The following is a 70,195-nucleotide window of genomic DNA, read 5'->3' on the forward strand; positions in this document are numbered from 1 at the left end:
GGCGACGTTTTGGGCAATGGCCCTTCATAGCACAACGATGCACGTGCAAACATAAACGAATGCAGGTTCATACAGAATGTTCATGAGCCTTGAACAAAAAAAAAATGTTAATCACGTCCTAAATTTTGCCTTCAGATAAACTGTGCTGGAAAACATAGGTCTTGGGATGCTCGTTGGGATGCGATCTGATTTTGCATGGTGAGATGAATGTCATGGATGTCGTGGCGTGTCATGTGTGGGGAGCGGTGGTGTAGCGGTGAGCGCGCTGCGCTACGAACCCTGCGGCTCGAGTTCGATTACCGCTCACGGCCAACACCGGTGGCGATTATCGGAACCGGTCATGGGCCTTCCCTAGGTGGGCTCAGCCTCACATGTAGTACCTGGTGCGGTGTATAAAAGCATCGCCACTGGGGAGACAAAGGCGGTCGGGCGTGGTGCTCGCCACCCACCGCCTCGTGTGCCGTGCCTGCCTTCGCTCGATAACAACTCTTGCCCCCACAGTTTGTTAAGGCTATACGGGGCATGTTTGTCTTTGTGTACGAGTCAAGCTACGTACGTGTCGTCATCGTGAGTCAACGCAACTCCCTTGCGAACGGATCAACGAGGTGTAGACGTTGCTCAATGTCTAAGCTACCCACGTACTTTCCCAAACGTCGGGCACCGTGCTTGGGGGAGTCACGGTGGCTAGGAGATGTTAACGACCTCGCCTGGTATGCAGGAGATCGTCGGTTCGATCCCGATCCTGACTCTTGTTGTATATTTGGAGTTTGCGGTGTCTCTCTCCCCGTGGTCGCCTGGGATGGTTTTTTTTTCTCCGGGTCCCTCCGGGATTTCCCCTTCACATTTAGAATCAACATGACGCGTTGAGAACATTTGGCTGCAATGAATTTCCACGTGACGACAAGCTACTTCGTTGAGCTATCAATTGTGGCCAGGTCGCTTCTGAAAAATAGCTACAGCAGATATATTGAGCTCAGTGGGCCTTACTTGGTAACATAAACATGATTAAATAATAAAAAAATATAGTTCAGTTGTCCAATACATACACAACATATCGCACAGAGACATTGCTGCACAACTGCGAAAACCCTAGGGAGTGTCAGACAAACTTACCTATCCATAAAACAGGTTTGTTTTGGGTTAGATCGCGTAAATACGTGGCGTGATGTTCAATACGCGATCTAACACAAACAAATCTAATCTCATATTTACGCGATCTAAACACCCCAAAAAAACCTGTATTATGAGTGATATTGGTCGCGAAAGCCCAAGACGTGTTAAACAAACTTCCCCCGTTTAATTTCCTTAGTGGTCTATCATCACTGCTCGGGTGGCTCCCACACCCCCCCCCACCCTCTCGGCCCCCCCCTTCACACCCTCGGTTATCCACCCCCTCCAGCCACAAATGATTGCGCAACGAAGTGGCTTGTCATCACGTGCAAATTCACATCGGCCAAGTACTCGAAACGCGCGACTTTGTGTCTCGACGTGGAGGGAGGAAAAAAAAAACCGAAGGATCCGGAGAAAAATCCACGCGACCACGGGAGAGAACACGCAAACTCCAAACACACGGGTGTTAGGGTCGGGATCGAACCCACGACTTCCTGCATACCAGGCGAGGTAGTTAACATCTCCCAGCCACCGCCGCGCCCAATGCAGCGCGGCACACGCCTCCCTCGGGGCTCTACCGGTGACCCGCAAAATATTCAGTGAGGAAATGAATCCCTTCGTTGACCTGATTGTGGCAATTCAGGTGTGCAATGTGGGTTCACACATATTCTGACTCCTGGAACGCTGGAAGAAAACGTGACAAGACACCCCCGACGGTATTGTTGAATGGAACAAGTCGAGGTGCTACGTTGGAATGTTCAGTATTTGCCACGACCCGCCCGCCACTGCAGGCACATCCAGGCCTCATCCACACTTTTTTCAACAGAAACAATTCTACCCGCCCGCCAACGAAGCAATCAATTACTTGCTCCTTGGTCTCATTCATATCTTCAACACTACGAATACAGGGCAACAGCTGGTGCCCCTGGCTGTGGTATAACAACCAATTGCAGAACGAGGGCAAGGAGAGGGAGGGAGATAGAGGGGGGGGTAATGCACGGAAGAGTTGTATTAAAGCGAAAGGGAAGTGAGTGCCAAACCTGCCGCTGCTTTAAATACAGGCCTCCCCACGCTCTTGTCGGGATCAATAGCGGGGGGGGGGGGGGGGGGTGTTGAATTACACAGCACGACCATAGCCAGTGTGAGTCGCCGGAGAACGGACCAGCTCCTCTGCATATTGTTTGGTTCGTTCGGTAAAGTCACGTAGATAGAAAATAAAATTAAAAATAAAAGCAAACAACCCACGACGTTTCGATCGCAACACAAGCGGTCTTCATCAGGTGGAGAGAGAAAAGAGGGGGCAAGATTTTACATTATGAGACCTCCTTTGCCAGTAACAAGATATAGTAATAGGTTTTACCATTTTAACTGGCACAAAAACTGACACCTTTATTCAAGGCATCATGTTTGCAATAACCACAACACAAGCAGTCAAAATGCAATCAAAAGAGACAACTCTGATAATATGCACTGTCCTTGAATTTGATTGGTCCACACCCGAGACGGCTTTTCTTAGAGCCTAGTCTCCACTGGTGTTGGACCAGAAGACGCCATAAGGCGTACAACTCAAAAACAGCGCACTATCAGAGTATTGAGGGCTCGGGGTGAGCATTTACATTATGAGACCTCCTTTGCCAGTAACAAGATATTGGAATAGGTTTTACCCTTTTAACTGGTGTCAGTTTTTTTTTTTGTATTGGTCCTGCCGTGTTTCAGATCTGCCTCATGTTCACGAACACGGTCCAAGACATGTCCTTTAGTTTCCCAATGTAACTGCTGCCGCAGATAGAGCTTAGTTTGTAGATGCCGGGATATTGCATGTCAGGAATCTTGTCCTTCACAGATGGGATCAGATTACGAATGTTTATGCACTGTGTTAAATCTGACCTGGATCTTGTGTTTGTTCAAGATTTTGGAAATATTTTTGGTTATCCCTGCTATGTAAGGCAAAGTGATGGTTTTGATTGGATCTTCAGATGGCTCCTTCCTCACGGTTGGGGTGATGGCTCTGCGGATGGTGTAGTCAGAATATCCATTCGCCTTGAGAGCTTGGTGTACGTGTTTGAGTTCACTGGTTAGGTGTTCATGATCAGAGACACATTGAGCTCTATGGTGTTGCGTTGTGATGAGGGAATTCTTCAGGGATGGATGGTGGTGGGAATCAGGTTTAGGTAGGTGTAAGTATGGGTTACTTTCCTGTAGACAGAATGGGCCATCTGGTCTCTTTTGATTAATACATCCAAGAAGGGTAGCATGCCTTCCTTTTCTACCTCCATGGGTAATTTGACTGCTGGGTGTATGGAATTGATATGGTTGAGGAATTATTTCAGAGCCGGTCGGCCATGTAGCTAGATGATAAACGTGTCATCCATGTACCTCTTCCATAAGGACGGGTGTAGAGTGGATGCCTGGATGGCGTCTGTCTCAATTTTTTCCATGAAAATGTTGGCCACAACTGGAAATAAAGGAGAACCCATTTGGATGCCTTCAGTTTGTTTGTAGAATGTTCCACCCCAGGTGAAATATATATTGGTGTGGCAGTGTCTCACCGGGGCTGGTACATCAGCATTCAATCCTGGTTGGACCAAATCTTCAATGATTGCAATGGTATCGGGCACAGGAACTTTGGTGAACAAAGGAACTACATCGAAACTAACGAGCAAATCACCTGGGGACAGTGAGATGTCTTTATTTGACGATACCAGGTGAGCTGAGTTAAGAACAGAAGAGGTGGTCTTACCAGTGAATGGCTGCAAGGTCTCAGACAGATATCGGGCCAGTTTGTAGGTGGGTGAGCCAATGGTGGAGACGATGGGACGAAGGGGTGTACCTTCTTTGTGTTTTTTTGGTAAGCCATAGAGTCTGGGTGGTCCAGCAGCAGAGGATTTTAAGGAAACCCGTTTGGTCTGTTCAATTAATGAAGCTGAATCAGTGATGATACTGTTCGTTTTTGTAAGGAGTCAGTTGGTGGGATCTCTTTAAATGTTTGTGTAGCTACCATCATTAATTAGGTCCTGAATTTTGTTATTGTACACATTTTTGTCCATGATGACCGTGACATTGCCATTGTCGGCTGCGAGGATGACGATATCATCCCTCTTTTTAAATTGAGATAACTCAAAACGCTCATCCTTACTGATGTTGCTGACTGGTATCTTAGTGCTTTTGAGGGTTGCAGCGATTTCAGATCTTGTCACATCTGCAGCGATGTGTCCCAAACCCTTAAGAGCTACATCGACCTGAGCAATAATGTAATCCATTGGTATGTGTTTCGGGATGACTGCGAACTTCAATCCTTTAGCCAAAACTGACTTTAGACCATCGGAAATTGAGCTATTACTCAGATTAATAACAACCTTGTAAAGATGTAATTCCGGACATACAGTACCCTGGCGTCTACAAACTAAGTTGCCTCTGTGGTAGTAGTTACATTGGAGAAACCAAACGACATGTCTCGGACTGCATTTGTGAACACAAAGCAGACCTCAAACACGGTAGGACCAACACCTCGACCGTGGCAGATCACTGTTATAATTCAGTAGGCTCACATGACATTGACTTCTCCAAGACAGAGGTTCTTTGCAAGCCATCTGGTTACCATGAGAGATTCGTTAATGAGGCTATCCACATATACAAACACAGAGACAATTTCAACCGAGAAGATGGATTTTGGCTTAGCAATGATTGGAAGGATTTGATAAACCATTTCGGGTCTTAATTGATTGTTCACGCTTACGGTGGCTTTCAGACCGCAACCATTATTTTCGTCTCCCCCCTCCTCTTTTCCAAACATAGATGGACTCGTCCATCGGAATAACTGCCAAATCGCTCTCCGTGGTGCTAACGTAAAAAAACCGCCACTTTTTTCAAATTTTCTTGCTGTGGTTTTCACACCTGATGATGATTGCTTGTGTTGCAGTCGAAACGTCGTGAGAATTTTATTGTTTCATATTTTTATTATTTTATTGTTTCCCTTCTACGTGACTTTACGGAAAGAACCAAGAATATGAACCTTGTAAACGTCTAACTTTTTAATTTGTGGATCTGGTTTCTTCTTGGAAAGAAGGTTGAACTTGGAAATCAGATTATCTTTACATTTAGCTGACATTGTAGCGGCTGATGAATCGGCCATGTTATCTACATGTTCCCAATCAGATGTAGAAATGTTTCTGGTCAATGTTAAGTGTGATTTCAAGAGTGTCTTGTCTATATGATCCAGTTCAGTGCGGAGCAGTCTAATTCTCTCAGAGATCAGGGCCAAGCTAGCTCTGAACAAAATTCGTTTGGTATTGGAAGATGTGACAACAGCAGAAGTCAGTGTGAATGAAGTCGGTATTATCTTAGAGTCGCGGCATCTCTTCAGAAATGTGACTCGATCAGATGAGCTTTCGTGTCTCGGAGTTTGTTAAAATATCTTATGGTCACGTGGGAACCGGTAAAATTTTGACATAAAACTTTCGTCACTGCAGGAATTCTAATTCTTGGGTTATTTCGGTAAAGTCACGTAGATAGAAAAGAAAAATACAATTTAAATAAAACTAAAATTAAATAAAATTAAAATAAAAGCAAAAAACCCACGAAGTTTCGATCGCAACACAAGTGGTCTTCATCAGGCGGAGAGAAAAGAGGGGGCAAGCCTCCAAATGCAACGGCTTATATATATGCAGCTCCTCTGCATTTGAACTCCACAGCGAATGTTACGCTCAGCTGGGGATTGTTTTCGATTCATCTGGGTTCAGAGCGCTCACTGCGACTATTGTGCGCTGTCAACATGCCTTGGCACGCAGCTTCGCCAGTCTACGCTTGATCACCCCGATTTGGTTTCACGAAAAATGTGTCAAAAGCACGGACCCTCTGCTGCAAATGCTAAAAAAAAAAACTTCAATTTTTTTTCGAAGCGGCGTATTGTGGTCCTGTTGTCTTAGGTCACCATCGAAATACATTTGAGCGAACGTGGCCGACTGAGAGCTGCAGTAATGCAGTGATAGACAACCTTTCCAGCGGCAGACTTTGCCGCAGTGAGCCTTGGTGACAACGCCGTGCTGATGACCCAAAATAATAATGAAAACCACTCCACCGTTGTCTATTGCTGTTTTTGTTGTTGTTGTTGTTGCAAAATGCACACACAAGCTGCGTGGATTTTTACACATTTTCTGCGTGTTGTTTGAAACGTGTTTTTCCACTCTGCAAAGTTACTCTGTTACGATGGGAGATTTTTTTTTCTTTCGTCATTTACAGATTTGATGACGATCTCCCGTCTCAAAGGATTAAAAAAAAAGCTGTCCAGACAGGCATAACCGATCTCTCGCAGTAAAGTATTCATATAATACAAAAATAAAAATAATCCCCACGTTCACCCACATCTATGCACAGTTTTGGCACGAAACGTTACCGAGAAAAGAAAAATCTCCGAAACCGTTTCCATCTTGATACACGCGAGCCGTCGGTCTATTATTTACCACCTGCCCTTCCCTGATCGGCATATACCTGAAATGACCTCAAAGCACACTGAGCAAAGTGTACCCCACTCAGCAAGAACACTTTTTTGTTATAAGCGACCCCCCCTTTTCTGATTGCCATCGCCGTAGTGCGCCGTCTGCCACCCCAGCTGCCACCCCAGCTGCCACTCGTGTGCATTGTACGCGCGGTGGACTTCTTTCGCGTCGCACGTCGCGCTCATCGGAGGTGCGAGTGTAGTGGAGCGAGTGCCATCTTCTCTCGTCTTGCTGGGGAGGGCGAGGGGGTAGTCCATCGGCAGTGTCTGTGTGTTCGTGTAGCCTAGGGGCAGACCGTGTGGGTGGGTGGGGTAGGTGGGGTGGTAGACCAAGGTCATCTACCTTCCCTGTACGTCGGTGCTCACTCGAGGCACAACGGCGAGGCGTAGACGCGGCATGGCTACCCACCACCACCACCCACCACAGCCAACGCCTCTCTCAAAAAACACGCGGAGAGACGGGGGCACAACTCGGCCGTGAGACTGAGGCAACCCAAAGGCGTCGACGAGGCGGTAGCTCGCGACCACCGCGCCCCACCCCCCAACATATGGTGCGAATTTGTGAGCGCTCCCACGGCGTGGCAAGGCAATGGGTTGAGGCACGATGGCCGTACCCGGGCGCAGGGACGCTGGGGTGACGAGATGTTGAACTCTCTCGCGCGCCTGGTATGCAAGGAGGCCGAGGTTGCCATTCAGATCCCTGACGCCTGGATATTTGGAGTTTGTGTGTTCTCTCTCTCCCCCTGTGGACGCGTGGATTTTTCTCTGGGTCATCCGGTTTTTTCCTACCCCCCCCCCTCCACATTTAGAATCAACGTCACGCGTTTAGTGTATTTGACTGCTGATGATAAGCCACTTCGTGGAGCTATCATTTGTGATGGCCAGGTCGCTTCTGAAAAATATAGCTCAGTGGGGCCTTACCTGGTAAAAAAAATATATGAAAGTTTAGTTCGTTACATTTCAATTTCCCCTGAGAACGGAGGATGCGTTTATTTATTTTACAGCGAAGGCCAATCGACTTCGTCCGGCTAAGATCGTAACGCTGTACCTCGCGTGCGCGTGTGTGTGTTCGACCTTGTTGAACTCTGCTCGATCCGATAACAAGCTCGTCCAAAGTGACTAACTCTTGGTGGCTACTTAAAAAAAAACTTCAGGCGTAGTGCCGATGTCTATAGTCAATAAATAACACGAGGCTCACGGCCATCTTTAAATAAATAAGTAAAATATAAACTATTTCATTTTTGGAAACTTACTATTTTACCGTTTCCCCCCAGTTTCACTATTAATAAAGATTGATTGATTGTTTAGTATATCATTCTGAGTGTTTTGGCATTTTCTTTGCGAATGATTTATTTTATCTTACGTCGTGTATGTGTGTTGAAGAGATGGATGGCTGTGACCCTCGTGGTTCTAAATAAATAAACATTGTCACCAGGAACGCGCCTCCTCATAAACCAAACAAATGAGATAGTTGCGTCTTCTTTGGTTCTTTCGGTAAAGTCACGTAGAATGAGAATAAAACAATAAAATAAAACAATAAAATTCTCACGACGTTTCGGCCACAACACAAGTGGCCTTCTTCAGGTGAAAGGGACAGACCTGTTGGGACGACAGAGCTTCAATAAACGTTGTTAAGATTCGTAGCGCCCTTTTAAGCTGGTTGAGCGAAAGTCAGGCACCCAATCAGTAGAATTTAGCATTGAAAAAGGTTGAGATACTTGTGGTTAATGTAGACATGATTCCTTGCTAAGGGTTTCTGTTTGGTGTTTTAACATCTAAACACCAAACTGTTTTAGTGCCAGGAAGGGTAAAACCTATTCTTATATTTTGATACTGGCAAGGGAGGTCCCATGATGTAGCTCCTCACCCCGAGCTATAAATACCCCGATAGTGGCATTGTCTTTGTGCTGTTCGCTTTTTGGCGTCCTCTGGTCTAACACTGTTTGTGAGACTAGGCCCTAAAGAAAGCTGTCTCTGGTGTAGACCAATCAGTTTCAAAGACAATGCACTTAGTGTGAGTGCATGTTTTTTGTTTGCATGTTCATCACAAGTTCGTGTGGTTAATGCAGACATGATTCATTGTAAAGGGTTTCTGTTCGGTGTCTTAACATCTTAACACCACCTGTTTTATTTATTGCCAGAAAGAGTACAAACAATTAATATAGTGAACACCACACTCGGCAAGTAACACCATGGCCCTGAATAGAAACGCATACAAGGGGCGACGTTTCAGGCAATGTCCCTTCATCACAGGACACCAGCCTATCCGTGCGCTGTGAAGAAGGGCCCATTACCCGAAACGTCGCCCATTATATACTTTCTCTCGTTAAGGCAACAGTCTGTATTGGTGAATGTGTTGAGTTATTTTAAAAGTTTTTCTTCATACATGAGTCCCTGAGCAAGCGTGCTTTTGGAAGGTTTTAGTAGCTTTTCCTGTTGTACGGGGGGATAGGGGGGATGTAGCGGTTAGCGCGCTGCGCTACTGACCCAGCGATCCAAGTGAGATTCCCCTTCACGGCCAACATCGGTGTCCATGGGACTCTCGATCGACTCAGCATCAAATTAGTACCTGGTGCAGCGTATATATATAAAAAAAAATCAGCGTTGGGGAGACAAAGGCGACCGGGCGTGGTGCTGGCCAACCGCCCCCCACGTGTGCCTTTCCGGCCTTCATAGATGCTACTCTACTCACGAACAGCACTTGTCCCAACAGTCTGTTAAGGCTATACGGGTGATTTTCTTTCGTCTTTGCCGTTGTGTATGCAACGCATGCACTGGGCGAGCAGACATACACTGCCTTTTTTGTTCTCCGGCTCGCTCGAGTTAGGAATTTTTTTCCCGTGGCGAAAAAAGAGGAAGTTAAACCTAGACTTTTCTATTTTTTATCTTCTAATGCACCCCCCGCCGCCTGCCCCCCCCCCGCTATCTGCTCTCTTGAAATCCCCGTGGCTCCATTGCCTTGTTGGGCTGCCTGTTGAGTCATCGTCTGAATTATTCTTCCGTGCTACGCCTACGGTCTGCCGCGGTGTAATGGTTAGCGCACTGCACTTGCGATCCAGAGGTCGTTCGGTCACTTGGACCCGCGGGCGAGAGAGTTGAAGCACCTGGGCTACGTATCTTGAATCCCCACCGCAACCACTGACCCCCCATGACCCCAGCGCAGCGTCGATCGGCGGGTTACCTGTGGCGTTGTCATGCGTGGGTTTTTCACGCCTATTCCCAACGCGTCTGGCCTAACGTGGAAGCGTAGGCAAAACGCCCTCTACTCTCGATTCGCCTCGAGTGGAGACCCTTCAAACGGCAGCGGTGTGAGCGGGCAGTTGCAGGGCTGCGCCTTTAAACAAAATATTTTACGGTACAGTCAAAGTTAAAGGCGTGTTCCCTGCAATGACTTGCTCCTTCCACGGATTGGTTGAACGTGTAATCTCCACAGTGAGAACGAGAGAGTCCCTCTAAGGGGTATTTGGCCTGCTCTCCACATTTACCAGACGGGGTTGGCTACGAGCGAAACTTTCCCATCGTTTCTTCGAACCGAGCTGGCGACTGGCCACTTCTGTCATTCGTCGCGAGCCCGATGTCCGAGCTGGACCTGCGCAGCGGCTATTACTCATCACCAGGGGGGGGGGGGGGGTTATGCACGTAGCGCCGCGTGTGAACGCGCGCGTAGCCAACAGAAGGACACAACAACTTCGCAGCGTAACATTCCCAGCGGGATGTTTTGTCCGCGCGTGAAACCTCCTCGGATGTGTGGGACGATATACGAGCGTCGGGCGGCGGACCTACATCGTTCATCGTTACCCACCGCAAGTCTGACACCCGCCTTGTGCATCGCCTAACGTACACGCGCCACGGTATTTGAACGCACAGTCCGATGCAATATTGTAATCGGATTCTTCCCGGAGGGTATGGCGAATTGGGGCCGACTGCCCCGGGCCCCACGCTTCGGGGGGGGGGAGGGGCGCGCTTTGATTTCGCGGTGTCAGATAGAACATTTTCGGGTTAGTTTGAGGGCTTCGAGGGTGAGTGGGGAGGCACACGGTGGGATTTTCCCCGGGCACCGCAAACTTCCCTGCCCCCGCCAATATGAAGGGCCCTGGCTGTAATGCGTTTTAATGTTATTTTTGTATCTCTTCACAGAATACCTAGGGTTAGAAAAACAATCATGAGCGAATATACAGAAGAGTGGGTTTATTTCATGTGGCAACGGGCCGGCCGTTAGATCGATGTTTTACGGCATCAATTGCACAGATTTTGTTTCAGTTGGCCAAGTGCCTTTTAAGCCAAGCCTCTGTGTTGCAAGAACGACCACAGCCAAAGTCCATCGGCAGTGCCGGAAATTTCCGGGCATCGCCGCTGCCTAGCGTTGCATAGAGATCCATAGAGTTACTCAGATAACTCGTGGGAGTTTTAATAGAGATGCATAGAGTTACATAGAGACTCATAGACCACAGCCCAAAACTGTTGGCAGTGCCAGCAGGTACTGCACATTGCTGTGTGGAGGGAATGTTTAGACTAACCGGAGCATCAATAATAATATATAATAATATCTTATTTCCACATAACCCAATACAATCCATCGATTTGTCGTTTGTATCGATCAAGGCAATCCTTGGACCGCTTTTCAGCCTTGGACTGCTTTTCAGGGTTTTAAAGCCATGCCATTGGGTGACGCGATGTGGTTGGGTGAGAGGCGTTGATTACAAACCAATCGAAGCAAACAATTGCAACCAGTTGCGCAACTGCTTGCAATTGGTTGCAAGCAATGTCCACGTGTGCGCACATTATTCAGCGGTCCTGCTGCGTTGGCAGTCGTCCTCGAGAACAAATAACAGAGAGAGAGAGAGGGGGGAGAGGGAGAGAGTGCATGAGAGGGGGGAGGGGAAATGGAGAAAAGTCTCGGCTCAAGCTTTAACTTCCTCTTTTTCGCCACACGAAAAAAATATAATTTCCCAGCCCAAGGGAGCGAGCCAGAGACATGGCTCAGTCTGAAAGGTTGAAAGCAAATGTGTCCCTTGGCACCGAATGCCAGTGCATTAGTACATTGCACGCGCACGCAGACGCGCGTGAACACGCCTGAACGTGCAAACACCCCGTGACCCTTACGATAGTGGAAGCAAATGCAACGGCAAACTGAGTCGTGCGGTGCCCAGTTTGCCCATGGGCTAATAAATGAACAACAATAAAACCCGCAACACATCCGTCAAGAACAGCGCCTTTAAAAAATTACGATTGGCGACGTTTCGGGTGATGGTACCTTCTTCGCAGCAAAAAAATAAAATAAACGAAAGCACTGTGCCTTTAAAAAAAATAAAGAAACACAGGCAAAAGTATAAATAGCTGTCATTGACAAGGACGAGCGTGTGCCGACTTCACTTGCGGGCAATTGAGTTGCATGCAGCCGCAAGCTGCTCGTTAGTGGCCGCTCCGCTGCGGAGCCGGTCAAACGACGACTCCGCCTAAGCCGCAGGGGTGGGGAACTTTGAATCTGCCAAGGGCCATTTGGATACTTATTAACATCATTCGCGGGCCATGCAAAATTAAATTAATGTTGCTATGAAAAAAAGCTCCTAGATTGATTGAATTTCGAGTCGTGCGGTGGCCCTGGCGGGCCATACGAGGCCCGCGGGCCGCACGCTCCCCCTAAGGGGAACGCGAATGGCCAGCGACGCAGGGGCACATCGCTCGCGGCGCTACAGGAGCGGCGTGCGGCGCTCGAGAGTTGCAGGCAGAGCGAGTTTAACTCGCCCATTGCGTCGGGCGCGCAGCCCTTCCTGAGCGGCGAACGTTAATGAACAAAAGAAGGTTGTCATCTACTCTGGGCCGAAGTCTTTACCCCGCGTTCCGCCAATGCTCTCGCCCGCCGCAACAATTCGCAAACTTCGTGGCGAGAGGACAATAATTCACAATCGCGTAATTTTATTGAGCGCCGTGCATGCTCAATTGTGTTGCCACAACGCTGACATTCTCTGAATCTGTCCACGTGGGCGACTACGTTCTTGGCACAGTCGCCCACGTGGGCAGAAAAATCTGCGCTGGCCATCGCGGTGAAGTGTGTGGTGGAGTTTGGTGAAGTGTGGTGAAGTTTGGTAAAGTGTGGTGAAGTGTGGTGAAGTGTGGTGAAGTGTGAAGTGTGGTGAAGTTTGGTAAAGTGCGGTGAAGTGTGGTAAAGTGTGGTAAAGTGTGGTGAAGTGTGGTGAAGTGTGGTGAAGTGTGAAGTGTGGTGAAGTGTGAAGTGTGGTGAAGTTTGGTAAAGTGCGGTGAAGTGTGGTAAAGTGTGGTGAAGTGTGGTGAAGTGTGATGAAGTGTGGTGAAGTGTGATGAAGTGTGATGAAGTGTGATAAAGTGTGGTGAAGTGTGGTGAAGTGTGGTGAAGTGTGATGAAGTGTGGTGAAGTGTGATGAAGTGTGGTGAAGTGTGATAAAGTGTGGTGAAGTGTGGTGAAGTGTGAAGTGTGGTGAAGTTTGGTAAAGTGCGGTGAAGTGTGGTAAAGTGTGGTGAAGTGTGGTGAAGTGTGGTGAAGTGTGGTGAAGTGTGGTGAAATGTGATGAAGTGTGGTGAAGTGTGACATGGAGGCGGGGTATATTCATCCAGCAATAGATTGACAAAGGGCTCTAAATTAGTGTTGATATTATTCACACGGGATTTGCACAAACACGTCCGTATTTCAATAATAATGTTGAACAATATTCTTGGTTCTTTCGGTAAAGTCACGTTGAAGGGAAACAATAAGCAGTCTTGTGTTGCAGTCGAAACGTCGTGAGAATTTTATTGTTTTATATATATTTTATTATTTTATTGTTTCCCTTCAACGTCATCAGATGACTGCCTGTGTTGCAGTCGAAACGTCGTGAGAATTGTATTGTTTTATATGTGTTTTATTATTTTATTGTTTCCCTTCAACGTTACTTTACCGAAAGAACCAAGAATATGAATCACTGCAGTCACGAAAGCTTTAAATCAAAATTTAATATTGAACAAACTTGCAAATTACATGCATTCAGTTAACTACATTTAACTCGATAATGTGCACAACTATTGTGAAATTTTTATTTAAAGCTTTCGTGACTGCAGGAATTCATATTCTTGGTTCTTTCGGTAAAGTCACGTAGAAGGGAAACAATACAAATAATAAAAATATAAAATAAGAACCAAGAACCAAGAATATAACTATTGTGAAGTATATATTACTTATCTAATTTATCAGTAAGCTTGCAGTATGAAATCTGTACTGGGATAAAGCCGTGGCTTTTGGTACTGGTAGAATATAGCAAACATTTATGCTGCGATGAAGGTCAGGAACCCACTGTATTTTGAATTGTGATTAAATGCCGGAGGTGAAGCGAACTCACGCGTGTTTTTTTTTGCCATGTTCAGGTTTAGCGTGAAAGTAAGTTATCGCGAGGGTAATCAACATTTTCTTAGATTTCCTGTTTCAAGAGTGGCAAGATATGGGATCCGGAGTTGTGTTTAGCAACCACACACATACGCATTCGCGTACATAATTGCACATACACACACACACACACGTTTCCACGAACAGAACGTTCAAACTCAAATTGTGTTCCGCTCTAATAGAATTGAGTTGGTGCCTACTTTACGTGGTGGAATTTCCACATTCCTACAGCGGGGGCAGGTTTAATCATAGGATAACCCATGGTAGACTTCCCCCACGGAGTGGTATTGATTTTATCGACCCCGCAGGGATGATGCCATGAGTCAACCCCACCCAACCAAGACTTGAACTCACAACCTTCCGATTCCAAACCGCTCATTGTACTCATGAGTCACCCGATCGGTTATCTTTACATTAAAACAAAGCCAAAGATCCCCCGTATAGCATTAACAGACTGTTGGGGCAAGTGCTGTTATCGAGCACCTATGAAGGCCGACACGGCACACGAGGGGGTGAGTGGCCAACACCACGCCGGGCCGCCTTTGTCTACCCCAGTGACGATGTTTGCACACCGCACCAGGTACTCATTTGAGGCTGAGTCGACCTAGGGGAGGAGGCTCACGACTGGTTCAGATATTCGTCACTGGTGTTGGCCGTGAGCGTGAATCGCACTCGTGTCTCGGGGTTAGTAGCGCAGCGCGCTAGCTACTACACTACCGCTCCCCACCAGCTTTACAGGCGCGCGGTCACACGTACGCAACAACCGCTATTCGCTACGAAGTGGCCGGTCACGTCTTCGCGGCGGCTTGTGCGAGGCGGGGTGCGCCTGGAGGCGACGTGAAGTGAGGAAGGGTGTCTGACAGGAGGTCACGGCACACACCCCAGGTGCCATGGCCTGACTGACCGAGATGGCTGACAGAGGCGCCGCCTGTCCTCCCTGCTGTGCCAACTTGCGGCGCTCTATCCGACTTTCGCTTCGTCGTTGTGGGCGGTGCTCCTCGCGGTGGCCCTGCAACTGCTCAGGAAGCGTTCCCCACGAGCCTCCTCCTCCTCCTCCTCAAATAACCAGGGTGGAAACACCAACACGTACACACTTCATCGCGCACGCATACACACACGGGTATTATACACTTCATATATTTACAATATACTCACTTGCAAGAATGCAAACCGAATGCCCTGTGTAATTGATTCAAGAGCCGAATGGCTCACAGGGCTATACCAAAATAAACTGAACTGAACTGAATTATTATTTGTTTAAATCGATTCAACATTTTGAGCCGTTACGATGTCGCTTCAAAAATGTACCTCGTGAGTTACGTTTCCATTTGTTTCCCCACTTTAAGCTTTTTTTCTTTTCAATGAAATATATTTTATAATAATTGTGTATTGTATAACAATAAAACGTTACGCGCTATGTCTTATTCCGTGACATTTCGGTGAATCTCTTGCGGGGTTTCCCCCGTCCCTTGGTGCTGAATCCATAGCTGCCAACCCCTTCTCAGTCCCCTATCTTATTACAGACCAATTCAGAACTGATTGCTCACCCCGTGCCCCTTATAAATCTCAACTTTCATCCAACAAAGTCCCATCAGAAGGGAGAAACACAAACACGTTCTGTATTGTTACTCGTATTGAAACGGCTGCATGCCGCTCGGACCTGAAAACTCAATTTCCCTGTACAAGAAGACGGAGAAAAGCGTATGGGTTTACAGCTGTGTGAATTATACAAAGCGATCAACTGTGACAGTCTGCTCGTGACGCAACACAGTTTCGCAAACATATCACGCATCCTCCGGAAGGTTATAATTTACCCTCCAATATTCACCTATTTAGCAACGTAGGCGTGTGTTTGTTGTACCTTGCCGATATACTGTACAGCGATAACACTGTGCATTATTATTCAACGGAAGTGTTGAAAATAAGAAATGAATGCACTGCCAATACTCTGACCTTCCAACTGCAGTTATAATAAAACTTGCCGTGAACTCCTTACCTCGGGGGTTCGTAAACACCAGCAGAGCAATAATGGCCTACTTTACACGGCTAATACCTCCATATCTAGATTGAAAACTAGTTTCTTTCAAACTCCCCTTCGTGCTTAGTCTGTTGCCCTTCCCCCCGCGCCTTCGATTAGCGCAGTTGGCTGCGTACGGTGCGAGAGAAGTTCAACACGCAGTGCAACGCACAAGCGGCGAATCACCATGATCAATGCCCCTTCCACTCCGACCATGCCATCCTCCCCCACACTCTCTGTTGCCAGGAGCAGGGTCGTGGCATTAGAGGATTGAGATGGGTCAGGTGTTGGGGGGGTGGGGGGGCAGTCTGCTCCATGCCTCACATCCGAGAGAGAGAGAGCCTCAGAAAGAGCCGAGAGGCATCTCGGTTGGAAACTCTCCTGGAACTTTGCGCACAGCCACCCGTCAAGAACTCTGGGATCTGGCAGAAAGATGACTCGGCGATGGTGATGCGTGGTGGCACAGACGACGCTGGGTGTATGGCGTAGACGTTAACTACCTCGCCTGGTATGCAGGAGCTCGTGGGTTCGATCCCGACACTGTGCGCCTTCAATGTATTTGGCGTTTGCATGTTCCCCCTCGCTGTGGCCGCGTTCATTTATCTCCACATTTAGAAACATGCGTTTTAGAGTATTTGGCTGCTGCTTTAAATCTCCACATGATACGACCTCGGACACGCTGGCGGGATTACGTCACTGAGCTGGCCTGCGAACGTCTGGGAATTCCACAGGGAGAGCTAGAGTTTGTGCATAGTAGTGTGGCGCTAAAGTCTATCGCCAGGAAAAGGGAGGTCCTGGACGGCCCTCCTCAACGCTGCTGCCGCCGCGACCCTCACCAGGACAAGCGGGCTGAGAACGAAACAAAAAAAACGAAAAGCCCCCTCGTTGAGCCATAATTCGTGACAGCCAGGTCGCTTCCGAAAAAGAGGTACGTAGCTCAGTGGGCCTTACCTAGTAAAATAAAACATTGTTTTGTAATAGTTTTTAGTTTTTGTCTTGGTTTACCTGCCCCCTCCCTCCTGTCCATCTGCCTGCCCCTCCCCTCCCAACCCAAGCGAAGTGAAAAAAAATATTCTAACTTGGTCTCCGGCTTTTATGTAATCGTGTCTGTAATATTCACTGGTCTATTTCGCTCGGGAATTTCTGGGAATTACCAGCAACCAGACTGTGACTTGTGTGCACCATCTGGAAATGTCCGTACACAGTATGCCCGGGCTGGTCTACATCACGTCGCGCAGCAGAATAATAGCAAGAAAAGGAGATACATGATGAGGAATTCTGTGCTTGGAAATCCCCAGACGGCCAGCTGAAAATTCCCCCAAAACAAAAAAAAGGACCCACGACAAATAAGCAAAGCAAACGACGCGAAGTAAAAACGCCACGCGTGGGTGGGTGAGCAGGTGAGTGAGTGGGATGATTTTTGACTTCATCTGTAGCAGTTATTGCTACAGAGAGAATGCATGTTCAGCGCGGGCAATGATGGCACTCGGTTCAGGCAGGAGTTGCTGCAATAACATTCGTCCTCAATTATGTAAGATTTGAAAATTCTAATCTCTCTAAGCCCGACCCTAATCAGCCGGCACTATTATGCACTCAGTATAACAATAATACTACTGATAAGAGCCTTGCATATTTGCACCATTATACGTGGAGAGATTGCATCAGACAATTAATGTAAAAATGCATAATCGCAGAGTGTTTTGTTTTTTGCTTGCAATTGCACTTTTTAATCTATATATATGATCTACGGACCCATGGCAATTCGCTGCTGCATTCAAAGCCTCGGCATGCCGTTTTGGTTAAGGAGGTTGTTTGACGAAGGGCGGATCGCCCAGGCACGGGGCAGTTATCGCTCGCCACTCACTCACGCTCACTTTGGCCATTTCCGACTCATGGCGATAATTGTCTAGTTGATAAAAAGCTTCCTATTGATTTTTCATGTTTGTATATTTTGAAAGCACTGAGATTTTATTATTATTATTATTTTTAAAGCAATTGCATTACACCCGGGGCCAGAGCCATCCATGGGGGGGTGGGGGACCCGGGGAGAATTTCTACTAAACTATTTTTTATTTGAACAGGTAAGGCCCACTTAGCTCTATAGCTCTTTTTTCAAAAGCGACCCGGCCACCACATGATAGCTTAACGAAGTGGCTCATCATCGTGTGGAAATGTATAGCAGACGAATACTCTAAACGCCGCCTCCCCCCATGCTCAGATTCAATCCGCTGCTGGATGAGAGCCCCATCAAAGCTGCGTGGGCAGTGAGGGTTATTTGACCATGCTTCACCACGCTGGTCAGTGCAGATTGGTGAAGGTGGGGAGCATGGATGTGGCAGAAGTACAGTACAACAAAGGGTGTCTCTGCACTTCCACCCGCACCACGTAGCCCTGCAGCCTAATAACTTCCAATCGCTTGTGCTTCACGTTGGTCAGTGGGTTTAATTAAGCACGTTCCTTGGAAGTGGCAATTGTGTTTTCTATAGTGTACTGAATTAAACTGAGGGCTCTAATAAAATAGTTCCATTTAGTTAAATTTATTTGGTATAGCCCTGTGAGCCATTCGGCTCTTGAATCGGGTGCAACCGCAAAAACACAAAACAAAAACATGAACAATAAAACATCTTAAAGTGATTATGTGACTGTGCAAACAGAAAATCCAGGAAAAAAACCCACCAAAATATTCCTGAAATAGCACCGTACACCAACGCTGTGTGCAAAAATCCCAGTGGGATGCAAGTCAAACAACAACAACAACAAAACTTAGATTAAGGCCATCAGTCTAACTCCGTACTACAACAAACAAAAACATAGCCAAACCAAAAAACGTTTTCGAAATCACCAAAATAAAGCCATAAATGCAATGTAACAGTGATCATAGGGACTGTGACCGAATTTTTAACAATAAACTACATAAATAACATGTAACACCAAACCCTAGAGCCATAGCTGGCTGCATGAGTCACTCCACAACAACAGGAGCATCAGTCGGAGTATCACATTTTTCAATGCACCTTTAAGATTAGCACACTAAATCAAAATACAGTTAATACTTTTCAGCGGTCATCCGGAGCGAAACATTTTATTTTATTTTATGCCAATGAATAGCAGTGGCAGCTCGGGGTGTACAACTCCTCTAGAGCAGTTTTGAGTGAAGATCTCATAGGTAGTGATTCAAGTTGCAGTTTATTGGCAATAGCATTCCAGACCCTGGGGGCATCAATAGCAAAGGCCCTTCCTCCGCTTTTTGTACGGTAATAGGGAATGTGAAGCTGGCATATGAGCGAAGACCTGAGGTCAAATTTGTTCTTTGAAAGAGACTTCTCGAGTCTCAATTTGACACCCATCTGGGCAGCAATACACTATCACCACCAATGACTCCGCAAAGCAACGCGCCATTAAAATTGGTCCTGCATTTTAAGTTCGGATAAATTCCAGCTTCGATAATTAAATCAATATCGATATAGTCGTCACTGTGCAGTGACGAGAGTTCCTTTGCGGCAGAGCAGGTAGGAATGTGCCGCCCCCTAGTGACTCAATTAGAGGTCACGTGCAGCTATCTCGGAAGTAGATCAATGATATTTGGGGGGGGGGGGGGGTTGCATTACTCTGCTAAAGTTTCGAATGAATTATTTGTCTCGTGAGTCGGCACCCACAGCACATAATTTACATGAATGGGAAAAAGGATGACACATTTAAAAAAAAAAATTTAAAGCTCATCTATGAAAGTGGCCTTCAAACAGTGCAGGATGGTGGAGTGCTGGAGCGAAGACTCATAAAGAGTTCAGATATCGTTCGTTCCCCACCGCTGTTAAGCCGTGGCAAGGAGTCGAACTCGGATCACGGAGCGCTAAACACTGCACCAACGTTCCCCCCCAAAGGGCACGCATTTCTTAATGCGAATGACAACTGCAGCGTATCTGCCAAGAAAACGCGGGGTCATCTGCCCCAGGTTATGATGCCTTGTGGGAGAACGTCGTCAATTTCTCATCGGCGTGCCGGGCTTATGACTACGGTACGATGTTTACAAAGCGTGCGTCCAACATTGACAGCAGCTTGAGAGAGCTCACATTCTGCAAAAGCTTCGCTTGATTGGATCCGTGTCTCTGTGCCGCGATGTGATCGCGATCTAGATGTCTGTATACGTGACCTACTATAAAAAGAAAACTTCCTCTTACTCTTATCAACAGTTGCATTCATCTTGCCACATATACAGCCCAAACCCCTTGGTTATGGCGTGTCTCAAGTCAAGCCGAGTGTTGTGTCTCGCTGTAAACAATCCCGCTCTCACGAACTGGACTGCTTCCAATTGTTTTCGTTGTTGCTGCTAATATTTTTTGTATCGTTTTCAGAGCCGAATGGAGCACACATCTCGGCTGGCAGATTCGTCGGCTTCCCGATGTCGCCCTCAGTCGCTCGTCGACGTCTTTACTGCTTTCTTTCAAAGATACAGCCGCTCCGTCCGGACGAGTCCGTGGGTCCGTTCGGGGCGATATTGTTGAAGGCCAAAGTGCTGGGTGCTACTCGCCCACAGCGTCCACTCACCAAGTTGCAAATGATGGCCCACAGCGGTGGCGAGTAGGGTCCAATACCATCTCCCGGCAGCAGCAGGTGAAACTGTGGGGGTTCAAAGCGGGGCACCACAGTGGCGAGATGTTCACTACCTCGCCTGGTATACAGGAGGTCGTGAGTTCAGATGCTGACCCTGACGCCGGTATATTTGGAGATTGCGTGTCTCTCTCCCCGTGGTCGCGTGGATATTTCTCCGCGTCCTCCGCTTTTCCCCACCACATTTAGAATCAACGTGCGTTTAGAGTATTTGGCCGCTGTACATTTCGACGTGATCAGTGCCTTCGCCGGGCTATCATTTGTGGCCAGGTGGCTTATATAGCAGCTCAGTGGGCCTTACCCGGTAGTAGCATAAACATAGTTTAGTTTAGGGCCCTCCTTAGGGGGTGTGTGGGGCCCGAGGCAAAGGCCACCGTGTGGACTTCCAGACGCCGTCAAACTTTACCGAACTTTACCGAAAAAACTAAGAATATGAATTACTGCAGTCACGAAAGCTTCAAATCAAAATTTAAACCGAACTTATTACATCTGACGCCGTGATATCGAAGCGTGGGGCACCCCCAAAGCGCGCGGCCCAGGGCGGTCGCCCCGCCGTACCCTAGGGACCAGCCCTGGGTGCTAAGTTCATTTTCTCTCACTCTCGTCCCGTCTACCACTGTCCACCCACCAAGTTGCAAATGATGGCACCACGGTAGAGGCGATGGATAAGGTGGGTCGCGTGAGTGTTCTGCCGTGTGACGAGGATGCGTCAAAACAACTCTCAGCGCGAACAGAAAGCATCAGAGTCGGACTTGGTTCTTGGGTAAAACATGGCATTTTATTGTCAACAACTGACAAAACAAACTATATATATGCAACAGGCTGCTTACAATGAACTCTACGTACAGCTGCTAGAGATGCAGAACGAGCCTCTCACACTTCTCAGTCTTAACCAGCAGCGTCACCGAACCCCTCCCAGTCCCCCCCCCCCCAACTCAAGCCCCCACTGAACTCTCCTTCTCTGTCCTTTCACTATCCCAAAAACAAAGATCCCCCGTATAGCCTTCACAGACTGTTTTTGAGCAAGCGCTGATCGCGAACGCATGCGAAGGCCGGCACACGAGGGGGTAGTTTAGCCAACATCACGCCCGGCCGCCTTTGTCTCCCGAGTGGCGATGTTTTACACCCCACACCAGCTACACATTTTGGGAGGGGGCTCAAGACCGACCAGTTCAGATAATCGCCACTGCTGTTTGCCGTGACCTGTTCATCAAATGTTGGGACCGGTCGATGCCTCGTGTTTGCCTCGCGAAAATCGAACCCTCACTACCCCCCCCCCCCATCAATAAAGCCCCCCCCCATCTTGCCTACCTCTCGTTTCTGGACGTCTGACCCGCATGGAAGAGTAGGCCAAATACACCCTTACACTCTCTAGAGGGGCTCCCCTTCTGCCAGCAGCGGCGTGAGCGCCAGCAATTGCGGGGCTGAACTTTGACCTCCGCTGCGAGTTCAGTCTCCGAGCGGCGCTCAGACGAGGGGGTCGGCAAAGCCCTGCGGCGTCTTTAAGGTCACCGCTTCGTGACGTTGTTCTATCAAGGGTCGCCGCCGCCTCGTGCTCGCCACGCAGTCGCATTGCGAGGCTCTTGAAATGTCGAGTTTAGTTTAATTTATTTTTTTATATCGAGTTCGAAAAAAATGTCTCCTCTTGTTGAACCCTCCCCCCCCCACCCCGGGCTGGGTTTCAGACATTCTTGAAGAAGGGAACCTGGCTTCTATATCGGGAATGTTAAACAATGTTCACCCACGGCGACGAAATGTCCGCTTGTACGTTCATTGCACATTTGCTCGCTGGTTATGCTGGCGACACACCACACAATACACCACAATAGACCACAACACACCACACAACACACCACACAACACATCACAACACACCACACACACCACACAACACACACACCACACAACACACCACAACACACCATAACACACCACACACACCACACAACACACCATAACACACCACAACACCCCACAACACACCACCACAACACACCACGCACACCACAACACAGCACACAACACAACACACCACACACACCACACACACCACAACACACCACACACACAACACACCACACACACCACAACACACCACACACACCATCACACACCACAACACACCACACACACCAAACAAACCACAACACACCACACACCCCACACACACCACCATACACTACAACACACCACACACACCACAACACACCACAACGCACCACACACACCACCACACACCACCACACACCACAACACACCACACACACCACACACACCACAACACACCACACACCCACACACACCACACACACCACAACACACCACACACACCACCATACACCACAACACACCACACACACAACACACACACAACACACCACACACACCACACACACAACACACACACAACACACCACACACACCACACACACAGCACAACACACCACAGACACCACACACACCACACACACCACAACACACCACACACACCACACACACAACACACACACAACACACCACACACACCACACCCACCACAACACACCACAACACACCACAACACACCACACACACCACACACACAACACACCACACACACCACAACACACCACACACACCACACACACAACACACACACAACACACCACACACACCACACACACCACAACACACCACAACACACCACACACACCACAACACACCACACACACCACACACACAACACACACACCACAACACACCACACACACAACACACCACACACACCACAACACACCACACACACCACCACACACCACAACACACCACACACACACCAAACAAACCACAACACACCACACACACACACACCACACACACCACACACACCACAACACACCACACACACCACCACACACCACCACACACCACACACACCACACACACAACACACACACAACACACCACACACACCACAACACACCACACACCACAACACACCACACACACCACAACACACCACACACACCACAACACACCACACACACACCAAACAAATCACAACACACCACAACACTTCGGCCGTGCCAGACTCCCTTCTAAAAAAAATCCCTCTCGGCGCAACGTGGCGCGAGTAGAGTGCAAAACAAGTCCTTGATAGCGACACCGCATACGTGGCCACCATCACCCCCACGTTCACACTTGGGGAACGATACTGACTATAATCACCCAGCAATGTCTGTCCTTAACGCTCGTGATGTCACTCCACATCGACCAGCCCCCCTCATTAATATTCATGAACAGGTGACGTCCTCCAAATGGACCCGCCCACCATTAATAATAATTATCAGCTGACGTCACTCCACATGGGGGGCCGAGGCGCCTCCACTCCCCTCCTCGGCGTCAACTCACAACCCTCACTGCAAAGAACCCTCACGTCATCACGTGATCTCCGTAACGCTATTGAGACATCAAAGTAAAATGGACGTCATGATGAATAAGGGATTATAACCTTAAAATGAAACAGGTCTGTGTCACCGCGGCCTTACAAATTGCACACGCATTAATGCAATTAATATATCTAGTCGCGGTCTGGTTTTCGCTTGCAAGTTTCAGATTTGCTGAAATACACCCGTCCTTGGACGGGCAAAATAATAGTTAAATAAGAATAGACAATGCCTCCCATATATTTAAAAAAAAAACAATTTACACAGGGCTTCTTGGTGAAGGAGTGCATAGCTTTCTGCAGCATTGGGTATAACTTGAGCCATCTATGGAGCGGCTTAGACATTCAGTGTCCCGTTACTTGAACGAAACCAATGGCTGGCGAACCTCCACGTGTTTATAGGGAATTGCCGTCCTGTTACATCGGGGGTGTTTCTTGTTCCATACACAAAAATAATATGGAGCATAACACAAACTAATCACCGTCTTATCGTGCGCTTCGTACATGAGGGTTATCTGGTGCAGTGAGCTGGCTGGAGAATCAATAAATCAATTGCACCGTCTCTCTCCCGAGAGAGGCTGTTGTTGGATGCCTATCTTTCCCTGTCGTCTGCTCGTCTGAGGAGTATTGGGAGTCCACTCGATTCCTCGACGTCAATCCCCTCTCGTCTTCGGCATCGTCTTGCCCGCGTCCATCCATCCATCCATCATCACCTGGGGGACTGTCTGCAGCACACTTGCCATGAATATGGCTACAGTTTAGCGATTTCTCCGAACTATAAGACGCACTTATCCAACCCCCGCCCCCCCCTATATTTTATAAAGCTAAAATTTGGGGTGCATCTTGTAATCCAGTAGGTTCTCTATGTGCGTCTGTGTGACCACCATTTTTATTTTTTAATTCGTCATATTTTTTTCGATGCATCTTATCATGCGGAGAAAATAGTAACGCATTTTTATTTTTGGCTAGTTTGCAACCTGGAGCTATTGACGCATTTTTCTGTCGGTTGCTTCACGAACCATGCAACGGACCATCGACATTGTGTTACATTCTCTGCCTAGTCGTTGAGAGAATGATACATTCCATGAACGGCTTACAAACCAATACGATACAGCGTACATTATTTTGTAACTTTGTAAACTGGTAGCAATGTTTACGTGTCAGTTACATTTTAACTTGTGGATTGTCCCCGCAATGTATTTTTACAACCTGGCCAGTTCACATCTCTCCGGCTGCTCCGGTTTCCTTCCACGCGTATACACTCATCACTAATTGCCCGGCTCGCCGCGCCTGGCTTCCCGCTGTCCTGTGGTTCCACCGCCTCGCGCCTCTCCGTCGTTCCCCGCTCTCTCTGTACGAGAGCGAGTGAGTACCGCGCGCTGGCGCGTTCCAAGTTTTCACTCGTAATCATTCAGCGGACGGTTACAATTCGGTTCTTGCGGCTTCCACCAAACCTTGTCGTGCGGGTGCTGCCGCGGTTACAGGCTCTCACCGAACCTCCGCATATTTTCTCTCGCGGCCCTCTGGGTTTCACGGCGGCACCACTCAAGTCCGCTCGGGGGTGTTGGCAGGCAGCGTGGTCGCGTGGAGGACGGACGCTGACGCTTTGCTGCCGCGCGCGGTTCGTGGTTCACATCTGAATGCCCCCCCCCTCCCACCCATCGCTTTGCAGTGGACAGCAACGGTCGCCCCCCCCCACCCCCCCCCCCCCGAACGTCATTCGAACCGAGCAGGTCGATTGATTTGCCGGCGTATGCGGAAGAAGTTCTCATGTTATCAATCACTACTGGGTGAAGGCATCCCCACAGGCACGGTATCATGACCAAAGTTCACCGCGCCGTTCAGTGTGGGTTTAGCGAGGGGAGCATTCACGCATTATCACGCATCGCCGATGTTAACCGTGGCCAGAAAGCAATAACCGTAGAGATTTGACTAATGACGCAAATTGGTTACACACATAGCGACAAATTGATCGGGAAATCATATCTGTCAAAATTAAACGTATTACTTGCCGACGCTACTGATGCTTTGGTATTGGCGCACAAGCTCAATTAATAAAAACACAACTAAACAATCATCATCACACCTGATGATGATTGCTTGTGTTGCAGTCGAAACGTCGTGAGAATTTTATTGTTTTAGATTTGTATTACTTTATTGTTTCCCTTCTACGTGACTTTACCGAAAGAACCAAGAATACAACGAAACACGTTCGTCATTAACACTGTGGTCCCGAATAGATTTTTTTAATCAATAACACTTCATAACTTTTTTCCTATGTATTTTTTTGTCTTTCAAGGCAGCCTTTGTGACGCATGTGTTGAGTTGTTTATATCCGTCGGTGAAGAATAGCCATACGCTATAGGAAAGGTGCAAATGCCAAATGTCTCACGCTTAGTATAGTTGTTAAATACAGTTTCCATGCAAACTAGCTGCGGAAAAAATGCAGTTTTGCTTATTGGCACCTTATCGATTCGTTTTTAAATTAATAAAGCATCAAAAAGTTCCGGTAGAATGAAGGGGAATATAAATCACGTCCCTTTGTATGCGCAGGAGAACCCCACTGAGTGTGACGACTCGTTGTACAAATATATTTAATGACAATTTTTTTTATATACGTATATATTTAATATCTTCTTGTGGGCTATGCTGCGGTTGTGACAGCGCACATATCTCTTTGAGCTATCGTTGGTGATGGCCAGATCTCTTCTGAAAAAGAGCTAAATAGCTCAATGGCCCATAGACCTGGTAAAAAAGAAAATAGTTGAATTCGTTTTTAATACGCTGGTGACTGACTGCTGCAGTTGTATTTGTCAATTTATTCTTCATTATCCACGGCCACCTCTCGATTATATCCATCGGAGGATAATCCGGTTTGCAGATGAACCATCGCTCCAAAAAGCACAATTGTCTACGCTCACACGGCCTGAACTATCGGCCGCTCCTAACTCGTCGTGGGGTTATTCGCTCGTCGCCCAATTGGCTGCGAGCGAAGTGACCGAGCAGCCGCAACACTTTAGGAAATAAGCGATCGAAGCAGACGACGCCGCCCAAAGTCCTCACTGCCTCTACTTGACTACTGTGACATCGTGTATAAATCAGCCCCAAGTACTGTACTGAAGAAGCTTGATTCCATCTATCACTCGGCCTGAAGATTTGCATTGAACTGCCCATATAGGACTCACCACTGTGATCTCTACATTGGGTCAAACTTCACATCTCTTAATGTTCGACGGCTTGTGCACCAGATCTTATTTATTCACGATGTACTTACAAAAAAATCCGCAGACTACCTACTGTATCTCCTCTCTGTTTCAAAGAACAAATTTGACCTCAGGTCTTCGCTCATTTACCAGCTTCACATTCCCTATTGCCGTACAAAAACCTGGAGGAAGGGCCTTTGCTATTAATGCCCCCAGGGTCTGGAATGCTATTGCCAATAAACTGCAACTTGAATCACTACCTATGAGATCTTCACTCAAAACTGCTCTAGAGAAGTTGTACACCCCTAGCTGCCACTGCTATTCAGTGGCCTAAAATATGGCTCTAGGGTTTGGTGTTATAATTTATTTATGTAGTTTATTGTTAAAAATTCGGTCACAGTCCCTATGATCACTGTTACATTCCATTTATGGCTTTTATTTTGGTGATTTCGAAAAGTTTTTTTGGTTTGGCCTGTTTTTTTATTGTAGTACGGAGTTAGACTGATGGCCTTAATCTTAGTTGTCTTGTGGTTGTTTGTTGTTGTTTGACTTGCATCCCACTGGGAATTTTTGCACACAGCGTTGGTGTACGGTGCTATTTCAGGAATATTTTGATGTTTTTTTCCTGGATTTTCTGTTTGGACAGTCACATAATCACGTTAAGATGTTTTCTTATTCATGTTTTTGTTTGTTGCGGTTGCACCCGATTCAAGAGCCGAATGGCTCACAGGGCTATACCAAATAAATGGAACTAAAAATGGAACTCACCTCCGTTCCACGCGAGGGAAAGGCGGTCCGGAAAGCTGTCGCCTAACGCGTTTCCGCACTACGCGTTCTCGCCCCAGCGAGGTTCTCGTCACCCGGGGACGTGTGGTTCGCGCTCATCCACACACAGCCCACCTCCGCCAATTGCTTGTTGTCAATTTGGACGTATCACTTAAATAGGAAAAACGCCACAAACCAAACCCCTGACATCGCGCGCGACCCCCCCCCCACCTTCCCCCTTACCCCCCCCACCTTCCCCCTTACCCCCCCCCCACCTCCCCCCCTACCGTCCCCCCCACCTTCCCCCCACCTCCCCCCCCACCTTCCCCCCTACCTTCCCCCCCACCTACCCCCGCCAAACCCCTTCCCTACAGGCAGACTACTGCGCAATTGTCGGGGCCCGGCACCGCGTTTCCATTGTGCCGCACCACAGCGGACGGCGGCTGTCCACGTCGGCTCTAGACTACGGTGAGGGGCGGCGGCGGCGGCGGCCGGGGTGGTGGTGGTGGTGGGGGAGGAGGAGGAGGAGGCCGTCCGGAGCGGCCGAAGCTGTATTTCGCGATGTCGAGGAGGCACGCTGCGCGCTTTGCCGCCCGTTCACGTGTTGCCTTGGCCGCCGCTGCTCGCTTGCTCGTTCCCTGGGGTTGCCGTTGCGCCGACGGGGCCGTGCGGCACGGCCCCTCGAGCTGCACGGCCGTCAGATGCTCTCGCGTGGCGCGTTTGGAGCAACGGCAGGCGCTGGGGACGAGACCAAACGAAAGCGTTGGTGGCGGGGGGGGGGGGCTGGTTTATTTTCTGTTGAATGTGTTACAAAATCGGTCATTACGAATGGAATTGAAAATTCAAATTTTAGCTATTCGTAATCAAGTTTTTTGGGGGGTGGGAGGGTTTAGATCGCGTAAATATAAATGTGTCGTTCAAGCCGCCACCATCGTCCGACAGCCAATTAGTAAGGTTTGTCACGTAAACAAAACGTGCCAACTCGTTACTCGTGCACACCGGTGCGTTGGGGAGTAAACCCACAACATTTACAATTGGAGTACTTTTGAGCTATTCACTGCTATCGCCATCAGTGATGAAATCACCTTAAAGTGGCCGGCACAGACAATTCATGAGAATAGCGACTATGCCGGAGTGTGCAGAACAACTTCAACAGAACTAGTGAACGTGATACGATTGATCCAAATGATAGGTTTTCAAAAGTTTATATTTGCTAATCGTTTGCAGGGCTTTGGCAATCCACTGCTGGATAAAACGCCTCAAAGTCAGTTGGGTTGCCACCTTCGCAGCACCACAACAATCTGGACATGTCAATCGTGCGAGGAATAGTATCTCACAATACCGGAAGATCGGAGAACCCCAGCTGAATGCATTATCTTGAGTGGTGCATTGCGATCATTATTATTATTATTACTCCTCTGACAAAGACAGGACAGCTACCTCATGAAGCGGACGGTCCTGTGAGAACCAGGACAAGGTGGCAACCTTGCGTGTTAAGTATGGAGGTCGTTTGACTATACTTCACCACGCTGCTCAGTATGGGTTGGTGAAGAGGGGGGTGGAAGGTAGGGGGGGGGGAGCGCCTGGCAGGCCAAACTCGTTTCATATATCACTCGCCGCTGATGTTGGCCATGATTTAGAATTGACTTTGACGTCTCTCGATTCACAGTGCAGTGGTGAGCACCATTTCGGTAAAGGGCTGTAAACCCATCGCCATCTGATCACGTGTCAGCATTGAGGCATTGATTGCCAGATGGATCGGATGAGTGGTCCCATCGAATAAACCCCGGCGAAGGCATCTCACGTCACACCGGTTGTGAGCAGTTCTTGAAGCAAGTAAGGAAATGAACACACGGATTCGGAGCTACCCAGGAAAGCCACAGCCGTGTCCAAGGAGTCTTTTTCAGGAGGGTCCCCCTCCGCCATCAAGGGTTTTAATTTTAAGACTATCCCGTCCAAGGACGGGTGTATATTACAATAAATCTGAAATATTCAATAGAAAAATTGTTCAGCTCATGATTATTAATGAGGGGGGGGGGGGTTGCCCCATGTGGAGATGACGTCACCCCCTATTGGTTATTGGGGAGGGGTGCGGCATGTGGAGCGCCGTCACCCGCTCATGATTATTAATGAGGGGAGGGGTGCGGCATGTGGAATGACGTCACCCGCTCATGATTATTAATGAGGAGAGGGGTGCGGCATGTGGAGTGACGTCACCCGCTCATGATTATTAATGAGGGGAGGGGTGCGGCATGTGGAGTGCGTGACCTTCTTGTGCGTTCGTGTAAATTTCCACGCGGGCATGAATATTAATGAAGGGGGGGGGGGGTTGCAGTGACGTCACGCACGGATGTAGCGCTGTGCTGCGTAGATTATTTTTTTACCGTCACTTTCTGTAAATATACGTCATATTTTAAGCGACTTTGCGTAATAAATTATTTCATTCAGCTCGACTTTCCTCTGCGTTCGTGTAAAAAGTCCACCAACTCATGAATATTAATGAGGGGGGGGGGGGTGGACCTCATGTGGAGTGACGTCACGCGCGGGACGGACAGACATTTCTGGGTGATTATAGTAGGTAATTTTTTCAACTGATTTCACGACGAGTGGTTTATGGGCCGTCCATAAATGACGTCACGCGATTTTGGACGATTTTTGTCCCCCCCCCCCCTCGTCACACGGGGTCACAAAAAGGCAGACCCCCCTCTCAAATATGACGTCACAAAGCTCTACCCCTCCCCCCCAAAATATATATAAAACATGCTTCAAATCGCTTTAAACTATTGTCATTGTAGTGTGTATTTAATGTGGCGCTGCACTCTGATGCTGTAGGAGAAAACATGTATTAAAAAGTCTATTTAATTAAGTGGAACGTGTTGTCTATATTTAAAGTTGCGCATTTTGATGTGACGTCACATTTCTAAACACCCCCCTCCCCTCGTCACACATCGTTACAAATGTCTAACTCCCCTAGGTGCGTGACGTCATTTATGGACGGCCCCGAAGCCACGCACGCTCGCGGGAATTGCCCTCTCTAGATCACACGGCACGTAGTGAAGCGCCATCTCCTGGCGACTCGAGTGTATGGCACCTCGTCGCCCATGGGCAACATTTGTCGCAACAAAAAAACACCAACCCACACGCCTCCACGGGTGGATGGGTGTGTTGTTGTGACCTGTAGTGTGGTGAGTGGGTGGGTGTGTTGTTGTGACCTGTAGTGTGGTGAGTGGGTGGGTGTGTTGTTGTGACCTGTGGTGTGGTGAGTGGGTGGGTGTGTTGTTGTGACCTGTAGTGTGGTGAGTGGGTGGTTGTGTTGTTGTGACCTGTAGTGTGGTGAGTGGGTGGGTGTGTTGTTGTGACCTGTAGTGTGGTGAGTGGGTGGGTGTGTTGTTGAGACCTGCAGTGTGGTGAGCGTGTGAGGTAGAGAAATCAATGAGTGAAGGTAATGTTGCTAGTAACCATGGTTATTCCAGCTTAAAGTCCACACATATACAATCGGGTGGCAGGGAAACACATAAGAGAGCAAATGCTGGACAAAATAACTGCATGTAGAATGTCATAATTCTCCATCACCAACAACAGCTATGATTATCCACTGTTGGACGAAGGCCTTCCCAAGTTCTTGCCAAATTTGTCTCACGGTCTTGCGATGTCAAAATACAAGTTTGGCTCCCGCACGTGAGCTGATTTCACCGTTCCATCTCTGCGTCGAACGCACTCCCTTTGGCTGCCACTCCGTTGTTAGTCTTCACCACTGGCCATCATCCCAGCGATCTGGCCTTCTCAAGCCCGACTTTATTTGTATCAACAGTCGACATAAACAAAACGTTATTTCGTGCTGCTGGTGCGTCGGAAGTGGTGCACAAGGCAGAGATAATAATAATAATAAAACTCAACGCATCCGCCAATAACAACACTACGTGGCCTTGAATGGGGAAAATAAATATATATTATAGGCGACGTTTCAGGCAATGTAATTTTCTTTCCTTGGCGTGAGGCACCGCATTTGGCGAGATGTTAACTCCCTCGCCTGGTATGCAGGAGGTCGTGGTTTCGATCCCAAACCCGACCCCGATGCCTGCCTGCTCTTTTGGAGCTTGTGTGTTCACTCTGCCCGTGGTCGCGTGGTCATTTTTCATCCGGGTCCTCCGGTTTTTCCACTCCAATATTTAGAATCAACGTGCCTTCGGAGTGTTTGGCTGCTGTACATTTCCGCACGGTGACAAGTCACTTTCGTTGAGCCATCATTTGTGACCGCCAGGTCGCTTCTGAAAAAGAGCTCTATAAGGCTCAGTGGGGCCTTACCCGGTAAAACAAAAAAAAAGTTTAGTTTTACGTGCGATGACGCAGCGCGGCCGCCGCGTGTGCTGCTTACTTTGGGGGGGGCCCGGTGCGGGGGGGCCGTGCGGCCTGTGGTGGCGGGGGGCAGCCGTGGGGCTGGACGCCCCAGCCGCCTCCACAAAAGGGCGGCGAGCGTCGCGCACAGCGCGCCCAGCGGCACCACGAGCAGCCCCCACAGTCGCTCCGAGGCCACCTCCGTCTCTCCAACCTTCCCTTAGTGGGCGGGGGTGGGTAGGGGCGTTACGGGCAGGTGGACGGATTGGGGGGGGGGGTGACATGGCCAAGTAGTTTCTGTTCGGTGAGATAGAGGGGGGCTCCTACGGGCATGGCAATTTGAGTACGTTAACGTCACGGTTCTCCAACTGTAAACGTTGTGGGTTTAATCTTGATTTGTGGGTTTACTCTCCAACACACTCAAGTATTAACTAATTGGCACGTTTTGTTTACGTGACAAACCACACTTCTTGGCAGTGTCGGGTGTTGGCGGATTTTACGACGCATTTATATTGATGCGATCTAACCCAGGAAAAAGCTTTATTTTGGGCACGGCATGGGCTGAAGAAAAGATGGTCTGATGCGGTTTCGAAGGATGTGGAGTTGATGAGACTTGCCGATGATCGGTATGAGCGTAGTAAATAAAAATCGGCCTCTGTGGAGGCGATCGCCCTTCAGCAACAACGGTGGGCAGAGGAGCGACGCTCACAACAATGAGCAGAGTGCCGGGCAGCTAGAACGCAGCAAGTTGACACAGTAGGGGGCACAGGTGGTGCGTCTACCAATAATTTCAGTCAGTCAATCCACGGCACCTGGGTCCGTTCCGTGGCCGCTTGTCAGCGGGCCTTCGACACTTCACGTGGCCTCAAGGAGCATCTAGCATGGCACAAGCGTCGTGGTGTCATCACCGCCACTTAGTGGTGAATGGCGGTTGTTGTTGCTATTGTTGTTTGGCGAGATGGATTGTGTCCGGCGGGACGTGTCACGCGATTAAGTCGGGGGAAGCGGGGGGCGGGGGGGGGTCAAGTTGGTGATGGTTATGGGAAAGGACGAGAAAGGGAGGTGGGTGGGTGGACGAGGTGGCTTCAATGTGACAGGTGTTGGCTACATGCCAGAACCATGGCGAGAGACGTGTCCCAGGTGGGTTAGGATTGTGGGGAGTGGCGCGCGCCTCGCTCGGGGTCGCACACCTGCGGCACGGGCGACGTTCGTCTGGGACGAGACCGGCGCTGACGTCGTCTCGGTCGCGGGCCGGCACACCTCGGAGCAGACGCAAGCCTTGCCGAGCTGGGCGGCCGACTCGGTGGGCAGCCAGCGGGCGAGCACCGTGGCGGGCACCGCGCCGGGTTGCCCGTTCATGAACCGAACCGCCTGGAACGACTTCAGCATCAGCGCGCGGAAGTAGCTGGGCGTGATCGCCTCCTTGTGCACCAGCGCGCTGAGCGAGCACGTATTCTCCTGTGCAGTCGGAGGAAGCGGGGGGCGAGAAGTGAAGTGAGAAGCACCAGGCAGTACCGAGTGAGGGTGACTGGCTGTGCGACTTGTAAATGAGCAGTAAATGCCCACAAATGATAGCTCAACGAAGTGGCTTATCATTACAGCAGGGAGGACCCTAAGAAAAAAAAACACATGACCACAGGGGAGAGACACACGTACACTCCAAATATACAGACGTCAGACCTTCTGCCTACCAGGCGAGGGAGTTAACATCTCGCCGCCGCGTTGCCAAACAAATGACACAGAGCCGCTGTGGGGGGGGGGGGGGGGTGGCGTGTGTTGCTCACGTCCACGCTCACGCAATCGATCTGTATAGAGTTCGCGTAGTTGAAGAGGTTCTCCACGTCCCTGTACAGGCGGCCACCCTGGTCCAGTTGGCGCAGCAGCTGACTGAGCGTGTCACCCATGATGGAGAACCACACGTGCAGGATGCAGCGTGCGTCCTGCACACGCGGCCGGCCGAGAGGGGGGGGGGACACACGCAGGTACAGCGCACATCCTCAGCTACGCCGAAGACAAAAATCTCCCCCCCGTGTAGCTTTATACAGACTGTTGGCGCAAGTGCTGTTAGCGAGCCGCTAATGTAGGCTGGCACGGCACATGAGTGGGTGGTTTGGCCAGCACCACGCCACCTGTTGTCTGTCTCTCCGGTGGTGATGTTTCTACACCGCATCAGGTGCTCATTTGAGGCTGAATCGACCTATGGGAGGCCCAGGACTGGTTCAGATTATCGTCACTGGGTTTGTAGCGCGGCGCGCTAACCGCTGCGCTCATCACAAAATAATTGAATGTGATTGTTGTATTTATAATAATTGGTGTCCAGGCTAAGGCCATCAACTCACTCCACTTGACAACCCAGCTTAATCACAGACAGCTGCTTGGCTTCAAACCGTAGATTATCCACTCGGCAATGCAAACTCAGCCCTCTGATTACTACGTTTTTTTTTTAGATTATCACCCAATGGGCAGAGGGCGATAATGTTTTTGGATGCCTGGGAGAGACACACGCAAACTCCAAATATAGTGACGTCAGGGTAGTGATCGGGATCGAACCCACGAACTTTTTCCGAGTGGACATCTCCACCACCGCGCCACCCGAACTGCCCTACCCTCCACTCCCTCTCAGCGGCACTGCACTGGTAATGAGCAACTTGTGTCCGTAGCTTTTGCTAAGGGCGGCGAGGGACGGAGGGAAGGGGAGGGAAGGAGGGAAGGAGGGAGGGGAGGGAGGGAGGTGTGGGGGGGGCTGTTGTGGCCATCATGCGCCTCTCACCAGCGTGCTGTCCCCTGGGGAGAGGTGGCCCGCTGACTCGATGCAGTAGTCCTGGGGGAAGTCTGCCTTTTCAAACAGCAGCCACAAGGATGCACGCACGGTGTCATTGCTGGCTTGGAGGAGGCCACTTTCGTTCGAAGTACGAGACAAGTGAAAGCAACATTTTTATTAATTCACGGATATTTTTTCTACCGAATTTCGGACGAATGCTGCCTCCCCACGATGTGCCGAATAAGCAACGTTTCGAACAATGGCCCTTTATAGTACGTAAATATATTCATATTGTCTCGAGCTTGTTGTTGTTGTTTGTTTGTGCTCATGCACCACTCGCAACGCGTTATAGCAATATAATTTCCTTCGTGTTGTTGTGCATTCGTGTGTTTTTGTCGGCGCAACGTGACACCGAAAATCACCGCGCACATTCACAATTCCTCCTGCACAGTATCCATGCCGCAGCCTGACGCCCCCGCACTCACGCCGACCCACAGATTGAGAACCACCGCGATAGGCGATCGGATCCTCGCCCTACACTCAGGGCTTGGATCGGTGACTTTCTCGTGCAATTCGTGCAGTTTTGCAGGGAAAGTGTAGGCCGGCGGGAGCCCAGCACAGGCGCATTGCTGCGCGTTGCCTTTGGTTAAGCATCAACCCGCAGGCGTTATCGGAGACTGCAAAACGTCAAGGTGGAGCGTGCAGATAAACCCAGTTGCCACTGCGTGCCACTAACGAACCCGGAGCTAGGCGATCGTTGCGAGATGTTAACTACCTCGCTCGGTATACAGGAGGTCGTGGGTTCGATCCTGTACCCTTGACGCCTGCTGTATATTTGGAGTTTGCGTGTCTCTCTCCCCGTGGTTGCTTGGATTTTAGTCTTTAGAGTGGAGGAAGAACACCAAAACCGAACCGCTTGTTGTATTTTGTTTGTTATCCTCCCCCCACGCACCTCTGATTCACACGGTTGGCTGCGTACGGTGTGAAAGAAGTTCAACATACGTACAGCTAGGATCAAGATGGTCGTGACTTGGGGAGGCCCTTCAACCAGCAGTTGATTGATCATGGCTGATGATGATTACGTTTATTAGTGCCCTAGGTGGCATACCCGGAGGTTAGAGGTCACCTCTGAAATGCATTTTGGACCCCCGCCACCGCTCTGACCATAATAGATAACGACCCCCCAGCCGCGTCTCCTTAATATAACCGCAACAGATAACCACATTATTTTGGCATGACTGACAGCGGTGCGGAAGGGCAAATAACTCGCAAAAAAAATCAACACGGTTAATGAAACTGTCTTGAAAAGTGTATAATCAGTGATGATTTGGACAATGGCCCTTCTCCAAGGCATCTGTTTTGAATCGTTACCAGACGAGTCAAACTGCCCCAAACTCTAAGCAGTGCCTTGCAATGCCATACCAACCTATTTGATTTTAACCTGACGGGATTTTTGTTAGTTTGTTTGCTCACCCCTTCACCGCATTCCAATTTCAAACGAAAGGATGCCGTCAAATATTTAGGGTTTTCTTTTTTTACACGTACACATTTGTATAAAGCGGTAGGATTTATTTTCTAAATCATTTAGCTCGTAAAAAAAACCGTCGAAAGGAATGTCCCGCGTTATGCTCTCCGTCAGGCAGGGTGGGCAAAGTCTCCCCCTGCACAGAGACTATCCAAGGCCACGTCTTTTAAAGCTCAATGCCAATCAATTAATTATCACTTGTTTTCCTTCGAAGGAGACATCACGGCGATACCACTCCTGCTACTGCTCCTGACGCGGCTATCTGGGTCTGACCACGTGTTTGTGAAATCGTAGTTCTTTATCTGCATCTACATCAGCCCACACGAAAGAAGAAGACTTGATGTTGACTTTCGCCATGGGTCGGTGGTGGCCCATGTCTGGAATCCAGCACTGCGGAGGCTCGAGGGTTGGTTGAACGCACACACGTGCTGTTTAGGGTATTTGGCTGCTGCGACGAATGTCCAAACGATAAGCCACTTCGTTGAGCTTTCGTTTGTGAGAGCCAGGTTGCTTCTGAAAGAAATAACTGTACATAGCTCAGTGGGTCTTATCTGGAAAAAAAATAAAATGTAGTTTTAGTTTAATAATTGTAAAACTCCCTTCCCGTGGCCATCAACGATGTGCCATACACCCTGGCTCACCAGGGGAAAGTGGCACACCAAATTTGGATTCTCATCTGTTGCATCTGTATGGGATAATATGTTGCCCCCACTGGCACGAGTGGGCTTTCTCCGAGTGCTCCGCTTTCCTCGCATATGTAAGCAACCATTAATTGGCTGATAAACCTTCATACATAGAGGACCGCAGAGCTTTGGGGCAGTATTTGCCATCTGCTCCCGCTTGTCTGTGGTTCCTGTCATCTCTAAGACGTATTTTTTGCACACCTCTCGTGTTTTTTGTATCGTTTGCTGGTGTACCGTTCTGACCCAATGCCCCTACTGGACATCTGTGATAAAAAAGAGCTTCGCAGCTCATCGGAATCCTCCTGCAGTATAAATAAATATTCCGATGCTGACGCTCGACTTCTCTAGAACAGCGTGCGAATATTGCGCGGCGGCGCGTTTTAAGTTGGCGCTTTATTGTTATTTACTTTGTTAATTTGGAATCGACGCAGCTCGAGATTCCTCAACAGTTGCTTTGCGCTTGTGAGTAAACGCTTTCGTTCCTAAGCGTCGCCATCGGCAGTAGTATTTAATGTATTGAAACTAAGACAGCAGTATAACAACATTACTCAATATTAAATATCACTCGTCAACTATGTGAGTAAACGCTATCGTTCCTAAGCGTCGCCATCGGCAGTAGTATTTAATGTATTGAAACTAAGACAGCAGTATAACAACATTACTCAATATTAAATATCACTCGTCAACTATGTGAGTAAACGCTACCGTTCCTAAGCGTCGCCATCGGCAGTAGTATTTAATGTATTGAAACTAAGACAGCAGTATTACAACATTACTCACTATTAAATATCACTCGCCAACTATACCTAACCAGTAACACCACGTACATGTTGACCTTATATTCACATCTTTAACACGTTAGCATATATAAATGTGTATTACAGTACCACAGATAAGAATATTTATTGTAAGTTAAAAGTAACTGAACTTATTGTGAATACATGAACCTCCAAGTATCACTTGCTGACATTCCTCACTCCCTTCTGGACGCACGTTGATGATGACCCCCCCCCCCAACCAACCTATTTAAGGCCCAAGAGTAGAGGAACTTTTTGACACTTCAGGCAGCTGCCTGATGATGCCGGTTGCAACGAACAGCCGGAACGTTGCACCCATTTAAACGTCGCGACATTACTCTCCAACACACCGGTGGTGTAAATTTCTATTTAAAGCTTTCGTGACTGCAAGGATTCATCTTCTTTGGTTCTTTCGGTAAAGCCACGTAGAATGAGAATAAAATAATAAATTGATAAAATAAAATAACACAATAATATTCTCACGACGTTTCGGCCACAACACAAGCGGCCTTCATCAGGTGAAGGGGACGAGACTGTCTGGAGGATAGCGCTATCCTCCAGACAGTCTCGTAGGATGACACCGGTGGTGCTGAAGGACTCCTAGATCGGCACGTGGTGTTCGTCACGTGACGGCGGTATGAATCAGTCTCCACGTGTCGGGTTCGGAGGAGGGTTTCCCCGACGCATTTCGTTTTTGCGCCGTCGATTGCGAATTGAGTTACCATTGCGCTCAGGTAGGCGGCGGGCCTGCTGATGTTCAGATTGCCGCACGCGGCCGCGCTGCTCCACAGAGCGGCGCAGATGATGACGACGGCCCAGAGCATCACCTGCGAACACAGAAACCCACGAGGCACAACCACGTGACGTGCCGCCATGATTTGAAGGGCGCCGTGGTGGCGAGAGACTGGTCGACGGGTCACCTCTCACCAGCGCACAGCACGCTGGTGAGAGGTTTGAGAGAATCAGGGTGGGACGTTCAGGCGATAACAGGGAAATAGTTCTACTTGAAGAAGACTATATTGCTTCCATGGCGTGTGCGCATTCAGTCGTGCCATGTTTGGGCTGCTTGTGAAATGATTTATATTGCAGGAGTTTCTTGCCAAGTACCGTTTACGGATACACAAACCGTGTGCCTTCCTGCCTTTCGACTGTACTCTACCCATTTTTTTTAAATATCGCTGGATGAGCAGAGCAAGATTGGGAGGCCGGGGAAGGGGTGGATTTAAGGGTCGCGCCCGGAGAAGGAACGTGCACGCGTGCTATGCTCAACTTCCTTCGCACCATACGCAGCCTCGACCTTTGGATTGCAATTTAAGTTGCGCTCATGACCCGCTGCACCCTGGCGGCGTCTTTAGAGAGTTGGTACACACGTGTGCGGTACTGTGTCGTGCGCAGCCTGCCCTGGGCATCATGCCAAGTGTATCTGGTCGAGTTAGCCGGGTGAATTTACAACTCACAATTGCACAAGCACGCACGCGCGTGACGGCCAGTGCAGCCTCGTGTGTTTTTTTAAAATCCAATTTTGGATGTACGTACTGTAGGTTGAACTTCTTTCGCACCATACGTAGCCAACCGTCGATCAACAGACGAGGGCCTCGTCACGTCATGCGAGTCGTGAGGGTTATGTTTGACCATACAGGGTGACTCCACTGCTTCCGAACGAGTTCTTTTCCGGAGGTATGATCGTAAGTGAATTTGTTCGTAAGTCCAACTTGACTCCTGTCGATTAAAAACATGTTGTACGGCATGTACACCTAACACGGAGATTGGCTGTAAAAGTTTTATAATCTTCTGCGGACGTAGATGCCACCACCGCCATCTATTGTCCCGGCGGTTGAACTTACGACTCTCGATCCAAACAGGCACCTGAAAACACGGACGGGCTTTGTTCGTATCTCTGGAAGTTCGTAAGTCGAGTGTTCGTAAGTAGAGGAGACCCTGAACACTTCTTCACGTTGGGCAATATTGGGTTTGTGAAGGCGGATTGGAATGACGCGGGAGGATAGAAGTACTGCACAGCTGTTTTTATTGCTGCAGTTCCCTCTGCTGGCCCACTCCACAACGCCCCAAAGACCATTCTCACGCAGCCCGTTCAGTGGTCGCTCATCCGAGCAGCGTTCCGGGATTTAAACCCCCGCTTGGATTCCGAGATCTCACGACATCGACCGAGAGCGTTCCGGCTGATTTGGTTGCAGGCTGCACAACTTCATTCATCTAACATTGACCGTGAAGGGTTAAGCGATGACGCCCCTGTGGAGACGTGAACGACTTTATAGGCTAAGGGGGGGGGGGGGGGGGGTACGGCAATCGGTGAGGTGTGGCCCCAATAGGTAATTTGACTCGCGCGGTCGCACCCAGGCTATTGTATACCGCGGATCCTCTTGCCTCATCACACCGCTACTCTCACGGTCTCGAAGATTTGACGTTCGTGGTGGTTGTCACAGGCGACCCAACTCGTAGCTTTGGCTACCGTGCGGGGACCAAGGCACCTCCTGTCCCCTACGCTCGTTACGCCAATGTGACTCCCATTTATCTCCATCGGTGATGGAAATGTCGCATCGCTATCTTCGTGACCTGTTACACGCACACACATATCTGGCCTTGCCCAGCAAGCGTGATTTAAAATATATATCAAGAATTTGGTCCTGCTGTTGCTGCGTTGGCTGTGGTGGACAAGCACAATTAACAAAGAGTGTGCTCCGTAGGTCTATTGCCCAAAACGTCGTCTGTTAGATTGTTTTCTTCGTCGCAAAAACTAAAGCTCAGTGACAACAGCAATTCTATCCACGTGTGACTAATCCATGCCGTGGATTAACCGCCTTTAATGGATACTGTACAATCTTCATTAAATGGTTCGTCATTAATTATCCCAACAACAAAAAAAATCCAATGCTGTGTTTTACGTAAATTCATGCTGATCTTGACTTAAAGCTTTCGTGACTGCAGGAATTCATGTTCTTTGGGTCTTTCGGTAAAGTCACGTAGATAGGTTAAAAGAAAATAACAACGAAAAAAACTACGACGTTTCGATCGCAACGCAAGCGGGCGTCATGCTGATCGTGCGTGGCAACCCGGAATCCAACACGATCAGCACCTGTGTTGGATTCCGGATTTCACTTCTTTTTGCTCCGCGCCGGGTTGCGTGGCACGCGCCGCGCGCATGTTGGCAGCAACACACATCGACAATCGGGTAATGCATGTGTAGAGGAGTAGTGGAGGACGTCATGTCACTCAGGGGGGTGAAAAGGGACGACGTCAGAGGTTACGGGGGATATATAAGGGGGATCCCGTGACGTAGAGAGGGTCGTCGCGAAGGGCCAGGAACGGAGAGAGTTAGGGAGTCGGGGTCGAGGGTAGGGGGAATCAGCGGCAGGCGAGAGTGACTACTTCACCCGGCCGACCGAGTTGGATGATCCCTCGGTCGGTGCTGGGGGGGGGGTGGAGATCACGTATAGCCTGGGTGGAGCTAGGGACCTCCCAGTACCCTTTCCGCTGGGGAGATATTAGGGTTGTCACCTGTTGGGCGTAAGCCTTTAATAAGTTACCGGCAGTAGCCCTTAATGAACCTTGGCATCAGCCCCTGCTGAAGAACCGTGTCGGCGTCGTCAGTTGCACCTCAGCACATGTGTACGGCTCCAGCTACTGTATCCATCTCGCCACGTGAATAACAAAACTTTTTTTTTCCCCATACCCACATCAGCCCACAGCGGCTGTCTGGGAGTAGCACGATGCAAATCCGTAAGTTACGAGAACTAAAATAACCCATAATAGAGGGGTTTTCTTTGGGTGAGATCGCGTAAATATATAAATGTGTCGTAAAACCCGACACAGCCGACTAGTAAAGGTTTGTCACGTCAACAGAACGTGGCCAATTCGTCACCAGTACAGCACTAACCGGTGTGTTAGAGAGCCAAGCCGCAACGTTTACAATCTGAGTACGACGTTTCGCCAGTAATTACAACTAGCTTCATCAGGCGACAGCCAGATTTGTAGAGAAGTCCACCCGCTTTCGTTCCTTACGTCGAGTTGTGGCGGGTTTAACGACACATTTATATATTTACGCGATCTAACCCAAACCCCCCCCCCCCCCTTTATTATGAATGATTATGGTCGCGAAATCCTACTACGTGTTAAACTATTTATTTTATCCTCATTCTACGTGACTTTACCGAAAGAACCAAAGAAGATGAATCATTGCAGTCACGAAAGCTTTAAATCGAAATTTAACTAAAATAACCCCATCAGTACCGAAGTAGGACTAACGTAGGCCCGGAGGAAAAAAAACCCCGTAAGTTTCAAACAAACAAACAAGCAAGCACGTGTGAAGCGCACACAGCGACTGTTCATGATGCATTTATGTTGTTAAATCAAGTTGCGTTACAACACACGGCACGGGGCGAGGAGGACACCACGCGGAGGAGAGCGGCACGTGTCGTGTAAGGGGTGGCGGCCTTCACTTCACAAGGACCCCCCCCCCTACCCGAGACTTGAGTACACGCGAACCCACAGCCACGTAAAGGGGCCCGAACCGCTTGTGAACAGGCCCGTAAATCGGGTTCCTTTGGCCCGTCACTGCAAGCGCCTTAGCCGCACTGATCGGACACTAGAGGGCTGTTATTTAAAACTGCCAAACGCTGTTCAGGATTTTAGCATGCGCCGAGTCCCGTGTTGTCCTTCCCCCGCAGCTCCGAGCAGCACGGTTGGCACCGTACGGTGCGAAAGAAGTTCAACATACATACACAGTGTCACTGCGAGAGACATTTTTCAGTGAGTGGCAGCACTGACTAAGAGTGTGCGTAAATGCGCATTTGAAAGCCCAAAGGTATTTCGCCCCTGGCGTGGACCACACTCGAATCATGATGCAGGGCATGCAGCAGCACTCGTGTTCGGTACAGCACGTGCAACTTGGCGTTCATCTCAAACATGGGACGTGTGTGTAGAGTACAGAAGTAGGCGAATTGTGACTGCTAGGGCACTGACGAGAGAGGACGTCTGTGAAGCGACTGGACATCTGTAGCATAAAAGAGCTTCACGGTTCATCGGATTCCCCCTCCAGTCTAAATAAAGATTGCTGATTCTGTTGATCGACGCATCATCACGGTGGCGGCGATTTTTTCTTTCTCCGGGTCCTCCGGTTTCTCTCTCCACATTTAGAAACATGCATTGAGATTATTTCGATTACTTTCGTGCGAAAAATGCCCAAATGATTGGGCCACTTTGTTGGGCTTTCATTTGTGGCCAGGCCACTTCTGAAACATAAGTTAATATCTCTGTGGGCTTTGCCTTGTAGGATAGGAATGGTTTAGTTTTATTTGTATAAAACTATTTGTGTTGGGTGATTTGTTTACCTTTCATGTACTTTGCACTACAATCGTGTTGTTGTACCGTTTGTTGTCGTAACGTTCTTACCCGCCTCTACTGGACATCTGTGAAAAAGAGCTTTATAGCTCATCGGATTCCTCCAGTATCAATAAATATTCCGATTCTGATCACTTTGCGCGTGTAAGGTTAATCTTCCAACTTGCTGTACATACGCCGATATAGCAGATCTTAATTGAACATTCGCGCATAGTCCATTTCTGGGTTCTTTTCCAACATCACTAAAAGTTAATCAAACGATCTGACTCTTGACAGAGCAACGTTATAATTGGAAGCCGACTGAGTTGTTGCAGATATCCTCCGCCTTTATATACAGACTCCTCTACTTACGAACGAGTTAGGTTCCAGCTGTCTATTCGTAAGTCCAACTTAACTCCGGTCGATTCCAAACACGTTGTACGGCGTGTACACGACAAACGGGGAATGGCTTTAAAGAGTCATATAATATCCGATAGATGAAGATGCCACTGGTTCTTCAGATGTAGATGCCACCACCGCCATTTATTGCGTCGCGGCTGAACTTACGACTCTCTGTCCGAACCGGCGACTGGACGTCGCCGACCAGGTTTGTTCGTAAGTCGATTGTTCGTAAGTCGATTGTTCGTAAGTCGATTGTTCGTAAGTCGATTGTTCGTAAGTCGATTGTTCGTAAGTCGATTGTTCGTAAGTCGATTGTTCGTAAGTAGAGGAGTCCCTGTATATACATTGGTTTGAGCGGGATGCGTGACATCAAACGGCCCAGCTGCCGAGGCGCTCGAGACATTTCCGTTGCACCACAGCAGATCGCTCTCTGTATTACTGTATAATTGCTGAGTCGACCTAGGGGAGGCCCAGGACCGGTTCAGATAATCTTCACCGGTGTTGGCCGTCAGTGGGAATCGAACTCGGCTCACCAGGTTCGCAACGCAGCACGCTAACCGCTACACTACCGATCCCCCCGTACCCACACACACATTTATGCAAAATGCATGCGCACACGCGTACAGACATGTACGGACACATGCACACGAAGGGGTGGGAGCTCAACACCACGCCCCACAGCGTTAATCTCGCAAGTGCTGATGTTTATACACCGCAGCAGGTACTAGGGGAAGTGAAAATATGTGGCCACTGTTATTAGTCGTGAGCGGGGATCGAACTCGGGTTCGTAGAGCAGCGCGCTTGTCCCTCCACTGCCGCATATGATAAGAACGCACGCGAGCACCCTATAACAAAGACAAAGATCCCCCGTGTAGACTTAACAGACTGTTGGGCGTAGTGCTGTTCGCGATCACCTCTGAAGGCCGGCACGGCACAGGAGGTTGGGGGGGACAGCAACCACCCCCGCAAGCCTTTGTCTCCCTCGTAGCGACGCTTGCACACCGCACCAGGTACTCATAATGATGCTGAGTCGACTCACACACACGCGCGCGCGCACGCACGCACCTGTACATATGCAGAAGTACGCGTACAGGCTGCAGGTAGTGATCTTCCCTCTGGCATCTCACCCGGGGTTGTCTCCAGCCGCTCCCCGTCTGTGCAGGCTGGCGAAGCGCTGCATATAGCATCAGCAGCAGACGAAAGGTGTGGTGAGTGGGGTGGTGGCGGCGGGGGGGGGGTCAGCCTTTCACTTCCCTGCTATTTTCTCTCCCCTCAAGGCTCTTCAAGCCCATCGGCTGGGTTTGAGTGTCTGAGCTGTCCGTTGTGTTTCTTTAAATGAATCGAAATAGCCACTACCCCTCCTCACTCCCAACAACACCGCCCCCCCCCCACCTCAACTTTCTCTGGAATTCCCCTCCCTCCTCCACTTAATTTGCATGCAACTTGGCTCGGCAGGATGCGGACTAACGCACAAATATTTGGTGGCGTACACCGTCGGCAGTTGCCCTCTCCTTCTTTCGTACGACCCGACCTGGACGCAGGGCCGACAGCTCCAACGATTTCACGCCCGGGTAAAGTGTGGGAACTCCCAACTCTTCCACCACGTCTGGCCAACGTGGGAGCAGTCCAAATGCGCTCTCTAGAGCTCCCTCGAGAGGAAGCCCATCCGCCAGCCGTGGCGTGAGCAGGTAATTGCAGGGCTGCGCCATTACCTTTTTACACACAAATATACACACTCGAGGGCAGGCTGTCATACAGACGGGTTGTCTTTTAAAACCTAATCATCTAATCAGGCTGATCACATTCAGCACTTGTTAAAAAAGAAAAACACTCACCAGTTGCCTGAAACTGAGCTTCACTACGCAGCAGACACCACTCGCCTGAAACCCATCCTCACCGCTAAGCAGACATCACTCAAGTTCACCAGAGATGCACTACTCACTACACTCACCACTCAGCACACACCACTCAAGTTCACCAGAGGTGCACTACTCACTACACTCACCACTCAGCACACACCACTCAAGTTCACCAGAGATGCACTACTCACTACACTCACCGCTCAGCAGACACCACTCAAGTTCACCAGAGATGCACTGCTCACTACACTCACCACTCAGCACACACCACTCAAGTTCACCAGAGGTGCACTACTCACTACACTCACCGCTCAGCAGACAACAACCTTTATCTGACAATCACTAATCTTCGTTTAACACCACTCATCATAATCATACACCACGTTGCGCACCTGACACCAGACACTCACTGCTCACGATTCTTCGCGCTCACGAATCATTCACAACCCACTTGACACCGGTCACCACTCGTCTGACGCCAGATGTCCAGTAAACGTAATGCCAACTTTGGGCGAACGGTTCCAACTACTGGGTGAACTGCTCACCAAACACCGCTCACCAGGTGCTCACCACTCACACGACACTCCCTTCTCACGCTCACCTCGCACGCTCACCACTCGAACTACTCACTCGTCTCACCAGACACTCGTCAGTTTAACACGTAGTAGGTCTTTCGCGACCAAGATCATCCACAATATAGTTTTTGCTTGGGTTAGATCGCGTAAATATCAATGTGTCGTTAAACCCGCCACCACCCGATACAGCCAATTAGTAGGTTTGTCACGTAAATAGAACGTGCTAATTCGTTACTAGTCCAGCATACCGGTGTGTTGGAGAGCCAAGCCTCAACATTTACACTCCCAAGACACAACGAGCACTCACCACTCACCAGACACTCCCAAGACACACCTAACACTCACCACTAACCAAACACTCCAAAGACACATTGATCACTTACGACTCACCAGACACTCCCAAGACACACCTAACACTCACCAGACACTCCCAAGACACACCTAACACTCACCACTCACCAGACACTCCCAAGACACACCTAACACTCACCACTCACCAGACAATCCCAAGACACACCTAACACTCACCACTCACAAGACACTCCCAAGACACACCTAACACTCACCACTCACCAGACACTCCCAAGACACACCTAGAGCTCACCACTCACGAGACACTCCCAAGACACACCTAACACTCACCACTCACCAGACACTCCCAAGACACACCTAACACTCACCACTCACCAGACACTCCCAAGACACACCAAACACTCACCACTCACCAGATACTCCCAAGACACACCTAACACTCACCACTCACCAGACACTCCAAAGACACACCTAACACTCACCACTCACCAGACACTCCCAAGACACACCGAACACTCACCACTCATCAGACACTCCCAAGACACACCGAACACTCACCACTCACCAGACACTTGCGAGACACACCTAACACTCACCACTCACCAGACACTCCCAAGACACACCTAACACTCACCACTCACCAGACACTCCCAAGACAAACCTAACACTCACCACTCACCAGACACTCCCAAGACACACCTAACACTCACCACTCACCAGACACTCCCAAGACACACCTAACACTCACCACTCACCAGACACTCGCGAGATACACCTAACACTCATCACTCACCAGACACTGCCAAGACACACTTAACACTCACCACTCACCAGACACTCCCAAGACACACCTAACACTCACCACTCATCAGACACTCCCAAGACACAACTAACACTCACCACTCACCAGACACTGCAAGACACACCTAACACTCACCAGACACTCCCAAGACACACCTAACACTCACCACTCACCAGACACTCGCTAGACACGCCTAACACTCACCACTCACCAGACACTCCCAAGACACATCTACCACTCACCACTCACCAGACACTCCCAAGACACACCTAACACTCACCACTCACCAGACACTCCCAAGACACACCAAACACTCACCACTCACCAGACACTCGCGAGACACACCTAACACTCACCACTCACCAGACACTCCCAAGACACACCTAACACGCACCACTCACCAGACACTCCCAAGACACACCTAACACTCACCACTAACCAGACACTCCCAAGACACACCTAACACTCACCACTCACCAGACACTCCCAAGAAACACCTAACACTCACCACTAACCAGATACTCCCAAGACACACCTAACACTCACCACTCACCAGACTATCCAAGACACACCTAACACTCACCACTCACCAGACACTCCCAAGACACACCTAACACTCACCACTCACCAGACACTCGCGAGACACACGTAACACTCACCACTCACCAGACACTCCCAAGACACACCTAACACTCACCACAAACCAAACACTCCCTAGACACACCTAACACTCACGACTCACCAGACACTCCCAAGACACACCTAACACTCACCACTCACCAGACACTCCCTAGACACACCTAACAGTCACCACTCACCAGACACTCCCTAGACACACCTAACACTCTTCACTCACCAGACACTCCCAAGACACACCTAACACTCACCACTCACCAGACACTCCCAAGACACACCTAACACTCACCACTCACCAGACACTCCCAAGACAAACCTAGCACTCACCACTCACCAGACACTCCCAAGACACACCTAACACTCACCAGACACTCCCAAGACACACCTAACACTCACCACTCACCAGACACTCCCTAGACACACCTAACAGTCACCACTCACCAGACACTCCCAAGACACACCTAACACTCTTCACTCACCAGACACTCCAAGACACACCTAACACTCACCACTCACCAGACACTCCCAAGACACACCTAACACTCACCACTCACCAGACACTCCCAAGACACACCTAAGACTCACCACTCACCAGACACTCCCAAGACACACCTAACACTCACCACTCACCAGACTCCCAAGACACACCTAACACTCACCACTCACCAGACACTCCCAAGACACACCTAACACTCACCACTCACCAGACACTCCGAAGACACACCTAACACTCAGCACTCACCAGACACTCCCAAGACACACCTAACACTCACCACTCACCACACACTCCCAAGACACACCTAACACTCACCACTCACCAGACACTCCCAAGACACACCTAACACTCACCACTCACCAGACACTCCCAAGACACACCTAACACTTACAACTCACCAGACACTCCCAAGACACACCTAACACTCACCACTCACCAGACACTCCCAAGACACACCTAACACTCACCACTCACCAGACACTCCCAAGACACACCTAACACTCACCACTCACCAGACACTCCCTAGACACACCTAACAGTCACCACTCACCAGACACTCCCAAGACACACCTAACACTCTTCACTCACCAGACACTCCCAAGACACACCTAACACTCACCACTCACCAGACACTGCCAAGACACACCTAACACTCACCACTCACCAGACACTCCCAAGACACACCTAACACTCACCACTCACCAGACACTCCCAAGGCACACCTAACACTCACCACTCACCAGACACTCCCAAGAAACACCTAACACTCACCACTCACCAGACACTCCCAAGACACACCTAACACTCACCACTCACCAGACACTCCGAAGACACACCTAACACTCAGCACTCACCAGACACTCCCAAGACACACCTAACACTCACCACTCACCACACACTCCCAAGACACACCTAACACTCACCACTCACCAGACACTCCCAAGACACACCTAACACTCACCACTCACCACACACTCCCAAGACACACCTAACACTCACCAGACACTCGCGAGACACACCTAACACGCACCACTCACCAGACACTCCCAAGACACACCAAACACTCACCACTCACCAGACACTCCCAAGACACACCTAACACTCACCACTCACCAGACATTCGCGAGACACACCTAATACTCACCGCTCACCAGACACTCCCAAGACACACCTAACACTCACCACTCACTAGACACTCGCGAGACACACCTAACACTCACCACTTACCAGACACTCGCGAAAAACACCTAACACTCACCACAAACCAGACACTCCCAAGACACACCTAACACTCACGACTCACCAGACACTCCCAAGACACACCTAACACTCACCACTCAGCAGACACTCGCGAGACACACCTAACACTCACCACTCACCAGCCACTCCCAAGACACACCTAACACTCACCACAAACCAGACACTTCCTAGACACACCTAACACTCACGACTCACCAGACACTCCCAAGACACACCTAACACTCACCACTCACCAGACACTCCCTAGACACACCTAACACTCACGACTCACCAGACACTCCCAAGACACACCTAACACTCACCACTCACCAGACACTCCCAAGACACACCTAACACTCAGCACTCACCAGACACTCCCAAGACACACCTAACACTCACCACTCACCACACACTCCCAAGACACACCTAACACTCACCACTCACCAGACACTCCCAAGACACACCTAACACTCACCACTCACCACACACTCCCAAGACACACCTAACACTCACCACTCACCAGACATTCGCGAGACACACCTAACACGCACCACTCACCAGACACTCCCAAGACACACCTAACACTCACCACTCACCAGACACTCCCAAGACACACCTAACACTCACCAGACTATCCAAGACACACCTAACACTCACCACTCACCAGACACTCCCAAGAAACACCTAACACTCACAACTCACCAGACATTCGCGAGACACACCTAATACTCACCGCTCACCAGACACTCCCAAGACACACCTAACACTCACCACTTACCAGACACTCGCGAGACACACCTAACACTCACCACTTACCAGACACTCGCGAAACACGCCTAACACTCATCACAAACCAGACACTCCCAAGACACACCTAACACTCACGACTCACCAGACACTCCCAAGACACACCTAACACTCACCACTCACCAGACACTCGCGAGACACACCTAACATTCGCCACTCACCAGACACTCCCAAGACACACCTAACACTCACCACAAACCAGACACTCCCTAGACACACCTATCACTCACGACTCACCAGACACTCCCAAGACACACCTAACACTCACCACTCACCAGACACTCCCTAGACACACCTAACACTCACGACTCACCAGACACTCCCAAGATACACTTAACACTCACCACTCACCAGACATTCCCAAGACACACCTAACACTCACCACTTACCAGACACTCCCAAGACACACCTAACACTCACCACTCACCAGACACTCGCGAGACACACCTAACAGTCACCACAAACCAGACACTCCCAAGACACACCTAACACTCACGACTCACCAGACACTCCCAAGACACACCTAACACTCACCACTCAGCAGACACTCGCGAGACACACCTAACACTCACCACTCACCAGCCACTCCCAAGACACACCTAACACTCACCACAAACCAGACACTCCCTAGACACACCTAACACTCACGACTCACCAGACACTCCCAAGACACACCTAACACTCACCACTCACCAGACACTCCCTAGACACACCTAACACTCACGACTCACCAGACACTCCCAAGACACACCTAACACTCACCACTCACCAGACACTCCCAAGACACACCTAACACTCAGCACTCACCAGACACTCCCAAGACACACCTAACACTCACCACTCACCACACACTCCCAAGACACACCTAACACTCACCACTCACCAGACACTCCCAAGACACACCTAACACTCACCACTCACCACACACTCCCAAGACACACCTAACACTCACCACTCACCAGACATTCGCGAGACACACCTAACACGCACCACTCACCAGACACTCCCAAGACACACCTAACACTCACCACTCACCAGACACTCCCAAGACACACCTAACACTCACCAGACTATCCAAGACACACCTAACACTCACCACTCACCAGACACTCCCAAGAAACACCTAACACTAACCACTCACCAGACATTCGCGAGACACACCTAATACTCACCGCTCACCAGACACTCCCAAGACACACCTAACACTCACCACTTACCAGACACTCGCGAAACACGCCTAACACTCATCACAAACCAGACACTCCCAAGACACACCTAACACTCACGACTCACCAGACACTCCCAAGACACACCTAACACTCACCACTCACCAGACACTCGCGAGACACACCTAACACTCGCCACTCACCAGACACTCCCAAGACACACCTAACACTCACCACAAACCAGACACTCCCTAGACACACCTAACAGTCACCACTCACCAGACACTCCCTAGACACACCTAACACTCTTCACTCACCAGACACTCCCAAGACACACCTAACACTCACCACTCACCAGACACTCCCAAGACACACCTAACACTCACCACTCACCAGACACTCCCAAGACAAACCTAGCACTCACCACTCACCAGACACTCCCAAGACACACCTAACACTCACCAGACACTCCCAAGACACACCTAACACTCACCACTCACCAGACACTCCCTAGACACACCTAACAGTCACCACTCACCAGACACTCCCAAGACACACCTAACACTCTTCACTCACCAGACACTCCCAAGACACACCTAACACTCACCACTCACCAGACACTCCCAAGACACACCTAACACTCACCACTCACCAGACACTCCCAAGACACACCTAAGACTCACCACTCACCAGACACTCCCAAGACACACCTAACACTCACCACTCACCAGACTCCCAAGACACACCTAACACTCACCACTCACCAGACACTCCCAAGACACACCTAACACTCACCACTCACCAGACACTCCGAAGACACACCTAACACTCACCACTCACCACACACTCCCAAGACACACCTAACACTCACCACTCACCAGACACTCCCAAGACACACCTAACACTCACCACTCACCAGACACTCCCAAGACACACCTAACACTTACAACTCACCAGACACTCCCAAGACACACCTAACACTCACCACTCACCAGACACTCCCAAGACACACCTAACACTCACCACTCACCAGACACTCCCAAGACACACCTAACACTCACCACTCACCAGACACTCCCTAGACACACCTAACAGTCACCACTCACCAGACACTCCCAAGACACACCTAACACTCTTCACTCACCAGACACTCCCAAGACACACCTAACACTCACCACTCACCAGACACTCCCAAGACACACCTAACACTCACCACTCACCAGACACTCCCAAGACACACCTAACACTCACCACTCACCAGACACTCCCAAGGCACACCTAACACTCACCACTCACCAGACACTCCCAAGAAACACCTAACACTCACCACTCACCAGACACTCCCAAGACACACCTAACACTCACCACTCACCAGACACTCCGAAGACACACCTAACACTCAGCACTCACCAGACACTCCCAAGACACACCTAACACTCACCACTCACCACACACTCCCAAGACACACCTAACACTCACCACTCACCAGACACTCCCAAGACACACCTAACACTCACCACTCACCACACACTCCCAAGACACACCTAACACTCACCAGACACTCGCGAGACACACCTAACACGCACCACTCACCAGACACTCCCAAGACACACCAAACACTCACCACTCACCAGACACTCCCAAGACACACCTAACACTCACCACTCACCAGACATTCGCGAGACACACCTAATACTCACCGCTCACCAGACACTCCCAAGACACACCTAACACTCACCACTCACTAGACACTCGCGAGACACACCTAACACTCACCACTCACCAGACACTCCCAAGACACACCTAACACTCACCACTCACCAGACACTCCCAAGACACCTAACACTCACCACTCACCAGACACTCCCAAGACACACCTAACCCTCACCACTCACCAGACATTCGCGAGACACACCTAACACGCACCACTCACCAGACACTCCCAAGACACACCTAACACTCACCACTCACCAGACACTCCCAAGACACACCTAACACTCACCAGACTATCCAAGACACACCTAACACTCACCACTCACCAGACACTCCCAAGAAACACCTAACACTAACCACTCACCAGACATTCGCGAGACACACCTAATACTCACCGCTCACCAGACACTCCCAAGACACACCTAACACTCACCACTTACCAGACACTCGCGAAACACGCCTAACACTCATCACAAACCAGACACTCCCAAGACACACCTAACACTCACGACTCACCAGACACTCCCAAGACACACCTAACACTCACCACTCACCAGACACTCGCGAGACACACCTAACACTCGCCACTCACCAGACACTCCCAAGACACACCTAACACTCACCACAAACCAGACACTCCCTAGACACACCTATCACTCACGACTCACCAGACACTCCCAAGACACACCTAACACTCACCACTCACCAGACACTCCCTAGACACACCTAACAGTCACCACTCACCAGACACTCCCTAGACACACCTAACACTCTTCACTCACCAGACACTCCCAAGACACACCTAACACTCACCACTCACCAGACACTCCCAAGACACACCTAACACTCACCACTCACCAGACACTCCCAAGACAAACCTAGCACTCACCACTCACCAGACACTCCCAAGACACACCTAACACTCACCAGACACTCCCAAGACACACCTAACACTCACCACTCACCAGACACTCCCTAGACACACCTAACAGTCACCACTCACCAGACACTCCCAAGACACACCTAACACTCTTCACTCACCAGACACTCCCAAGACACACCTAACACTCACCACTCACCAGACACTCCCAAGACACACCTAACACTCACCACTCACCAGACACTCCCAAGACACACCTAAGACTCACCACTCACCAGACACTCCCAAGACACACCTAACACTCACCACTCACCAGACTCCCAAGACACACCTAACACTCACCACTCACCAGACACTCCCAAGACACACCTAACACTCACCACTCACCAGACACTCCGAAGACACACCTAACACTCACCACTCACCACACACTCCCAAGACACACCTAACACTCACCACTCACCAGACACTCCCAAGACACACCTAACACTCACCACTCACCAGACACTCCCAAGACACACCTAACACTTACAACTCACCAGAAACTCCCAAGACACACCTAACACTCACCACTCACCAGACACTCCCAAGACACACCTAACACTCACCACTCACCAGACACTCCCAAGACACACCTAACACTCACCACTCACCAGACACTCCCTAGACACACCTAACAGTCACCACTCACCAGACACTCCCAAGACACACCTAACACTCTTCACTCACCAGACACTCCCAAGACACACCTAACACTCACCACTCACCAGACACTCCCAAGACACACCTAACACTCACCACTCACCAGACACTCCCAAGACACACCTAACACTCACCACTCACCAGACACTCCCAAGGCACACCTAACACTCACCACTCACCAGACACTCCCAAGAAACACCTAACACTCACCACTCACCAGACACTCCCAAGACACACCTAACACTCACCACTCACCAGACACTCCGAAGACACACCTAACACTCAGCACTCACCAGACACTCCCAAGACACACCTAACACTCACCACTCACCACACACTCCCAAGACACACCTAACACTCACCACTCACCAGACACTCCCAAGACACACCTAACACTCACCACTCACCACACACTCCCAAGACACACCTAACACTCACCAGACACTCGCGAGACACACCTAACACGCACCACTCACCAGACACTCCCAAGACACACCAAACACTCACCACTCACCAGACACTCCCAAGACACACCTAACACTCACCACTCACCAGACATTCGCGAGACACACCTAATACTCACCGCTCACCAGACACTCCCAAGACACACCTAACACTCACCACTCACTAGACACTCGCGAGACACACCTAACACTCACCACTTACCAGACACTCGCGAAAAACACCTAACACTCACCACAAACCAGACACTCCCAAGACACACCTAACACTCACGACTCACCAGACACTCCCAAGACACACCTAACACTCACCACTCAGCAGACACTCGCGAGACACACCTAACACTCACCACTGACCAGCCACTCCCAAGACACACCTAACACTCACCACAAACCAGACACTCCCTATGCACACCTAACACTCACGACTCACCAGACACTCCCAAGACACACCTAACACTCACCACTCACCAGACACTCCCTAGACACACCTAACACTCACGACTCACCAGACACTCCCAAGACACACCTAACACTCACCACTCACCAGACACTCCCAAGACACACCTAACACTCAGCACTCACCAGACACTCCCAAGACACACCTAACACTCACCACTCACCACACACTCCCAAGACACACCTAACACTCACCACTCACCAGACACTCCCAAGACACACCTAACACTCACCACTCACCACACACTCCCAAGACACACCTAACACTCACCACTCACCAGACATTCGCGAGACACACCTAACACGCACCACTCACCAGACACTCCCAAGACACACCTAACACTCACCACTCACCAGACACTCCCAAGACACACCTAACACTCACCAGACTATCCAAGACACACCTAACACTCACCACTCACCAGACACTCCCAAGAAACACCTAACACTCACCACTCACCAGACATTCGCGAGACACACCTAATACTCACCGCTCACCAGACACTCCCAAGACATACCTAACACTCACCACTTACCAGACACTCGCGAGACACACCTAACACTCACCACTTACCAGACACTCGCGAAACACGCCTAACACTCATCACAAACCAGACACTCCCAAGACACACCTAACACTCACGACTCACCAGACACTCCCAAGACACACCTAACACTCACCACTCACCAGACACTCGCGAGACACACCTAACACTCGCCACTCACCAGACACTCCCAAGACACACCTAACACTCACCACAAACCAGACACTCCCTAGACACACCTATCACTCACGACTCACCAGACACTCCCAAGACACACCTAACACTCACCACTCACCAGACACTCGCGAGACACACCTAACACTCGCCACTCACCAGACACTCCCAAGACACACCTAACACTCACCACAAACCAGACACTCCCTAGACACACCTAACACTCACGACTCACCAGACACTCCCAAGATACACTTAACACTCACCACTCACCAGATATTCCCAAGACACACCTAACACTCACCACTTACCAGACACTCCCAAGACACACCTAACACTCACCACTCACCAGACACTCGCGAGACACACCTAACAGTCACCACAAACCAGACACTCCCAAGACACACCTAACACTCACGACTCACCAGACACTCCCAAGACACACCTAACACTCACCACTCAGCAGACACTCGCGAGACACACCTAACACTCACCACTCACCAGCCACTCCCAAGACACACCTAACACTCACCACAAACCAGACACTCCCTAGACACACCTAACACTCACGACTCACCAGACACTCCCAAGACACACCTAACACTCACCACTCACCAGACACTCCCTAGACACACCTAACACTCACGACTCACCAGACACTCCCAAGACACACCTAACACTCACCACTCACCAGACACTCCCAAGACACACCTAACACTCAGCACTCACCAGACACTCCCAAGACACACCTCACACTCACCACTCACCACACACTCCCAAGACACACCTAACACTCACCACTCACCAGACACTCCCAAGACACACCTAACACTCACCACTCACCACACACTCCCAAGACACACCTAACACTCACCACTCACCAGACATTCGCGAGACACACCTAACACGCACCACTCACCAGACACTCCCAAGACACACCTAACACTCACCACTCACCAGACACTCCCAAGACACACCTAACACTCACCAGACTATCCAAGACACACCTAACACTCACCACTCACCAGACACTCCCAAGAAACACCTAACACTAACCACTCACCAGACATTCGCGAGACACACCTAATACTCACCGCTCACCAGACACTCCCAAGACACACCTAACACTCACCACTTACCAGACACTCGCGAGACACACCTAACACTCACCACTTACCAGACACTCGCGAAACACGCCTAACACTCATCACAAACCAGACACTCCCAAGACACACCTAACACTCACGACTCACCAGACACTCCCAAGACACACCTAACACTCACCACTCACCAGACACTCGCGAGACACACCTAACACTCGCCACTCACCAGACACTCCCAAGACACACCTAACACTCACCACAAACCAGACACTCCCTAGACACACCTATCACTCACGACTCACCAGACACTCCCAAGACACACCTAACACTCACCACTCACCAGACACTCCCTAGACACACCTAACACTCACGACTCACCAGACACTCCCAAGATACACTTATCACTCACCACTCACCAGACATTCCCAAGACACACCTAACACTCACCACTTACCAGACACTCCCAAGACACACCTAACACTCACCACTCACCAGACACTCGCGAGACACACCTAACAGTCACCACTCACCAGACACTCCCAAGACACACCTAACACTCACCACAAACCAGACACTCCCTAGACACACCTAACACGACTCACCAGACACTCCCAAGATACACCTAACACTCACCACTCACCAGACACTCCCTAGACACACCTAACACTCACGACTCACCAGACACTCCCAAGACACACTTAACACTCACCACTCACCAGACATTCCCAAGACACACCTAACACTCACCACTCACCAGACACTCCCAAGACACACCTAACACTCACCACTCACCAGACACTCGCGAGACACACCTAACACTCACCACTCACCAGACACTCCCAAGACACACCTAACACTCTTCACTCACCAGACACTCCCAAGACACACCTAACACTCACCACTCACCAGACACTCCCAAGACACACCTAACACTCACCAGACACTTCCAAGACACACCTAACACTCACCACTCACCAGACACTCCCAAGACACACCTAACACTCACCACTCACCAGACACTCCCAAGACACACCTAACACTCACCACTCACCAGACACTCCCAAGACACACCTAACACTCACCACTCACCAGACACTCCCAAGACACACCTAACACTCACCACTCACCAGACACTCCCAAGACACACCTAACACTCACCACTCACCAGACACTCGCGAGACACACCTAACACTCACCACTCACCAGACACTCCCAAGACACACCTAACACTCACCACTCACCAGACACTCCCAAGACACACCTAACACTCACCACTCACCAGACACTCCCAAGACACCTAACACTCACCACTCACCAGACACTCCCAAGACACACCTAACCCTCACCACTCACCAGACACTCCCAAGACACACCTAACACTCACCACTCACCAGACACTCCCAAGACACACCTGGCACTCACCACTCACCAGACACTCCCAAGACACACCTAACACTCACCACTCACCAGACACTCCCAAGACACACCTGACACTCACAACTCACCAGACACTCCCAAGACACACCTAACACTCACCACTCAGCAGACACTCCCAAGACACACCTAACACTCGCCACTCACCAGACACTGCCAAGACACACCTAACACTCACCACTCACCAGACACTCCCAAGACACACTTAACACTCACCACTCACCAGACATTCCCAAGACACACCTAACACTCACCACTCACCAGACACTCCCAAGACACACCTAACACTCACCACTCACCAGACACTCGCGAGACACACCTAACACTCACCACTCACCAGACACTCCCAAGACACACCTAACACTCTTCACTCACCAGACACTCCCAAGACACACCTAACACTCACCACTCACCAGACACTCCCAAGACACACCTAACACTCACCAGACACTTCCAAGACACACCTAACACTCACCACTCACCAGACACTCCCAAGACACACCTAACACTCACCACTCACCAGACACTCCCAAGACACACCTAACACTCACCACTCACCAGACACTCCCAAGACACACCTAACACTCACCACTCACCAGACACTCCCAAGACACACCTAACACTCACCACTCACCAGACACTCCCAAGACACACCTAACACTCACCACTCACCAGACACTCGCGAGACACACCTAACACTCACCACTCACCAGACACTCCCAAGACCCACCTAACACTCACCACTCACCAGACACTCCCAAGACACACCTAACACTCACCACTCACCAGACACTCCCAAGACACCTAAAACTCACCACTCACCAGACACTCCCAAGACACACCTAACCCTCACCACTCACCAGACACTCCCAAGACACACCTAACACTCACCACTCACCAGACACTCCCAAGACACACCTGGCACTCACCACTCACCAGACACTCCCAAGACACACCTAACACTCACCACTCACCAGACACTCCCAAGACACACCTGACACTCACCACTCACCAGACACTCCCAAGACACACCTAACACTCACCACTCAGCAGACACTCCCAAGACACACCTAACACTCGCCACTCACCAGACACTGCCAAGACACACCTAACACTCACCACTCACCAGACACTCCCAAGACACACCTAACACTCACCACTCAGCAGACACTCGCGAGACACGGGCAAGGCGAGATCATCCGTCACCCACCCGAGTCCTCGGCTCGCCTCCGCTCACCGGGGTCAGCGACCAGCGGTTGATCGGCGAACGCGACTCTGAGTCCTCTCTGTGCGCCTCGCGCGAGTTCCACGGCTGTGCGACTGCCACCGAACGAGGGGGCGCCTCGGTCATTTTATTGCGAGCGTCGCTCCCCCGTTGAGGTTTCCTGCGGATCCGGGTGGAAATTTTGTTGATGTTGTTGTAATTTCCGCACGGACACCGTTGGAACGGTGGTCACGCGTCCACTTTCACTTTCTCAGTCTCTTCCTCCCCGTCTCTCTCGCTCTCTCTATTTCTCACCCGACGCAGCCCATGTGACGTAATTCCCAAGAAGTGAAGTGAATATCTTGAGGGGTCGCGGTGGGGTAGGAGGTGCGGGGGGGGGCCCGTGAGGGTGGGGAGGGGGTTAGCGTGGTCGGGGAGTGTGCTCGCGTTTGATTGATGCAATGCCATACATCTGGATGAAATCAAAACGGCAACGTGTCTCTAAGGACGGGCCTTACTTATGCCCGATCGAGGTCAACGCAGCACAAAGGAGTTTTACTTGCGTTAGAAAATCCATTGCTGATGAATATAATGCAACAACAACAAAAAAACCCAGATACCTATGTTGTCTGCTTATTTATTTAGTAATTCAGCCGGCTGATAGCAGCGACAATGATCTAATGAACTCGTGTCACCTGTAGCAACTCAACCCCCCCCCCCCCCCCCACCTTCTCGAAGCACCTTTTCATGCAATGTAACTTACTGGACATCTGCGAAAGATAGAGCTTCGTAGCTCATCGGATTTCCCCCGGACACATTGAGATTCTGTTGTCGTGCGGTGCAGAAAGTAGATAGCTGGTCTGCGTCGGGGGGGGGGGGGGGGAGCGCGCACGTGCTTGAGCATAGGAGCACAGCACAACAATTGATCGTGCGGCACTGCTGGCCGATGCCTAGCAGCGCTTCCTCGCAGCAGCCTATAACACCTGGGGCTGTGTTTGTTGTTTTGTTATGCATGGTGGTGGGCACAATCTGCGCAGGTTTAACTCCCTGCTTGGCTCTTCCGCGAGCTGACGAGACCGGCCACTCGGAGGGGGGGTGAGTTGCTCATCTGCGGCAGGAGGAGGATGTTATCATTTGGAGCAGATTGTGGGAAACAACATTTCACGAGTCACCGCCGATCAAATAATGAGCATTCATTAACAAGACACCTCCCCCTCCCCCTCTCCCCATGTCAATCAACGTTGTAATAAACGATGTGCGATGAAGAAGGGCAATTGGCTGAAACGTCACTTATTATATATAGTTTTTTGTATTTTAAGGTCACACAGTGCTGTTGATGAACGTGTTGAGTCGTCTTGCTTGTCTGATATTTGTGCTTGCGCGCCCCTGCCACTGCGGCATTAGCACCGAATTGTGTGACGTCGTCCGTTTCCAGCATTCCCCTACGAATGTTGAAAGCGTTCATGCGTTTTCTTCTATTTAGCCTTGTGTTAACAACGGACCACCCGCCTCCTTCCCACCATGCATGTGCCTCCGGATGGGAAAATAAAATAAGTATGAAAAGACATTTTCATGTACACATTCCACCGGTCCCCACACGGCCTTTTGGGAACAATTCTTTAGTTGGCAGCAATGGACGGCAAATCTGCAGCGGTTTCCAAATGCAGCTTCTCATGAGCTCGCGTCGTTTAAAGCAACGTTGTTCGACCGCCGCATGTCCATCGTCACGGGCCTTCTAACTCACATTTATGGATATTATTTATGGGCACAGTACAGTATTGATGTCATTAAACAACTTAGTTTTGTAAGATGCACTTCTGTGACCGCCTGGAACGCTCCTCCTTCCGATATTAGGAATCCACTGGAGCTATACACTTTCAAATCTCGATTGAAAACCAATTTCTTTAGAACTGTTTTTGTGTGTCTTGTCCTACCTCCCCTCCCCGCACCTCGGACTTAGCAAGGTTAGCTACGTATTGGGTTTGCCAAATAATTTTTTTAAAAAGTTCGTTTTAAGATTAAAAAAAAGAATCTTGCATCATATTTAAAATCATCACCCTGCCACCGCCGCCAGAGTGTTTGAGGGTGTGGTGCAAAAATCGAGAATAAGCACAGAATCGACCAAATGTTTACCTCTCTAGCCCTTCGACAACACCACCATTATAACTTAGACCGGTCGCTCACGACCAGGGCCACCTAAGTTGAATCGCGGGTCACGGTGCGCGACGTCGGCGCACATTGCCAACGTGAACTTGGCCTTTGCAACATCCCCTAGGTCGAGTCGGCTGCGAGTTAGCACCGGGTGCGTATGTGAACATCGGCACTGTGGGGAGACAAAGGTGGCCCAGAGAAGTTCTGCCCCATACCCAGCCTATGGTTTGTTACGGAAGGCCTTTATAGGTGCTCGCTAACACAATGTCCTGGTAGTGGCATTGCCTTTGTGCAGTTCGCCTTCAGGTGTCCTCTGGTCTAACAGTGTTTGAGACTCGGCTCTAAAGAAAGCTGTCTTTGGTGTTGACCAATCGGTTTCAAAGACAATGCATCACATACTACCAGAGCATGTTTGTTTTTGTTTGCATGTTCACCACGAGTATATGTGGTTACTACAGACATGATTCCTTGCAATCGGTTTCAGTTTGGTGTTTCAACATCTTAACACAACTGTTCTTTTGCCAGAACAGGTAAAACCTATTCTTATACATATAAACGCCATGCTATAAAAGCAATATACACGTAGAGGCAGTCTTCGACTTAGGAACGCCCGACTTACGAACGCCCGTACTTATGAACCACCTTCCATGAAATATAAAAACAAACTATGTAACATTGACTTAAAACGCGAACTCGCAATTGCACACAGAACCGCGCAACTATGTTGTTCAGAGGAGCGATCCTCCGCGAGATGTAATGCGTCGGGCATCGCTCTGGGAGTGAATGTTTGCTTGTGTGTGTATGTGCTCGCACGTGTGTGCGGTAGTGTACTGGTTAGCGCGCTGCGCTACGAACCCGGCCACCCGAGTTCGATTCCCACTCACGGCCGATTATCTGCAGCGGTACTGGGCCTCCCCTAGGTCGACCCAGCCTCAAATAAGTACTTGGTGCGGTGTGTTAACATCGCCACAGTGGAGACAAAGGTGGCCGGGCGTGGTCCTGACCACCCACCCCCTCGTGTGCGGTTCCGGCCTTCATAGGTGCTCGCTAATAGCACTTGCCCCTAGAGTCTATTCAGGCTACACGGGGGGTCGTTGGGGTGTGTGTGTGTCTTTGTATCTTTGTGTGTACTTGCTACCGTGTGTGCCTGTGTGTGTGTCTGTGTGTGCCATTCTGGTGACTCATTGCCTCCCTTCCGACAACAAGCTAGCATCAGTACTCAAGGTAAGTGAAAATAAAACAGTTATTTTTCCGATTTGTGCTACTTTATTGACGGTGTTTTATGAACTATACAATAATTTTTACAGTGTTACATGCAAATGTATAATATGTCTTATTAATTATGAGTTTAACAATGCTTTCCTTTTTGTTGAACGATAACACATTTTATAACGCTGACCGTATGGGCATTTAAAAACTGCATTGTTGTGTTACGACTTACGCAACGTTCGACTCACGAACGGTTCGGCTTACGAACGGGTCTCAGGAACGAATTAGGTTCGTAACCCGAGGACTGTCCGTGTTGTATTTCCAAGTTATTTTTTTTTTTTATCAACGCGCTACCACATTTACTAAATGACTTAAACATGCTGAGGCCGTGGGGAAAAAAGTTATATTTTGTGGAATTTCCAGTTGTTCAGGTTCATTCTGATGAGACATACTACTCGGACTACAGTGGAACATCGATTACAATGTTTCATGCTATGAATGGGAATTGGCGTAAGGGAATTAAGTGATAAACTCGTTTCAACGAAAAATAAACATGTTTTGCTCAACAATGGTTTTTTTTAAATTTTAAATGTGGGCTTTCACTGTATAACTTACAGAGAATCACACCGGGATTTATATTTACACTGGAGGAATCCGATGAGCTATGAAGCTCTTTTTCACAGATCCACGCCAAGATATACCTCACCGAACCTCAACCTTGAGGCTGTTATTATGAATCCCTCTCCCTTGCAAGTGAGAGTCTGGCAACGGCGGTGCAAACCCAGGTGGTGCAATTACTTTGCGCACTGCACCGCGAACGCCCGCTGTCAGGCCTCCACGTGCCTCTCATTCAAGAGACAGCCGTCCCGATGGAACCGGCGGGCCTCGGCTCAAAGCGCAGCTGCCCCTGTGTCCCAGGTCCTTGCGCCGAAGTCTCCAAACAATTGAGGCGCCACGCTTTGGTTCTTTCGGTAAAGTCACGTAGAAAGAAAATACATTAAGTAATATAATACGACGTTTCGATTGTAACACAAGGAATCGTCATCAGGTGGAAGTAAATTTGAGAGAGAGACAAAAGACAGACACGGAGACAACAACAACAACCGCCATTCGCCACTAAGTGGCGGTGACGTCACCACGACGCTTGTGCCAGGCTATGTGCACCCTGAGGCCACGTGAAGTGTCGAACGCCCGCTGGCAGGAGGTCACGGGGCAGACCCAGGTGCCACGGGTCGACTGACTGAGATGACTGAGATGACTGGCTGATGCACCACACACAGACAGACACACAAGCAGAGTGAGACAATACAGAGACACACAGAGAGACACACACAACATAGACGCGCAGTGTGTCTATGTTGTGTGTCTCTCTCTGCTTGTGTCTATGTTGTGTCTCTCTCTCTGTGTGTCTCTGTGTTGTCTCTCTTGCTTGTGTGTTTGTCTGTGTGTCTCCGTGTCTGTGTTTTGTCTCTCTCTCTCAAGTGTAGTTCTACCTGATGACGGTTGCGTGTGTTGCAATCGAAACGTCGTATTCTATTATTTAATTTACTTTCTTTCAACGCGACTTTACCGAAAGAACCAAAGAGTCATTCCCGCAGTCACGAAAGCTTCAGATCAAGTTTGAGGCGCCGTTCGAGAGGCGGCCGAAGAAACCGGAGGGGGGGGGCCGTGACGATGTCGCTGTTGCCCCTCGAGTGACCTTTGCAGGACTCTCGCCGTGAGAATGCGCCTCGTGGTTCAGCGGGCCGCTTTCCCACTCGAGCGTGTTGACGTGAAGTCGTGATTCTTTGGTGCCACCGTCCGACAAAAAAAAACATTTGTTCCGGAAATGAATCGAGGAACCATCTGACCAATTCTAGGGCACGAGGAGTCGAATCTTGTCGCCTTTGGAGCACGGAGCCAGACAAAACGTCGCCAGTGCTGGGTGCTGCCCTCCGACCACAGACTGCGAAGCTTCGTGTTCAGCCGCTCAGAACGTTGGCCTTCCGACCGCTTCGAGAACTGATTTTGACGCACCCCGCAAGATGTTCTGACCGGGGGGGGGGGGGGGTTGCGAATCGTGGTAAAAATGAGCAATCATTGCGATTTTTTTGTTATTATCCACCGCGCACCACCGCTGTGTTGCATTGCCAATGCGTTCATTTGTTGACCCCGCAAGCCGGCGGGCGAACGACAACGCCGGTGGCGGGCACGGTCCCCCTGCTCGTGCCGCTACGGAAACGGAGCGGCAAATCAATGGAGCACCTCGTCGACTGGCGCGCCCTCCCGCTCATTGGGAGGAGGCGTAGAGAAGCCAGCCGCCAGCTCACCACAGAAGTCACTGGCCTGGCTCAGGAACTGCGACGTAAACCTTTGGCAACTCGCTCGCTCGCTTGCTCCCCCTGCCAATACGTCTCGCGACATTTCTGAGATCTAACAAAACTCTGGTTGCGTTCAGGAGGATTTGATGCCACCGCTGGCGCAGTCGCCATTGAACGAGCTGCGGCCGCCGTTTTTTTAGACTCGTGTGCGGTGATGCGCCTCCTCGCCCTCGGGGCACGTGTTTAGCCCCCGTGACGCGTGAATCAGAAAACATTAAACATTTGGCTGCCACTCGGCCTTTAGCATGCGCCGTACCGAACACGAGTGTGGCTGCTGCAGGCCCAGCATGATGATTCCAATAATGGCCCACGCCAGGGGCGAAATACAATGAGGGAGAAAAGTATTTGATCCCCTGCTGATTTTTTTTACGTTTGCCCACTGACAAAGAAATGACCAGTCTATAATTTTAATGGTAGGTTTATTTGAACAGTGAGAGACAGAACAACAACACAAATCCAGAAAAACGCATGTCAAAAATGGTATAAATTGATTTGCATTTAAAGAGGGAAATAAGTATTTGACCCCCTCTCAATCAGAAAGATGTCTGGCTCCCAGGTGTCTTTTATACAGATAACGAGCTGAGATTAGGAGCACACTCTTAAAGGGAGTGCTCCTAATCTCAGCTTGTTACCTGTATAAAAGACACCTGTCCACAGAAGCAATCAATCAATAAATCAGATTCCAAACTCTCCACCATGGCCAAGACCAAAGAGCTCTCCAAGGATGTCAGGGACAAGATTGTAGACCTACACAAGGCTGGAATGGGCTACAAGACCATTGCCAAGCGAATAATCGCAGTTGGTGCGATTATTCGCAAATGGAAGAAACACAAGAGAACTGTCAATCTCCCTCGGCCTGGGGCTCCATGCAAGATATCACCTCGTGGAGTTGCCATGATCATGAGAACGGTGAGGAATCAGCCCAGAACTACACGGGAGGATCTTGTCAATGATCTCAAGGCAGCTGGGACCATAGTCACCAAGAAAACAATTAGTAACACACTACGCCGTGAAGGACTGAAATCCTGCAGCGCCCACAAGGTCCCCCTGCTCAAGAAAGCACATATACATGCCCGTCTGAAGTTTGCCAATGAACATCTGAATGATTCAAAGGACAACTGGGTGAAAGTGTTGTGGTCAGATGAGACCAAAATGGAGCTCTTTGGCATCAACTCAACTCGCCGCGTTTAGAGGAGGAGGAATGCTGCCTATGAACCCAAGAACACCATCCCCACCGTCAAACATGGAGGTGGAAACATTATGCTTTGGGGGTGTTTTCTGCTAAGGGGACAGGACAACTTCACCGCATCAAAGGGACGATGGACGGGGCCATGTACTGTGAAATATTGGGTGAGAACCTCCTTCCCTCAGCCAGGGCATTGAAAATTGGTTGTGGATGGGTATTCCAGCATGACAATGACCCAAACACACGGCCAAGGCAACAAAGGAGTGGCTCAAGAAGAAGCACATTAAGGTCCTGGAGTGGCCTAGCCAGTCTCCAGACCTTAATCCCATAGAAAATCTGTGGAGGGAGCTGAAGGTTCGAGTTGCCAAACGTCAGCCTCAAAACCTTAATGACTTGGAGATCTGCAAAGAGGAGTGAGACAAAATCCCTCCTGAGATGTGTGCAAACCTGGTGGCCAACTACAAGAAACGTCTGACCTCTGTGATTGCCAACAAGGGTTTTGCCACCAAGTACTAAGTCACGTTTTGCAGAGGGGTCAAATACTTATTTCCCTCATTAAAATGCCAATCAATTTATAACATTTTTGACATGCGTTTTTCTGGTTTTTGTTGTTGTTATTCTGTCTCTCACTGTTGAAATAAACCTACCATTAAAATTATAGACTGATCATTTCTTTGTCAGTGGGCAAACGTACAAAATCAGCAGGGGATCAAATACTTTTTTCCCTCACTGTACCTTTGGGCTTTCAAATGCGCATTTACGCACACCCTTAGTCAGTGCTGCCACTCACTGAAAAAGCTCCCTCGCAGTGACACTGTGTATGTATGTTGAACTTCTTTCGCATCGTACGTAGCCAACCGTGCTGATGGGAGGTGCTGGGGAAAGGCAACTGACTAAACACAAAACGCAGTTCTAAATGAGTGAGTTTTCAATCTAGATCATTAAAAAGTTCATAGCTCCACAGAGCGTTCCAGACGGCCGAAGAAGCACATACGAAAGCGCTTTTGCGGCTGCTGTACCCTGTCCCAAAGGCAATGAATACAATTGATTAAATACTAAACATCGCGATAAGTCGTTGTGGTGGAAGCTCGATGAGGGGAGGGTGGAATGAAACGAACGTATAAATCAGCAAAAATAATTTGCCGTGGGTGGGCGAATTCATGATATGCCTCCGCCAATGTTTGCTTTCCAAACCAGCAATACAACCGTAAGAGGCCCTCACAGCACGTGATCATGAATGTAGATTCCAGTTTATTTCAAGAAATCCACGGCTAGATGAAGGCCTTCCCACGCCCTTTATCCACGTTGGCGCCACGGTTGCGAGATGTTAACAATCTCACCTGGTATACAGGAGGTCGTAGGTTCGATCCCGACCCTGATGCCTGTATGCTTGGAGTTTGCATGTTCTCCCAGTGGATATTTCTCCGCGTCCTCCGGTTCCCCCCCCCCCCCCACATTTAGAAACAACACGCGTTTAGAGTACTTTGCTGATATACATTTTCCACACGATGACACACCACTTCATTGAGCTATCGTGTGTGGCCAGGTGGCTTCTGAAAGTGAGCGATATAGCTCAGTTGGCCTAACCTGGTAACATTAACAATAAATATATTATATTGATATCAGTTATGGGAGTTGCTTGAAGATATTCACCACACCGCTCTAAACGGGGTTGGCGAAGGTTAGGGCTGGAGGGGGAATGGGTTTGGGCCAGGATACGATTCATTTGTCACTCACCACTGATGTTAGCCGTGGCCAGGAATCTATTTCAGAGTCCACGAGGTTCACGGCACAAGTGCACTCACCGTTCATATTTGTTTTTTGTATTCATTGCATGGTACCTTGTTTTTGCTTTCGTCATTTTTGTTGACATGGGGTCACTCATTGAAATAAGACTGTGCTGGTGTCTTGAGTTTTCACCTGGCTAAACAAAGTGAACCGTGCCACGGCTCCAAATATTTATATGACTGTTGTACCCCTATTGCTGTGGTACCCTCGCCCACAATGTTAGCCTGGTTTTCACTTAAGTTGTGGCAGTGCCTGTGGCTCTGTGGGGCTGTTTGGCTGTGTAAGGGCATAGCTCCAGCCACCTGGAATTCAACAACTTTGTCTGGTGAGGGTGCTGCTGCTGCTGCATTGGCAACGGAGCACAAGCACAGATAACAAAAAAACTAAACTTTTTTTTATTTTAACAGGTAAGGCAAACTGAGCCTATATAGCTCCTTTTTCAGAAGCGACCTGGCCACAACTAATAGCTCAACGGAAGTGGAATATCATCATGTGGGAATGTATAGCAGCCACATAGTTTGAACGCACGTTGATTCTAAATTTGGATTGAGATCAATCCACACGGCCACGGCGAGAGAGGACACGCAAACTCCAAATATACAGCAGGCGTCAGGGTTCAGGATCGAACCCACGACCTCCTGTACACCAGGCGAGGCAGTTAACATCTCGCCACACTGTGGCCTCAAAAATAAAATGTGTAACGTGCGACGTTTTGAGCAATGGCCCTTCACAACACAGGGAGGCCAGAGCGAGGTTGGGTCACGAGCTCTCTGTGTGTTGTGAAAGGCGATTGTTCAAAACGTCCTCGATTGTATATTTTCCTTTTTAAGGCCACTGTGTTATTGAGGAATGTTCTGAGTATGTGTTGTGATGAAACCATACCATGCGGTTTACCCGTATTTTTGTACAGGGAAATTGTTTTCAGGTCCATACGGCGTACAGCCGTTTCAATACGGGCAATTTTTTTGTGTCTTTGTTTGTGATTATCCCTTGTGATGGATGAACGTTGAGATTTATAAGGGGAACGGGGTGACCAATAAGGTCTAAAGTGATCTGTAATAAGGTAGGCACTGAAAAGGG

General features: G+C 49.6%; 1 protein-coding gene across 5 annotated transcripts; it reads right to left on the reverse strand.

The window, feature by feature from the left end:
* Positions 1 to 28,380: 28,380 nt before the first annotated feature.
* On the reverse strand, positions 28,381 to 60,734 carry LOC142930498 (uncharacterized). Of its 5 annotated transcripts, none has more exons than XM_076072955.1 (8): positions 60,455 to 60,734; positions 44,920 to 45,028; positions 38,838 to 38,942; positions 35,120 to 35,185; positions 34,134 to 34,289; positions 33,540 to 33,807; positions 32,390 to 32,568; positions 28,381 to 28,752 (listed from the first exon to the last, which is right to left on the reverse strand). In XM_076072955.1, the coding sequence occupies exons 2-8, from the start codon at positions 44,974 to 44,976 to the stop codon at positions 28,612 to 28,614; spliced, it is 972 nt and encodes a 323-aa protein (XP_075929070.1). In that variant the 5' UTR covers positions 44,977 to 45,028; positions 60,455 to 60,734; the 3' UTR covers positions 28,381 to 28,611. The 5 variants fall into 5 exon arrangements, with proteins under 5 accessions (XP_075929070.1, XP_075929072.1, XP_075929063.1 ...); XM_076072957.1 differs by having other exon boundaries at positions 34,146 to 34,289; positions 60,428 to 60,734; XM_076072948.1 differs by having other exon boundaries at positions 60,428 to 60,734.
* Positions 60,735 to 70,195: the final 9,461 nt, after the last annotated feature.

This window comes from Petromyzon marinus, chromosome 3 (genome assembly GCF_048934315.1).
Source record: "Petromyzon marinus isolate PM22_M1 ecotype Great Lakes invasive population chromosome 3, UKy_Petmar_22M1.pri1.0, whole genome shotgun sequence".
Taxonomy (NCBI): Eukaryota; Metazoa; Chordata; class Hyperoartia; order Petromyzontiformes; family Petromyzontidae; genus Petromyzon; species Petromyzon marinus.

Bases quoted from the DNA above. Each gene is read 5' to 3' on its own strand.
- LOC142930498 (XM_076072955.1), bottom strand. From the start codon at position 44,976: ATGCCAGAGGGAAGATCACTACCTGCAGCCTGTACGCGTACTTCTGCA. The intron at 38,943-44,919 runs GTGCGTGCGTGC...CTGTGTTCGCAG, and splicing joins GTACTTCTGCATATGTACAG to GTGATGCTCTGGGCCGTCGT. The intron at 28,753-32,389 runs GTAAGCAGCACA...TCTCGTCCCCAG, and splicing joins CGCACCGGGCCCCCCCCAAA to CGCCTGCCGTTGCTCCAAAC.